The 72,089-nt window shown below is 35.9% G+C and overlaps 1 protein-coding gene across 1 annotated transcript; it reads right to left on the bottom strand.

Annotated features, from left to right (window-relative positions):
• Positions 1 to 14,627: 14,627 nt before the first annotated feature.
• LOC148949034 (uncharacterized) lies at positions 14,628 to 70,076 on the bottom strand. Its single transcript, XM_089094188.1, has 4 exons — positions 69,944 to 70,076; positions 27,006 to 27,200; positions 21,097 to 21,238; positions 14,628 to 15,013 (listed from the first exon to the last, which is right to left on the bottom strand). The coding sequence occupies exons 2-4, from the start codon at positions 27,189 to 27,191 to the stop codon at positions 14,814 to 14,816; spliced, it is 528 nt and encodes a 175-aa protein (XP_088950314.1). The 5' UTR covers positions 27,192 to 27,200; positions 69,944 to 70,076; the 3' UTR covers positions 14,628 to 14,813.
• Positions 70,077 to 72,089: the final 2,013 nt, after the last annotated feature.

The following is a 72,089-nucleotide window of genomic DNA, read 5'->3' as shown; positions in this document are numbered from 1 at the left end:
GCCCTTCGGGCATTTACTGTTTTTATAGAAGGCGTTGTCGTAGAAACTTCAAAAAAGTCTCAATCTATTGGAAATTAAAAGGGCTAGTGCCCCTTTTAATAGTCGAAAGTGTTTGGAGGGCAACTAGCCCCCCCCCACCCCCATCATTCCCCCAAACACAACCAATCAAAATTTTGAGATAGCCATTTTGTTCAGCGTAGTTGATTTACAGATAGAAAATATGTTTTTTAGGAGGACACTCTCCCCCAACCCTCAAGGCAAGGGTTTCAGGTTATACCCTGGGGGCATGGAAGGTTTTTATAGAAGGTGGTGTCGTAGAAACTTCAAAAAAAGCTGATTCGATTGGACATTCAAAGGGCTAGTGCCCTTTTTAATAGTCGAAAGTGATTTGAGGGCAACTAACCCCCCTCTCACGCCCACCTTTTCCCCAAACACATCCAATAAAAATTTTGATACAGCCATTTTGTTCAACGTAGTTGAAAGTCCTGGAAATTAAATGTTTGAGCAGGACACTCCCCCCACAGTCTTCAGGGGCAAGGGTTATAAGCTATGCCCTGGGGACATATATGGTTCTTATGGAAGGAATGCTCGTATAAACTTCAGAGAGGGCTCATTTGATTGGAAATTGAAAGTTCTAGATCACTTTTTAAGCGTCAAAAGATATTGGAGGGTAACCAGCTTCCCCCCAAACCCTCTTTTCCCAAATGCATTCAATAAAAATTTTAAAATAGATATTTTGTTAAAAATAGTTCAAAGATCATATAACAAAAATTCCTTTGTTGACACAACCCCCCCAGAGCCCGGAAGCACGCGTTGTAAGTTTTGCCCTGGGGGCATCTATGGTTCTCATAGAAGGGATGCTTGTATTAGCTTCAAAGAGGAAACTTTGATTGGAAATTAAAAGTTCTAGTTCACTTTTTAAGAGTCAAAAGAGATTTGAGGGCACCTAGCCCCCCCCTCCCCTCCCCGCTCTTTTTTCCTCAAACCCATCCGATAAGAACTTTGAGATAGTTTTTTTTAAACAGTTCAAAGACCATATAACGGAAACTCCGAGGTTAACAAAGCCCCCAGGGCCCGAATGCAGGCGTTATAAGTTCTGCCCTGGGGGATTTTATGGTTCTGATTGAAGGGAAGCTCGTAAAAAATTCAGAGATGGCTCATTCGATTGGAAATTGAAAGTTCTTGTTAAGTTTTTTAGAGTCAAAAGAGATTGGAGGGCAACTAGCCCCCCATTACCTTTTTCCCCAAATGAATCCAATAAAATTTTGAGGTAGCAATGAAGTTAAAAATTGTTCAAAAGTCAGGTAACAAAAATTCAGGTGTCGTCACAACCCCCCAAGGCCCGAGGGCAGGCGTTGCAAGCTATACCCTGGGGCATATATGGTTCTTATAAAAGGAATGCTCGTACAAACTTCAGAGAGAGCTCATTTGATTGGATATTGAAAGTTCGAGCTCACTTTTAATAGTAAAAAGAGATCCGAGGGCAGCTAGCCTCCCCCCCACGCCAAAATTTTTAGGGAACTATTTTGTTAAAAAAAAAAGTTCAAAGGTCAGGTAGTGAAAACTCCGTGGTTGACATATATTGTACAAACATTATATTTGTAATATTATTCGTTTTAAACGTAATTAATCATTGGTTATTTTAATAATATATACTAACCAATCATAGATTACACCCTGGGGGCATATATAGAGGCCTCCCGCTAGATTTTTTTTTTTGAAAAATATGAACTTTATGAACTTTTGATCACAAGAATATGAACTTTATGAACCTTTGAATGTGCTTTCTATGAATCTATTATGAACCTAAATTTACAACAATTGTACCACAGAAACTGTCCATGGACACAAAAGTGGTAGTTGGTGTTTTCATCATTGGTGCGCAAATTCTTATTGTTTTTTGTTTTTTTTTTATTCGTTCAGTTAAATGCACTTAATTTGTATAAAGGTACAAAATACAACAGTACAAAATAATCCACTCTACATGTTCCTTCTGGCAAAATATGATGAAATTAAGAACGACTTTCGTTTGTTTACCCTGCTCTGTATCAGCTCAACCGCTCTGACTGCCTCATCTTCTTCGCGCATCTTCCGGCTCAAAGCCTCGATCATACTTTGTGCGAGGCTTATTTCTACAAAGTGTTTGGCATCTATGACTTTTTTCAGCTTCTCATTAGCTTCTTGAAGAAGCCTTACTGCTACTTGTCTCTTCTCCTTTTCAACTGACTTCTTCTCAATCAAATCTTTTTCCAGGTGTTCAATGGTCTTCTTGTCAGATAACATCCTCTTTTTTCCTCTTCTTCTTCTTTCCTTTTGGCCTACTCTTCTTCTCTTCTTCTTCTTTCCTTTTGGACTCCTCTTCCTGTCTAGATCGCTCAGCTTCCAGGTACAGTTTATAGCTCTGGCACGCATTTCGCCCCAAATTCAACAGCTCTCTGGTAATAGGGACTATGTCGGGCCTAACCTCAAACTTCTTTACAGCGTCAGATAATATCAGTCTAGACTATCAGTCATTGAGCATTTTGGCTCTCATCGATGATTTTTCCTCGGTCATGATCCGTCCTGACCGGGAAAAGTCACGTTCAACGTCAGCGTTCCCATGCGACATGCAGAGAGCTGCTTTTACTATCTTTGAAACGAGGGGATATTTTGTCTTTCCTTGATGGTTTTTCAGACTAAAAACAGAGTTCCATAAAACATCAATCCTCGCTGAAGTCATGTTCTTAGGCAAACTCGGTTCCAGCTGGAGCAAGTTCCATTCGTCAATGGCAGCTTCAGTATACACACGGAAAGGCATAAATCCAACGATTTTCACAAAGTCGCTTGTTCTTGTCTCAGGATTCGAATCATCCAGCCGCAGGCACCGGAAATGCTGAAGGGCACTTTGACCTAGTGATTTCTCTTCAATATGGCGGCAAGCAGCTCTGGCAGTACTTCTGAAGTTCCGAGCATCAACTTTTTGTACCTTCGACAGGCATTCTTCCACGCCGTCACCGCATGCTATTTTATCGGATGGAAGAAAATCCCCACTTGAATTGGAGAGCTCAGAAAGTTTTTTTCCCTTCTGAATATCAGTCAAAGCACTTTGCTTTGACTGACAGTCAAAGCACAAAACGGCTGGCGGTCATCATTACTAGTCGACGCATTTCATCATACGGAATGCGGATAAGTGGTTCATCACGTTGAAAGAACTGTGTGAACTGAGCAAATAGCTTTCCGAAAGATATGACAAAGAGGACTAACGCTTTGGTCGTGGTACACTGGAGACTGCTAGATATCTCTCGGTATCCGCTAGATTTTCATCAATTCTGGTCTTTTCTTAGGGATGAATTTCAGGAAATACTCATCGAAAGCATCCCATTGCTCATCTAGTCTCTCAGCTGAAGAAACGAGGGTTAGCCACCGAATTGGCACATGTTCCAGGAAACGATGTGGAGGAAGCTTGAGATTCTTCTGGATGGTACCAAAGTCTTCTCAACCTAGCTGTTTTGGAAGGAATTCTCGTATAAACTTCAGAGAGGGCTCATTTGATTGGAAATTGGAAGTTCTAGTTCAGTTTTTAAGAGTCAAAAGTGATCAAAGGACAACTGGTCCCTCCCTCACGCCCTTTTTCCCCCAAATACACCAGATAAAAATTTTGAGGTAGTCATTTTGTTAAAAAAAAAAAACAAGGGTCAGATAACAAAAATTCCGGGGTCGAAACATGTTGTACAAACATAAAATGTGTAATATATTTAGTTTAATAACTAATTCATCATTTGAAAGAAATAATTTATTTAAAATCAATGAATCAATACAAATGTAGAGCATTGACTTATGTCAACCTGTTCAGAAAATATTTTAAAAGTAGTCAATGAAAAACGTTCACGCCAAATCTTATTTCGTTTCAGACGGATAGATAAACCCATCCGTTAAAAATTTGAATTGACCATTTTTTTAAAAATAGTTCAACCATCAGAAATTAAAACTCCGGAGACGACACAGCCCCCCAGGACCCGGGGACAGGCGTTGTAAGCTATACCCAGGGGTATATATGGTTTTTATAGAAGGGAGACTCGTATAAATTTCAAAGGGAGCTCATGTGATAGAAAATTGAAAGTTCTAGTTCACTTTTAAAGAGTCAAAAGAGACCGAAGCTTAATTAGTCCTAACACGCCCCTTTTCCCCAAACCCATCCGATAAAAATTTTGAGATAGCCATTTTGTTAAAAATATTTCAGACATCAGATAATAAAAACTCCAAGGTTGGCACAAACCCATTTTTTTACTTTGATATTGTTACTTTGATACCAATTTTGATATCCTGATGAACATTTGATTTTTTTTAAAGTTTCATTTTGAAATAAATAATTTTTAAAAACTTAAAATTTTTGCAATCAAAAACGAAGAAAAATTAATTAAAAAAAAACTTTCAAAAAAATAAGTTTTTCAAAGAAAAGCAAAGGCAATTTTAAACTTAAGCTCAATAGATAGAAATACCTTTTAAAATTCAAGCTCAAAACGATCAGAAATTAAATAAACAATCATAGCAAAAACATACACCAAGTAATAATATAAATGAATAAATAGATCTTAAAGCGAGTAATGCTTAGATTGAATATGAAAATTAAGCTAAATACGAAAAAAAAAATCCTATTGAAGTACAAATGAAACTTAAAACGAACAGAAATTAAATAAACAATCAATGCAAACAAACATAAAATAGATATTAATTTAAATTAATAAATAAATCTTAAAACGAGTGAAACTTAAATTGACTAAACAAATCAAGCTCGATACGAACGAAAATCCCTGCAAAAAAGAGTTTGGGGATCACCTCCTTCTCTTACTGTAAAAGTCTCAAACCTACTGCGTCACTGGCGCTTTGCTGATAACTATATGGGTCTTGAACAGTTTTGGAAAGTATAAACAACATCAAATTCAATATTTGATGTGTAATGATATTAATTGTTGAAAGATCCATCAGTTCAAGAATTTATCTCACTGTAATTGTATTTTTATTTTCAATGCTGTAAGAACTGGAAAAGAAAATATTTGTAATATAATTCGTTTTCAGTTAAGCGCCAATGACGCAGTAGGTTTTTGGTTTTTATTTACAGTTAGTATCCAAACAGTTATAGTTACAGCAGTATCCAAACACTTGTTTTTAGTGGACCTATTTTCGTATTTAACAACTTTAAAAAGAGTTAATAAGTTAAACTGAATATTGGATGTCTAATGATATTAATTGCTGAAAGCTCATCAGTTCATAATGTTACTTTAATTTTAATGTTTATTTTCAATATTAAGTACAAAAGAAAATATTTATCGTAAGATTGGTTTTCAGCAATCAAATTCAGAATTAAATATCAATTTCTCCCTTCTTCTCAAAACCCGTTTTATATTTATTAAATAAAAAAACCAGTTTTTTTAACTGAAAGTAAGAAACGACATTACAACTTAAAACAAACAGAAATTATTCGGTATATGAAAGAGGCTGTCCCCTCCACAACGCCTCGCACTTTACGCTAAAGTTTGACTTTCTCACAACTCTATTTTTTTTTTAACAATAAAAACCTTTACCGTAAAGAGCGAGGCGTTGTGGAGAGGGCAGCCCCTTTCATATACGGAATAATTTCTGTTCGTTTTAAATTTTAACGTCGTTCCTTACTTTCAGTTAAAACAAACTTGTTTTTTTTATTTAATTTTTGAACATTTTTGAATTAATGCAGGTTTTTATTTTGGCTCAGCGTACATGAATAATTAAAACAAAATTTGCATATTAATTTTACTTTTATTTGGTTAAATGGCTTTCTCGAAATTTGTTTAATTATATTTACGTACGTTTTTATTAGTAATAAATGTACGTAACTTACGAATTAACTTACGTAACGAGCTTCCATATTCATAGCTTTTTAATACGTATATTTGGGGGTTCGCCCACTAGTTAGTACCTCGCTCTTTACGTTACAGTTCGAATTTTGTTCCAGTTCTTTAAAAATGACCCCTTAATCACAAAGGCCGTCAATTAGAATAAATAGCTCTTATGAAAGTACTAAAACATCTTTCGCTTAAAGAGTGAGGTATTGACTAGGGGTGAACCCAATCATGTAAATAATATTTTCTGTTCGTTTTAAGTTTTAATGCTGCTCCATACTTTCAGTTGAAAAACTTGTTTTTTTATATTTAATTTCTGTTCTTTTTTTTATAAAATGCTGGGAAATCCGGCGCCCCCTTCATAGCAATGTCCCTACCCCATGAAAACTTCCTTCTTGGAAAGATCCTCCCACATAACCCCCAACCCACCCCCCCCCACCTACCAGAAAAAATCCCCCCCTGAAAACGTCTGTATACTTCCCAATAACCAATACTATATGTTAAGATTGGGTAAAGTCCATAACTTTTAGCCCTGCCCCCGGGGATTTCAGGTGGTTAAGTCATTCTAAAAGACATAGTTATCATACTTTTGACCATGTTGAACAAAATAGCAATCTCAAAATGTTGATCAGGTGACTTTTGGAAAAAATAAGCGTGGGAGGGAGCCTAGTTGCTCTTCATTTTTTTTGGTAACTTAAAAAGGGCACTAGAACTTTTAATTTCCGTTCCAATGAGCCCTACCACGATATTCTAGGACCACTGGGTCGATACGATCAACCATTGAAAAAAAAAAAAAAAAAAAAAAACAAAAAAAAAAACAAAAAATAAATACGCATCCGTGATCTTTCTTCTGGCAAAAAATGCAAAATTCCACATTTTTGTGGATAGGTGCTTGAAACATCTACAGTAGGGTTCACTGATACGCTGAATATGATGGTGTGATTTTCATTATGGTTCTATAACTTTAAGGGGGTCTTTCCCCCTTTTTTCTAAAATCAGCCAAATTTTCTTAGGTGCGTAACTTTCGATGGGTAAAACTAAACTTGATGAAACTTATACATTTGAAATCAGCATTAAAATCTGATTCTTTTGATGTATCTATTGGTATAAAAATTCCGTTTTTTAGAGTTTCGGTTACCATTTAGCCGGGTCGCTCCTTACTTACAGTTCGTTACCACGAACTGTTTGATTTGAAGCTTCAATGAGAGTTGCGATATCTGGGAAATAAAATGTACTCTTTTAGGCGTCTAGCTCCCCCCCCCCTCCAGCAAACTGACCACTGCCCCACCTCTGTAATAGCTGACTTGCACTTACACATCATTATGCATAATTTTATGAAATATGAAACAAATCAGTTTAGTTAAATAAAACTTTAAAATAATTGTCAGAAACGTTTTTCTGCAACAAGAGGGCAGATATTACCCCACAACATCCTTATTCAGGCTTAGTCTAAATGAAGGGCGATGAGAGGTTAGTTCCTACTCCCCCCCAGCGTATATATTTCTATATTTATCTGAAGTATCATTGAGAGTTAGACAATTTTGGCATTGAAATGCGCTTTTTAGGCATCTGCCCCCCTCCCGCATACACAATGGCCCGTCGCCTTCTTCATAATAGATAATGCGCAATTATACATTACTAAACATAAATTTCATAAGAAATCAACTGAATCAGCTTAGTTGAATTAAGCATTAAGATAAATGTCCGTATTAAACGTTTATCTTGTATGGACTACGTGACTTTTAAGGAACGAGGAACTTTTAAGAACGAAAATCAATTATTTCATTTTGATAGATTCCGATATCCAAGGATAGTAAAGAAGGATAGTAAGCTTTGTGATTAAACAGTTGAAATACCATATTGGACTTTATTTAGATGTACATTTTCTTTCGTTTTTATATTTATTTTTTTGGCGTAGCGTTTTTGTTGTTTTTTTTCTCACACTTTTCTTATCAATTATTTATCAATATTTGCTAAACATTACAGAAAGGTTATCCTGTCAATACTCGCAATGTTCATTTCACTATTTATTTATTTCCATATTTACAATATAATTTTTGCAAAAAGGCTACTGTGCGAATTCTGGAATTTAGGCAACCGCCCATTGACATTTAAAGTCCTCAAAGGAACATGTGGGAAAAAAGACAATGATCGGCGTTGAAAAAAAAAAAAAATTAATGATGCTTCATTATATGACGCAAGACAATGTCACACAGCAGAACTAAGATAAAGCCAAAAAATTGATGCGAAATACTCGGACTAGATAAACTGTTTTAGCCAGCTCTTTTATGAGCGGGAAATAATCGAAAAAGACTTACTTGGAATTAGGTCCTCCCCTGCCTTGAGGCACATAAGGCAGCAACTGTTGACTACCACGTCACTCGGTCCTAGGCCAACGACCAGACCTCCTCCATTGACCTACTTGATTGTGTAGCCTCCTTCTCCAGTGATCGATCAGAGGTTATACGCTGTCTACTCCTTTTGCGCAGACCAGGTTTCCAGCACCACACGTCCTATGGGAGTCTGCCCTCTTTCATTCTTGTCATATGTCCCCAGTACCTCGAAAGTCTCTTACGAATTTAATTAGTGATTAGAGGCTGCTTGGTCAGGACTTAAATCCGCACATTCGGCATTCTTTCAGTGCAGTGTACTGCAAGTATGTTTCGGAGGCAATTGTTCTCAAATCCAAGCAGTCTTTTTTCAGCAGTTTTTGGCATGCTCTATGATTAACAGCCATATAGAAGCACTGTAAAACATTGCTATTCAACAATCTGAGCTTGAACTCTTGGGAGCATTTGGAGCAACTCCACACATCATTTAGCTGGTAGAACGCTGCCCCTGCATAGGCAATCTGAAGCATTATTTCCCTATCACAGTTGCCATCTTCCGTTAAAACACTACCTTGATACCGAAAATCAATTATCTCTTCAATTTCTAAATCCCCAACATGAAGGCCTGCTGCCAAGTTATTAACCACTGAATTAGATATCGCTTCGATCTTGCTAACATTGATCTGAAGACCAATGGGGGAGATTTTCTCTAATAGCTCACCTATGTTTTTCTGCATATCTTCTTGAAAATGCGATATCGAGGCTACACCATCTGTAAAGTCACCATCATGGAGCGACCACTCAGGACGCAGTTTAATTCCTCTTAAGGCAAATGGCACTATCTTAAGACAGTGTCAATGACACGCTCTTAAGTCCAAAGAGTAAGTCACAGCACGACCTGTTAGAACGGAAACCATGCTGCTCGTCCCTGAACACCTCATTAACTCGCCACTGTAATTAATGAGAATATAGTCGATCTGGTTACGCGTTATTCCATCAGGAGATTTCCAAGTATACTTATGTATATCTTTGGAGAAAACAAGTTCCTCCACCAGTCATACTGTACGTGACACAAAAATCCACCTGTCGAACATCATTTTCCTTTAGTTCACCGAGTCCATGTGCAAACGCTACTGAAGGAGCATAGATCCGACAGACTTTAGCGATCCGACCCGACTTTAGATCCGACTTTAGCACCATCAGATCCGACTTTAGCGTTAAATTCACCAAAGATTTTGAGGATATCATGCTGTTACGTTTTATTCACCAAGTTCGTCAGCAACTGATAATACGCATCATTTTCAGAATCACTGGACTGATTCATTGGTGCATAAACTACAATAGCTATCATTTTGCCTGGATAGTTGCGAATCATACTCATAAGGTCCGTTCGTTCACAGGCTCCTACTCGATTAGACATTTTTTTTTACTTTGGTGTTCATTACAAGGGCAACACCACCGGCCCTATCTCTTTCTTTTCCATTCTGCATATCCCTTTGTCAGGCATTTGGGTTTCTGACAGAGCAGCCAAGTTGATCTTATATTTCTCCAAAGTTCTGATGATGTCATTCAATCTGCCAGGCTGTATTTTCTATTTTGCAGTCCTCAAGTTTCAGAATCCAATTCCAGATGTATTTTTCGCAGTCAAACATCATGTCTGGGGACGCGCATCAGTCGTCATCGAATGGTCAATTGAATGTCCGAGGCCATTAGTTGCACACTTTAATAGTAACTTCTAACGGTGACAGGTCATTAGCCTATCGACCAGCCAATAAATTGGATGTTAGCCGCCACCTCGTTCGGCGCGAAGCTTGGTAGTAGTAAATCCCTTTACCACTGTGAGGTGCAGGAACGGATCTCCCATGCCGTCTAGGGACGGAGGGTGGAGCCTCATTGCCTGGAACACTACCACCGTCGCAGCCATTTTCAGGCTTAGCTTGTCCCTTGCTCTCATATAGAGTCAGCAATAGGCTTCTGGAAAACCATCATTGGCTAAAAATTTACATACAAGGTTTTTTAAACATATAGAATACTATAATTCAACATATGACCCGTGAACTCCTTTTATTTCGAAAAAAAATAGTTTCTATTACAACGGCGCTGCCACAGTCCAACATTTTGTCACGAAGGTTTGTAGAATTCAAGATTCGTTCTCGAATGATAATATTTTTTTACGAAACTTCGATCGCAACCCGTTCAATGTGATGTGAGAAAAAAAAAACTGAAAAAAAGAAAGAAGACGAAGTTCTGATGATACCCTTGGAACAATACGATTTTCGACATTGCTTGCCTTTAGGATATAAAGACTCTTACATACGAGTTTTTACATAAGATGAATTTAATGGTAATTTTTTTTCATTTTCTACTTCTGAGGGGGGGAGGGTACCCCCTTCTCAAAATTATGTAAAATTGGTTTCTTTTATAACGGTTTAAGAATACAGCTTCAAGTACTATTACCTTTCTCAGTCAGAATTCCACAGTCAATTTTTTCAAACCCGAATTTATAAATTCTACTTTTTATGAGCCTTATGAGTCACCATTATAATATATTCAAATCAGGATTCCAAAATACACAGGATCCAAAAATACACGAATCGTCCCCTGGAAGCGGAATTGGCGTTAGTGAAGAACACAATATTTCGAGAAAACGCGTTTGAATGTTTGCAAACTTGCAAAACAGAAATGGTTGGAGTAAAATACGCAAAAAAAATACATGCTGAAAAGCATGGCATTTTGTATTGCAACGGCATACAAAGGAGATCCGGGTTGCAGCAGTAGCTAGCAACCTGGTAAGAGACGAACACATCCCTTAATAAAAATTACAATAACCCATAGCTCCTAAAAATAGAGTCAGATCAAAACAAGAAGTACACTATTAGAACCGCCTTGTCCAAAACCCTTATATAGGAAACATTCTTGGCTTAAACAACAGGGAAAATTTAAAAAAATCGTGGCTGAAACCACGATATTCTGATATACAGCATCTTTCTTCTTTCTCCTTGGCTTGAATAGCTAAGTTACATAAAGGATCGATATAGTTCATCATAAATGGCGTCAGTCAACAGAATCTCATGTAGTAGTTATTAATTGAAGGTTTGTTTAGAATTTAAATTGACAATCATAAATGGCGTCAGTCAACAGAATCCCATGTAATAGTTATTAATTGAAGTTTTGTTTAGACTTTAAATTGAGAAATTTATAAAAATTGCCCGTAGCAGGAATTGAACGTGTGACTTTTGAAGTATAATTCCAACACACTATCCACTGCACCATGAAGGCTTTCAAGGCATTTTTTTTCTTTCACTTTACTTTCTCCTTGGCTTGAATAACTAAGTTACATAAAGGATCGATATAGTTCATCATAAATGGTGTCAGTCAAGAGAATCTCATTTAGTAGCTATTAATTGAAGTTTTGTTTAGACTTTAAATTGACAAATTTATAAAAATTGCCCGTGGCAGGAATTGAACCTGCGACCTTCAAAGTATAGTTTCAATACACTATCCACTGCACCACGTAGGCTTTCAAGGACACAATTTTAAAATACTTTTTTCCAAAAAAGATCAATGAAAAGGTATTTTACATTGAAGAAGAAAACAGAAATAAGATTATTAATTAAAAATGTTGGGCTCCCTGAGTAATTGTAGCCTCAAAATACTGATGGTACTTATCTATTATATAAAACACACTCGAAAAGTGAAATTTGGTTAATGCTATTAAAAAAAAATGATGAAAATACAATAGTTTAGAAACAAACTTGGGCTATATATTTGCAAATTAGGGGTGGGGTGGGGGTGGTTGGTAGAGCATAGCATATATTAAATACGTAACCTAAACAGACATATTCTAACTTAACCAAAATACCAACTAAATACTTAAATAAAATATAGCTACAATTTATTTTCCAACCCAGCCAAAGCTAATTCTCTGGTATAAAGAAGTTTCTTGACAAGTTTCTTGTCTCATGGTCGCATCATTCGCGATCAAAATTCTGGAGCTTGTTGTGTGTTTTAGATAAGCACCTCCTAATTACAACAACTGATAGTTTTCTTTTAAGTTTTTCAGGAGAGATAATGAAGCTTAAGGTATATGTTCCTCGTGCAAGGTTTTAGTATTTTGTTTCTCTGTCTTCTTACGGTTTTCATGTTTCAACCTAAGACGACAATTTTACTTTCATTTGATAGCTGAAAATCAGATAATTTTCTCCATCTTTTCTACGAGGGTAGGGGGGTTATCCCCCCCCTGAGTGCATTTTTGCTTTGATTGATAATCTAAATGCATTAATTACGCTTCAAACAGTAGCTTAGTTTCCAAAATCTAACCAGAGACAAGAAGAAGGACGGGGAAGAATTAGAAAAGTTTTTGTTGGCCAATTTGACCAGGTCAAATGAAGTGATCCAATGTGCCTCCAAAAATATTTCAGAAGTAGTAAATAAAAATATCACTGACCTTCAAAAGCAAAAAATGATTAAATTATTCGAAAACTAGTCAATACATTATTAAATTAGGAGAAATATGCCAAAGATCAATATTTAAGCTTAAGGGAAAACCTTAAAAATATAAATTCATACTACGAATGAAATGCAATGAAAAACAAGAAATAATCCACGTAATTTTGTAAAGTTTCACTTGATGTTTTGACTGCATTTTGGCGTTATTACCTTCATAACGAGATGGCTAAAATTAAAGGTTGCAGAGACACTTTTGGTATACTTTGAACTTCAGCAAAACCAGGGATAGCAAAACAAATGTTAAGTTTGCTAAAAGCGGCAACTCAAAACGCGTCTTTCTCTCAAACAAATATTTTCTTGACACCTATAAGTTAAACATGCAATCTTTGATAGATGGTGACCTTGGTCGCGGTGAAAAAGATAAATAATGTAAACTTCAAGTCTGGACTGACACCAAGGCCGTACCCAGGATTTTTTTTTTTTGGGGGGGGGATTACTCAAAGATTTTTTGAGGGGGGGGGGGTAAACAAAAAACCCTAGAAAACGCATAAAAAATTGTTTATATCCATTTTTGTTACGTTTTTTCGAGTCAGACAAACGTTTCGGGGCGTCCGTTACGGCCAAAACATTTGGAGCGTCCGTACGGCCTTGACTGAAACACAAGAGCCGTAACCCCGTACGCGAAATATAGTCCCACACAAATAGAGAATACCAACTGTGTGCTGGTTGGCAACCCAGCCTCTAGAGCTTGAGCGTGGTAATTTCCGCAAAGTGAAGACTTTAGACACTTTTAAGGTTTACAACTTCCTTCCCTGGTGAGAATAAATATAAGGTAATTGAGCGTCCTTGTTCTATGAAACCGCATTTTCTTCTATAGCACAGGTGAACCACTACAGTTGATAATTATCTATTTGAAATGGCTAGTGTCACATAAACTAGGTTGTTAGTGGTGTCAAAAATCTGTTTGGAATTTTGGTTTTACAAGAAAAACTTATTTTAACTTATTTACATATTCACGCTTTTAGCGTGAGTTGCCACTTCAAAAATATAGATAATGACTAATGTGACCCATTAATAGGATTCCAAATCCCACCTAACTGTTGAATTCCCACTTAAACTGCAATTACAAGTCGTCCTAAGGTGGAATACAGTAGGTTCATATTTAGGAAACTGCGTCCTATATCACTTCAAAATTTCATCCCAGTAGGTTTACTCAACATTGTTCTTCTGATGTCTTTGTACAGATCTTTCAAATTTGTTTCTTTTTCCCTTATGTGTTGTATTATCTATCATTTGTTTTGGACGAATTGTCACTATCTCCACCTCTTTTTCTCCAGTTCTTTTTAGTTCTTTCGTCTCTATCTTCTTTTACGCAAATTTTTTCACCACTCGCCCATTTGCTTCTTTTTCTTTATATTTTTTTTTTGATTTGCTGGAATTGACGGTTTCTGTATTTCTACTTCCAGCTGATTCGAAATAAGGGCGGATAGTGTATTTCAGTGCTATTAAGCATATAAACGCTAAAACAAATCAAAAAGAGAATTTCAAACTGTGAGTAAATGTAAAAAGGAAATACAAAATGTGGACAAATATTCTTTTTTTTTTGCCTCATAAGGTAAGGAACAGTCTTTACAGATGTGTAAATCCTAAAGAACACATCATTAAATAGAAAAATACCCAGGCTTTGAAAACAACAACAAAGGGCGACTAAAGTTAAATAACCAACAGTAGGTCCATCCCTTAAAGGAGGGATTCAGATGGGTTTTCTATAAAGGAGGAGGGTAGAGGGGCAAAAACGATGTAAATTTCGAACGCACACTTTATATACTATAATGAGGGAAGCGTGAGAGACTCCCTTTCTGGTGTATGGGGGCATACTGTAAAATAACAATAAAATTAGAATTCTGAAAAGTAACTGTAACGAGTCAAGTGGAGATAATGAAGCATTTCTTATTGAGGAGTAGCCTATAATAGAGTTTAAGATAAACTAGCATTAAGACAAGAAACTTTATTCTAGAATACAACTACGACTAACCCCAAATCTCCATTATTCCCAAACATTGCTTAAAACAAGTTATTTATCTGACCACAGCCTGCAAAGCTACTGCCCTAATTACATTGTCAAAAAGGTAGATATTGCATTACATCAACAGTATTTTATCAGTATCATCAATATTAATTAGTCATAGTCATTTTCACCATATTGTTTTTCCATGTCTTCATCGTATTCTTCATCATCATCAACCGTTTGGCCATGCATATAGTCGTTTCCTTCTTCAAATTCATCAGCAAAATCTTCTTTTTCCACATCTTCTTCGTCCTCCTCTTCGTCCAATTTCTTTTTCTTTGTTTCTTCGTCTTCTGAATCGTCTCCCTCAGCTGAGAAAATATAAATAATACTAAAAAATAGTAACAACAAAAAACAGACAATTATTGATACCTGAGACTGGTGGGTCGTTCAATCCTATCGACCATAGGGTTTCAACCAAGATGAAGGATTCAAATCCCTCCCCCCTCCAGAATAAAATCCTGCGCACGTTTCCTGTTGATGGAATGAAAGATATAAAGACTGAATGGACCAAATATGAAACAACTCAGAGAATAAGAAAAAAAGGAAACGGATCCTTAGGCTACTGAAATCCAAACAAGAATAATATATATGAATTCTGAGTGACTATAGTGAATTTGGCCCTCTTCCTAAGTAAAATTCTTGGAGTCCCTCATAAATAGATCAATGCACATTAAAATATACACCCATAACAAATCAAGAAGAATACATACTTTTAGCCATAAATATTTTTCTTATAAATATGAATTTTTGCCAGTTCTTTTTAAATTCCCAGAATTTGAAGGTTACGCTTTGAAAGGCACATACCCCCAATCCTACTTTGTAAAACTTTAATTTTGAAGCACTGTATTTGAGGAAAGTCGAGATCATCGATCTATCTCGTCTTCCCTCTGAGTAACCCTCTGAATAGATTAATTCCCCTTAGAAGGGGAACAATTTCCCCTTCTACCCTGAAAAGAATACTAGATCGGCAGTTAAGAAACCACACAATCCCATAGAGCACTTTTTGAACTACAATGCTAAAGAAAAAATGGTTAATTTTTTAGTTCCATTTTTCACTCTTTTGCCAGATTTCCTTAAAGGAAAGTGTACTGGTCTCCACATTTAGCTTTTTTTTCATTTTATGAAGACGACAGACATTGAGGCCAATATTTTTGTACTAAGTTTACTACTTTACTTTTATTTAAAATGTCTTCTCCTCTTTAGCCCCAATTCACTATATTAGAAAGAAAAAGAAGAATAACAGCTACACTCTCATTTAAAACTTTAAACTGTCATATACTAGGACAAATAATACCCCTTTGCAGCTCATGAGACCCTTGAGAAGGTTGATTAGCTTTTTTCTGATCCATTCAGGTGTGCTTCGTTCGTTCAAGAGCTAAGATTACCAAAAAGAGTTTGATTTTAGATTTACCTTTCCTCTAAAATAGGTTTGATTCTACCCTTGTGGAGTAATTCACAATAAGCAAATTTTTAAGCCTTTCATCCCTTGTAAGTAGAAGTTTCACCAAAACTGAGGATGACATTGAACAAAAAAAAACGTTGTCTTTCTGTTGTGCATTGCCTGCAACCGTACATAAACAGAGGGATTTTTAAAGTGAGATTTTGCATCGAATTAAAGTGTAATTAGGTGATTTCTGTTTATATACATTTTTGACCGAAATATAGCCCCCCCCCCCAAAGCCCTCTAAAGTTAAAAAACCATCCCTTCCATAAAAACTTTAAATATCCCCTGGGCATAACTTACAACCCTTGTCCCTAATCTCTTGGATTTGTTTGAACCCCCAAAAGCCTTGTTATATGATATTTAGACTATTTTGAATAGAATGGCCATCTCAAAATTTATAATAGATGCATTTGGGACAATACGTCGTGTGTTTGTGTGTGTGTGGGGAGGGGCCCATTTACCCAAGAGCATAAATTGGGTTTGATTTATTGAACTCGAATGGATACTATTGCTTGATTATTACAATCATTTATATCTGTTGAATCAATAAAATGTTACTTAGTTAAATTCTAAGATAGTTGGAGTGCTAAGTATGGGAACAAAAGGGACATGAGAGGGCTCCACTTGAAGCGTGGTCAAGTCCGCCATGATGGTCTGAAGGAGAAATATATTTCCCAGGGAAGACCAGCCTTACCGAGCCATTTGCGTATTTCCCCTGCGTCACCACGTCTAAGGAGTGAGAAACCAGCTGAAAATGCTGCATCTACTGAGAGTGATGGTTTCTTTGGACTGAAAATTATAACATCAGGGTGAAATCTGGATTGCGAGGAGCTGAGGCGGTCCCGATGACTTGTGGATATTCCATATCTCTTCAAGAATTACGAGAAAAAGGTCATTCGACACATATAAGTTTATAGTCGTTCGGGGTTCCCCACGGGCCAAAAAAGTGTATTGAATAAGGAGCTCTGTCGGATTAGGTAAAACTCAAACTCATATCAAACTCAAACTTCTTTTAAGTTATTTCTCTTTTGATTTAGTTTCTTTTAAATTTTATGCGTTACTCTATAACTGGTTTTCTTTAATTTCTATATTGATTTGCGTTGTATTTTTATGTTGTTTTTCTTCGTGTTACTCCACGTATTATACCTTTGCATAGTGTGGGTTAGAAATAAATAACAATAATAATATTTCTATATGCTCATTATATTGTACATTCGCAATCGAATTTGACTTTCCAAGAAAATCTCTAAGTTGTTTATGTATTTATAGTGTTCAAATAATTCCCCGCCCCCCTACCCAAAGAAAATACTTTGAATTCGACTTCCAATGATTTTTCGTAGTTGTTTGTGCATTAACACTTTTCTGGCTAATGCCCCCCTCCCAACGATTACCTCCCTAGACGGTTACCCCTCTGAAAATTATTCCTGCGTATAAAATATCACTCATTAGATAAGATTACCAGTTTGACAAATTCACCGACAAGAAAGAGCCTGAAAATCGAACAATAAGCTACCACATTACCTTAACGAAATATTTTCTTTTGTACTTATTATAACATTGAAAATAAAAATGGAAATTACAGTGAATTAAAGTCTTGAACTAATGAGCTTTCAGTTATTAATGTCATTATATATCAAATATTCAGTTTAAATTTGATAGTTCTTTCCAAGACTGTTCAAGACACACATAGTTTTCAGTAAAACGCAAATGATACAGTAGGCTTTAGACTTTTACAGTTAGGGAAGGGGACAGTAGCCAAACTCTTGTTTGTAGTGATTTTGTTCGTTTTAAGCTTAATTTGTATATTCAATATAAGTTTTACTTCTTTTAAGATTTATTTATTCATTAGTACACATTTTATGTTTGTTTGCTATGATTATTTATTTAATTTCTGTTAGTTTTGGGTTTCATTTATCCTTGAGTAAAACTCAAAAGTAATATCTGGTCGTTTTGAGCTTGAATTATTATAAGTTTGTATTTCTGCTGATCACAGTTTTAATTAATTAAAAAAAACTTTTTCCACAAAATAAGTTTTTCAAAAAAAAAGTAAAGAGCTCCATTAAACCAAAAATGAACAAAAATAGAATCAAATAATCTACCAAGCATACAGCTACCACAAATCAGTATCAATAAATAAATGAAACCCAAAACAAACAGAAATTAGGCCCAAATTGGAAGAAATTAAATGTTTTTCTAAGATACCTGGGAATTTCGGTGTGGACTTTTAGTTTTCTCTCATTTATTCAAATGTATTATCCAAGTTTTGCAAGTTATATTAAAGCCACCAACTTAATTCTAAATAATTTGGCAACAAAAACTAAAAACGTTTATAATGAATAAGATAGGGCAAGTCTTTAATGTACCACATCCCTTTAATATGATTTGTTTTCAGTAAAGAGCTTGTTTGTAGCCACACTCTTGTTTGTAGTGAAAGCTATATGTTTCTTGAACAGTCTTGGAAAGAACTAATAAAATTAAACTGAATATTTGATATAATAATATTAATTGCTGAGAGCTCATCAGTGCAAGATTTTATATCACTGTATTTTTTTTTCAATGTCGTAATAAGCACAAAAGAAAATATTTGTAACATAATTCGTTTTCAGTGATCCTAAAGCGCCAATGACGCAGTTAGGAAAGGCAACAAACTTTTGTTTGTAGTGATTTTTGTTCATTTTCCGCTTGATTTTCATATTCAATTTAATTTTTACTCGTTTTAAAATTTATTTATTAACTTACATTAGTACCTGTTGTATGTTTTGTTTTGCTATGATTGTTTACTTAATTTTAGTTCGTTTTGGGTTTCATTTATTCTTTAATAGTAAAAGATTTGTATTCATTTTGATCTTGATTTGCATATTCAATTTAAGTTTTACCCATTTTATGATATTCATCTTTAAATTTTTGTCTGTTGTTTGTTTGCTGTGATTGTTTATTTAATTTCTGTTCGTTTTGGGTCCCATTTGTTCTTTAACAGTAAATTTAAAAAACTTTTTGCACAAAACAAGTTTTCAAAGAAAAGTAAAGAGCTCCACTAAGCCACGAATGAGCAGAAATAAAGTCAAATAACCTTCCAAGCATAAAGCTATCATAAATCACCGTCAATAAATAAATGAAACTCAAAACGAACAAAAATTACAATAAATAACCGATTCAAAATCAAAACGAGCAAAATTAACATGAGTAGGGCTGACAACCCCCATGCCTTCTCAAAGCCAGAACATAATTTACATTTTACTGCCTTCACTCTTTACTGCACATCGCTCTTTACAATAGCGCTGCCTATGATCTTTTGACTATTTTTGGACAAATGATTATCTCAAAATTTCTATCAGATGCATTTCGGGAAAATACGACGTGTGGGGGGGGGGGGAAGGTGTTAGCTGCCCCCGATCCCTTTGACTCTTAAAAAGGGCACTAGAACTTCTGCTTAGCAATCCGATGAGCCCTCTCCGAGGTTTATACAACCACCCTTTCTATAAAAACCCTATATGCCCCCAGGGAATAACTTACAACTCTTTCCCTGAGAGTTGTGGGGGGGGGGGTGTCATCCTCAAAGAACTAATTTCTGGACCTTTCAACTACGCTGAAGAAAATGGCTATCTCAAAATTTTGATTGGATGTCTTTGGGGAAATGATGGGCGTGGGTGTATGCACTTCAATCATTTTCGACTATTAAAAAGGGCATTAGCCCTTTCAAATTGCAATGAGCCCCTTTCGAAGTTTCTACGACGAATCCTTCTATACAAAGCACCCTGGTATAAAAAAAATATAAATAAATAATACAATGTGCTCTCATCGCTCTTTCCTTAGACGGCGCTATTGCGCTGCCTATGATTTCTGGTCGTTTTGAGTCTGAATTATTATAGATTTTCATGTGTGCTGATCCTAAGCTTAATATGGCCTTTACTTTTCTTTGAAAAACTTCTTTTTCGGAAAGTTTTTTTAATTAACACTTACAAAGAGTATTGGTTGTGGATTAAATGATATATTCCATTTATTGGTATCTGATTACAGTGCTACAACAGAATGTGGTTTAATTAGTGGCACATTTTCACGAGAATAGCAGTTGAACAGCTGTTCTCCTTCCGTTTTCGTTGAAACAACCACTCGTTCAAAAAGTTAGATTCCTTAATACAGATGAACATATAAGGAAACACAAATCCGTCTCAACAAACCTATCAAGTCAGATAGAGCACCTTACAATCCTTTATTACACGTTCCGTTTTATGAAAGAAAAATTTCCATTTTCATGTCTCGAAAGTTCACCAAATGGTCCTACACTTTTTTCGAATTTTTGTAGGCCAATTTCTGTAAAAGATAAACTCTGCTCAATCTCAAAGCAGAGTTGAACGAGAGCGCTTCGCCCAATTCAACGAGAGAAAGTCGAAAGCCAAAACAAAGTTTCGCTGAATAAATCAAGTGCAAGCAAAGGTTCACGCGGACGGACAACTTTCGTCCAGCTCCCGTCCTCGTGGAACAGGGCACCAAGGGATTTGCTTAACAGATTTCAACCCATTAGGATTTGCTGGTGGGACAGGCTATTCTTAGGAAGGTTTATCAATTCACTTTTTATAGAGCCATTTCATTCATCCTAGAAATAAAATAGATCTGACTCTTCAATCACAGGTTTAATTTTATGTCACCTGGATGTTCTTATGTAGCGTTTCACAATAAGCTATTTTTATTCTACCCTCATAGGTAGAAGTTTCACTAAAATATATCACGACTGATATATTGCGTAATTTCATTAATCTCTAGGCCTCGAACTGTTTATAGTAAATAAGGCCGTAAATAAGGCCGTAATATATAATGCACTAAAAGCACAAAGCAAGGTGCAGAAGCAGACCCGATGATTAAAAGAAAAGACAAAAAGAACACAAAGATACTAAATAAAAGACGAAGTAAAACCATACCACAAGCAAGAAGAAAAATAATTTTACATACCTCCCTCGTCCTTCTTTTCCAGTTTGCTGAGAATCGACCCTATTTCCTTCTCTTTACTCTTTTTGGGAGTTTTCATTTCAATCGTCCTTTTTGTAGTAGGTCGTAAACACGATGGAAACAGATCCCAGTCAATGTCCTGTTCCTGAAAAAATGAGTTGTTTTGAAATCAACAAAGTGTTCTTACACATAAATCATTACAAATTTTAAAAACCAGACTTTTCGAGTTGACAGAAGAATAACAACACCAGAACTCACTCTAAATCTGAGTTCTGAGAAAGGTCAGCAAATTTTGTCGAGCAAAAAGATGAACCATTGTCGTCACGAGGAATATGGCTAGTATGTCTGACTAAATAGAAATTTTTAAAGTCTTCCTAGAAAATTATCTTATTTAAAAATGGTATATAATATTTACCTATTAATATTTATATTAGATAGTGTTTATTTATTCTGGAAGCTTTTGTTTATTATAAATACATTTTTTCAAGCAGGAGGAAGGATTTTTTTTTAGCTCTTATTCGAGTCGACGCAAACCAAATATTCTCCCACCAAAATCCATTTTTTTAATTGCTTAACGTGAAATCCAAAGTAAAATTGAGCTACCAAAGTAAAATTCTACTCCTCAAATATGCCCCTCCCTGTGCGGATGAAGGATTATAGATGGCCGAAGATTGTTCTTTTCGGCCAACCGTCTAGGGCTAAACGGAAAGCAGGTCGTCCTCGTCTGGGGTGGGAGGACGTCATAAAGAAGGATTTAAAGGAAATGTGAACTTCGCGGGTGGGTGTAAAAAGGGAGGCTTTGAATAGATTGGGGTGGAGGAGGAGCGTGCGTAGCTGTGTTGGCCTCAGGCGGCTTGGTGCTGCGGTGAGTTGTTAGTAGTAGTAGTAGTAGTTTCCCTTGAATTGTCTGACCTCTAAAATAAATCTCTAAATATGTGTCTGGGAAAAAGTTCTGTAGCTGTCCTTCTTGGGGAAAATGTTTTTTATTTTCATCTGATGAAGCTTGCTACATTTATTTTTCTTAATTCACGGTTTGCATTTCAAAATTTTGGGACTTTTTTTTTATTGTTTTTATAGAAAACAAAGAGAATTGCTCATTTGTACATAAGGCCCTTAATTCCAATTCAACCCAAAATAAATCTTCAAATTGTTTAAACACTGAGTAGATTTGAATTTTTTTTTAGCAATTACAGTAGAAATTTTTTTTCACCAGGATATGACATGACATACTACTACTAACAACTCACAGTAGCACAATACTACCTAAGGCAAAACTGCGGCGCACTCCTCTCTACCCTAATATATTCAAAGCTTCACTCTTTACCCTTTCCCAAGAAGTTCCTATTTCCTTTAAATCCTACCTTATGACCAATTTCTACCCCGTTCGGGCAAGACCTGCAATTCGTTTGGCCCCAGGAGGATAACAATTTTTTTGCAATCTTTCACCCTTCATCCGTAAAACGTCATAGCCATCTTAGCGTTTCTTTCATTTTAGCCCAAGCAAGAGGGAAGGAAACATATTCTTCGTACGGCTTGTTGTTTGATATACGGTCGGACAAACGGGTACCTATCCGTAGACAATTTCTCTGGAAAATATTTAACAAATCTTCCTCTGTCTTCTGAAATGCAGATCTTCGTTTTCTTCAAAAACATAGTGAGAGAAAAATCTCAAGATGAAAAAAAAACGGGACTACGGTCAGTAGAAGCGAAAGACAAACTAAAACGAAATAAAACAAGACAAGTGTAAGTTAAAAGAAAATAAAGAAAGATAAAAATCTCAAGAAGAATAAAGCAAACGGGACTACGGCCAGTAGAAGGGAAAGACAAACTAAAACGAAATAAAACAAGACAAGTGTAAGTTAAAAGAAAATAAAGAAAGAGAAAAATCTCAAGATGAAGAAAACAAGTGGGACTACGGCCAGTAGAAGGGAAAGACAAACTAAAACCCGCGGATATTTCGCCTGTATAAAACAAGGCCTCTTCAACGCTAAGAACAAAAATTAAATCTAAAATAGCCTAAAATTAAATAAAATATAAAATCAAAAAAAGCAAAAAAAAAAAAAAATATATATACATACAATTGTTGCTAATGTGGTTGACCACCGCGAACCTAAAAAGAGTTACTTCAATGAGAACACTGAAGCAACTGGATAAAATAAAGGAAAATGAATATGAAATTAATCATTTTGTTGTGAAATAATCCTCTTGCTTTAATCCTTTTGACCACTGCTGCATTTCTCCTAGGTCTTCTATTTAATCTAGTCCCCTGGTGATTTTGTTAAATATGTTCAATATTTAAATTAGCTGCATCACTAGTTATTAAAAGATGAGTAAGAATATGTTTAATTTTTTTTATTTCAATGGCTTCCCTAGGCCACAGTGTCAAACCTCTATCGTTATAAATAGTTGTGACGTCGTCAAATTGTACGTAATGATCAAGGTGGTGGAAAATGTGTTCTGGCAAAACCGAAACGAAGGTTTCAGGAGGCTTACTAAATTTTAGAGCTTCATCTTTTGAGTTACGATGCTCAATAAATCTAAATCTCTTTGTTGTTGTCATGGCTGGCTAATTCGCCTTTAGATCTTTCATTCCTTTTCTTCCAAATTCTTTCATCGGTGAAAAACGCCCTGGGCCTTTACTACCCAGGTAAGTGAAGTTACACACTTGGTCAATCTTCTCGTCATCAAGCATCATCTCTTCACCTTGATTTATTCCTCGTCTAAGTGATTTGGTCTTGTTAACATTAAATCTCAAACCTATTCTTGCACTCTGAGCTCTAAGTACCTCCAAAAAGTCATCCATTTTGCTAAAATCTTTATCTAGGATGCTCAAATCATCTGTATAATCTAAGCCTATCTTTTATCTTCCCATTTGATTCCATGCTCTTTCATAGCCTTTGACATGTCCCTTGGGACAAAGTCCATCAAAATAATCCATACAAACGGGGATAGAACACGACCCTGCTTAATTTCTGATTCAAAACCACACCAGCTAGTAACCCCACTTCATACCACAGCTGTAACAATATTGTTCTTGCAAACGACACTCATCAATTTCATGTGCTTATCTGGTATACAATACAAGAATAGTACCTTCATTAAAGCTCTTCTATCGGCTGAATCAAATGTATGTTCATAACCTATAAAACTGAGCACAGGAGTCTGATTCAGACACTTCTTAGTTAATAAGTTAACAATAAAAATTTAGTCAACGTATCTTCTCCTCTTCGTGAAACCAAAGTGTTCTTCTCCCAAAACTTCATTTACAGCATCTCTTAGTCAAAAAGCATCATCATGCTAAGTAATTTGTTTTCTAGAGAAACCAAGCTTATACCTCTATAATTACCATACTCACTCTTATCACTTATCTTATAAGGGATTTTAATAAAAGTTTTTCTAGAACCACTTGGTACTCCTCCTTTTTCAAAAATCACATTCATGATCTTCACTATCTTATCTTTGGTTTCGCAACCACCATATTTCAAAAAATTCATTTACCACACTATCAGCACCTAGACATAATTTTTTTTTCTTTTTTACTTTTCAATAACTTTTTTTTCTTTCTTTTCAATACCCTCTTTTTTTCTTTTCAATACCTTCTCCTAATCAATACGGTCATTTATAATACTGAATCTTGATTTTGAATAACCATGAAAACATTTTATTTTTAAAATAATTTGTGTGAATTTTATGCTTCTTTAATTGTCATAAGTAATATCTGACCTTGGGGTATTCAGCCTTATGTGATTTAGACCCTAGAGTCTAAAGACTTTAGAGTCTAAAGAGTCTAGAGACCCTAGACCCTAGAGTTAAATTTAAAGGTTTTAAGCCCAGTAAGTTATAATCTAAGCTTGATTTTGTATTTCACTCTATTTAGGCTTGATCTTTCGGGCCGTCAGTGCAAAGGAATAGTCAAATTCGCCCCTTAATTTAGGAATTATAAGCTAGTGTTAGGTAGGAATTATGTGAGCCAACTCATTTTCAGAAACTGAGTGGTATTTTTATAGACTCGATTTTATAGCACAATTTGACTAGATAGGCTAGAATAGACTAGACAGAGAACTGTAGTTTGAGGCAATTACAGTTTTATTCTGCAATTTGTTTTTTGTAGTTTTGTTTCGTATTACAATTAAATCTTGTGCGCGAAATTGACGAGTTGCTGAGCGCCAATGACAGGCAGAGATGTAGCCAGGATTTTCCTTGGGGAAGGTTTAATCTCATCTTCACAAGGATAACACAGTCCCTATAAAAATGGATATTCTATACTTATTATATGCTCAAAAAGTATTCGTATCCTCGGTTGTTCAAATGTCTTATCCTTGGAACACAACCACATGCCACTGCCTATAAAAAAAAAAAAAAAAAAAAAAAAAAAAAAAAAAAAAAAAAAAAAAAAAGCCCGTTCATCTCTGATCATCTTTTTTTTTAATTTGCCCTTCAAAAGTTCGAAAAACTTTTTGGTTTGACAAATCTAACGGTATAATTTGTATGGATTTGGGTAATACTCCCTTATATTCTGAAACCTTTCCGCTGAGGATACACCATTAAATATAAACTAGCGCCTACAAATGAGAGCAATACAATTTTTCAGTTGAGATATCAGATTCATTATTCACCAATTTCCACAATAAAGGTACAAACATATTTATTTTAAGCATGGCTAACATATAAGATGTTTCATTGAATTATAAGATAAGTAATGATAGGGTGATAGACAACCTTAATCATTGATTTCCTAATTCCAGTCTAGCATTGTGACTGAAGAGTGATTGACACGTAATACGTAACGCGCATGGTCATTCACTTGAAAATAAAGAGGGAGTCCGTTACCCGTCAACGAGCTATGGATTATTAATCTGTCCTGCAAGGAGGACAACTCGAAGATTTTCTGACAAAAAGATTTTGGTCTACTGTTGCTGCCTTATACCCCTCCAGACGAAGAACTATAAGCAACTAAGTATTACATTTATTGACTAATTAATATATAATTCAGCTTTAAGAGTATTTTAGGCCGATTTGAGTGATTCTACATATTTCGGCATTTTGGCTGAACTGACAACCCTGAGTAGTTTCCCTTTGTTTTCAATATTCTGTGTATTATATTTCATTCAAGAAGCGAATGTTTTAAGTCCTGAAAGTTTAAGCAACTCAAACGACGTGTTCAGACATATCAGAGCTTGTAGTGTCTGTTTAAAGATAACATAATAAAATAAATAAGAAATCAGAAATCACAACTAAATATCACAAACTAAATGTCGCTATCATTTACAAACCTAGTCCTAAGGCATTTTGTTATAGGCACTCGTAAAAAACAGCACAAATGAATTGTTAAATGGATGAGTTCTACAAGGCACTGGCACTAATTTGTTCTTCTTTCTGGTATTAACTACTGAGTTGCCAGCAGGGGATAAAAAATGTCGGTGCTTGGGGCTAGCAAGGAGAAATTGCCCAAAACGCATTTTCAACTGAAACCTACTATCTCTAAGAGTCTCAATCTTTAAAGACTCAAGAGCAGACTTATAAGCTACAAATTTTTCTCCATGGATGATTTTAACTGCTCTTTTTTGGTCTCCTTCCACATCATCACATAGATATTTAATGTTATGAACCTGAGGCCCCCAAACAGGACGTGCATATTCTAAAATGGGATGTGTGTACGTTAAATATGCCGTTTTCAGCTGATTTACGGGGAAACCCAAGTGGCGAAATGAAATCAAACAACGTAGTGCACCGTTGCCTTTCTGGACTAGCCCTGGAACATGAGTACTAAATGAGCAGTCGGCACTGAAATTAACTCCCAGGACTGTAGCTGACGATCCAAGGGGAAACCAGGGAGTTGGGCAAACAAGATCTCAGCGATTCATATAAATATAATTATAACATTATAATAAGTACATCAAATAAAAACTAACTTTCGGTCTCTGGTTGACATCAAACCTCAATTCTATTTCTTTTTTTGCGTCAACAAGTTGTATCCAGTTGTGGTCGATTTTTGGAAAACCTGCTGAAAATTCTAACGGAGGATAGAGACTTGGAGGTTCAAATGGTGTTGAAGTTTGAGTTTGACGAAAGCGACCTCTTCCTATTCCTCGATTCATATTCTATTCCTAAAAAAAGAGTAGAGTAACGTCAGAAACCAAGAAAAGAAACAAAAATCTACTCTGCCTATAAATATCTGCTATATATCCAAATTTCAATGCAATTCACAAAGAGAGAAAATACTTTCGTCTGACATAGATGTGAGAAATGTATAAGCCAATTTTAAATATTGTCTGAAAACATTTTTCAAAAAAGAAGTTTTTCTAAGAAATATAAAGGGCCGTACTAAAATCTAAGACGAAGAGAAACAAAGTACTATAATAATATGAACTTAAAACGAATATAAATTAATATCAATAAATCAATAAAATCCAAAACAAACAGAAGTTTAAATAGATAATCACATCAAACATAAAAATAACAGATACTGGTACAGATGAACAAAATAATTCGAAAACAAACAGACATCAAAGGGTAGAATCAAGTTAATCTTAAAACATACAGAAATACCACAAACAGGAATGGGCTACTGCCCCCTAAAGGCTTTAATGTCATTTCCACGGCGTTGCCCTATAGTAAAGGCAAAAAGGTTTCAATTTTTTAAGGTTTTTTTTTCCAGAGGCACTTCATATGGAAAGGGTGGTAGTACTAACTTCGGAGGGGGCTCGTTTGATTGGAAATTCACAGTTCTAGTGTCCTTTTTAAGAGTCAAAATTGATCAGAGGGAAACTAGCCCGTCCCCAGGCCCTCTTTTCTCCAAATGCATCCGATCAAAATTTTGAGGAAGCCATTTTGTTCAAAATATTCCAAAGGTCAGGCAACAAAAACTCCGGGGTCGACACAACCCCCAAGAGCCCGGGGACAAGTGTTGTAAGTTATGCCCCGGGGCACAGGTTCTTTGTACAAGGGTGGTCTTATAAAATTTGGAGGAGGCTCATTTGATTCGAAATTTAAAGTTCTAGTTCCCTTTTTAAGAGTCAAAAGTGATCAGAGGGCAACTAGCCTCCCCACTAGCCTTCTTTTTCCTCAAATGCATCCGATCAAATTTTTGAGATAGCCATTATGTTAAAAATAGTTCCAAAGATCATATAACAATACCTCTGGGGTTAATACAACCCCCCAAACATAAGGGGCAAGGATTGTAGGTTATACGCCGGGGGTATATAAGGTTTTTATGAAAGGGGTGGTTAAATAAACTTTGGAGGAGGCTCATTTGATTGGGAAGTGAAAGTTTTAGTTCTCTTTTTAGGAGTAAAAAGTGATCAGAAGGCAACAGCCCCCCCCCAACCCTCTTTTCCCCAAATAAATCTGATCAAAATATTGAGATAGCTATTTTGTTCAAAATGGTCCAAAGATCATATAACAATGCTTCTGGGGTTGACATAGCACCCCAGAACCCGGAGGCAAGGGTTGTAAGTTATGCCCCGAGGGTACCTTAAGTTTTTTATGGAAAGGGAGGTCGCATAAACTTCGGAGGAACCTCATTAGATTGGAAATTGAACGTTGCAGTTCCCTTCTTAAGAGTCAAAAGTGATCGAACGGCAAGTTACCCCCAACACCTTCTTTTCCCAAAATGCATAGGATCGGAATTTTGAGATTGTCATTTTGTTCAAAATTGTTCAAAGATCATATGACAATGCCTCCGGGGTTGACACAACCCAACAGAGCCGGGGACAAGGACTGTAAGCTATAACCCGGGGGCATATAGGGTTTCTATTGAAAGAATGGTCGAATAAACTTTGGAGAAGTCTCATTTGATTGGAAATTGAAACTTCTAGTTCCCTTTTTAAGAGTCGAAAGTGAATAGAGGGCAACTAGCCCCCCTCTCTTCCAAGCCCTCTTTTCACCAAATGTATCCGATCAAAAGTTTGAGATGGCACTAAAATTCAAAATATTCCAAAGATAAGGTAACAAAAACTCCGGGGTCAACGCAACCACTCACAGCCCGGGAGCAAGGGCTGTAAGTTAAGCTCCGGGGGCATATAAGGTTCTTATGGGAGGGAGGGCAACTGTGACTGTGAATGCTGGCAACTGGTACTATATTTACTTGTGACTACTTTCAAAGAATGTTAGGGGATATTGAACAAAATCAAAACACAACATGTGCATGCTGATTGTCAAAAGGGCGTGCATCAGCAATATCTCAGGAACGGCTGAGGGCATTAAGTGAAAACTTTCAGGGTATATTGAATAGTGCTTGAACCTTCAGGGAATGCTTAAGGTAATTTAAAAAATTATATTAACCAAAACCCAAAACTTTGGCAATAAAAAAGGGAAAAAATTTAATAAAAAAAAAGAATCCGAAAAATAAGTTTTTCAAAGAAAAATAAAGGCCATATCAAACAGTTCGTGGTAACGAACTGTAAGTAAGGAGCAACCCGGCTCAATTGTAACCAAAACTATAAAAACGGAATTTTGATACCAATAGATACATCAAAAGAATCGGAATTTTATGCTCATTTCAAATATATAAGCTTCACGAAATTTAGTCTTACCCATCAAAAGTTACGAGCCTGAAAAAATGTGCCTTATTTTCATAAAAAGGGGGAAACACCCTCTAAGTGTCACAATGGAAATCAAACCATCATATTGATCGCAACAGAAGATTTTACTGTTGGAATTTTAAGTTTCTATCTGCAAATTTGGAGACTTTTGAGTTTTTTGCCTGAAGGACGATTACGAATGCGTGTTTATTTATTTTATTTTTTTTCCAGGGGTCATCGTATCAATCAATCCAATAGTCCTAGAATATCGAGAGAGGGCTCATTCGAACGGAAATTAAAAGTTCTAGTGCCCTTCTTAAGTGACCAAAAAAATTGGATGGCAACTTGGCCCCCTCCCACGCTCATTTTTCCCAGATTCACCCAATCAAAATTTTATTCAGCATAGTCAAAAATTTAATTAATATGTCTTTGAAGATGACTTAGTCCCCCACATTTCCCGGGGGAAGGGTTATGAACTTTGCTTTGCTGCAAGTTATGAACTTTACCCATTATTTGCATATAGTATTGGTTATTGGGAAGTATACAGACGTTTTCAGGAGGCTTTTTTCAGGGGGAGGGGGGTCGTAGGAGGGGATTCAGTGGGAGGATCTTTTCATGGAGAGTGTTTCCTTGGAGGAAGGGACATTTCTATGAAGGGGGTGCCGGATTTCCCAGTGTTATTTAGAAAACGATAAGAAAAAAAACATATTTTTTCAACTGAAAGTAAGGAGCAACATTAAAAATAAAAACGAACAGAAATTATTATGTATATGAGAGGGTTCACCCCCTAGTCAATACCTCGCTCTTTACGCTAAATTTTTTTGGTACTTTCAAAAGAGCTATCTATTCTAATTAAACACCCTTGTGATTCAGGGATTTGTGATTCGAACCAAATTCGAACTTTAGCGTAAAGAGCGAAGTATTGACTAGAGGGCGAACCCCCTCATATACGTAATAATTTCTATTCGTTTTAATGTTGCTCCTTACTTTCAGTTGAAAAAACTTGTTTTTTTTTTTTTTATTTAATGAAACTTAAGATCAGCAGGAATAAATTCCAATAATAATTCAAACTCAAAACGACCAGAAAATACTATTAAAGAATAAATGAGACCTAAAACAAACAGAAATTAAATAAACAATAATAGCAAATAAGCAAACAACTACTAATATATGTGAAAACAAACAGTTACTAATATAAATGAATAAATAAATCTTAAAACGAGCAAAACTTAAATTGAATATGCAAAGCAAGCTTAAAACGAACAAAAATTACTAAAAACAAGAGTTTAGGTACTACCCCCTCACTAACTGTAAAAGTCTAAAAACTATTGCGTCATTGGCGCTTTACTGAAAACTATGTGCCTTGAACAGTCTTGAAAGAACTAATAAAATTAAACTGAGTATTTAATATATAATGATATTAATTGCTGTAAGCTCATCAGTTCAACATTTTATTTTACTGTAACTTTAATTTTTATTTTCAGTGTTGCAATAAGAACAAAATAAAATATTTGTAATATGATTAGTCTGAAAACTGTATGTATCTCAACAAGTCATTGGAAAGAACAAATAAAATGAAACTGAACATTGGATATATAATGAAATCAATTGCTGAAATCTCAGCAGTTTAAAATTTTATTTTGTTATAATTTTATTTTTGTTTTCAATGTTGTAAGTACAAAAAAAAATATTTGTAACATAATTCGTTTTCAGTAAAGTGCAAAACTGAAAACGAATCATATTACAAATATTTCCTTTTGCAGTTACATAATTGAAAATAAAAATTACAGTGAAGTAAAATCTTGAACTGCTGAGCTTTCATTAATTAATATCATTACTCGTCAAATATTCACTTTAATTTTATTAGTTTTTCCAAGGACTGTTCAAGACATATAATTTTCAATAAAACGCAGATGACGCAGAAGGCTTTAGACTTATACAGTTAGGGAAGGGGACAGTAGCCAAACTCTTGTTTTTAGTGATTTTCCATCGTTTTAAGTTTGATTTGAATATTCAATTTAAGTTATAATCGTTTTCAGATTCATTTACTGATGTATATTAGTACCTGTTGTATGTTTGTTTGCTAAGATCATTTTATCTAATTACTATTCGTTTTGGGTTTCATTTATTCTTTAGAGGCAATTTCCGGTCGTTTTGAGTTTGAATTATCATAGGAATTTATTTTTACTGGTCTTAATTTTAATATGGCTCTTTACTATTCTTTAAAAAACTTCTTTTTCGAGAAGTTTTTTAATGAATACATAAAAATGTAAAAACTTTACAAGACCGAGTAAATAAATAAACTAATGAAAAAGTAGGAAAAACTAATGAAAGTAACTAAGTAACTGAATGTTTAATGTATACTGATATTAATTTCTGGAAATGTCGGCAATTTTTTATTTTTAGATATTAAATTGTAAACGATATAATATCTGAAATACATTTTGTTTTCAGTAAAGCGCAAATGGCACTATAGTTTTATAGCCAATCCAGATACAACATCCAACAGATACCACAATTCTGAAGAATATTTTAGTTTCATCCAGGTCTATCTGGCCCTGTCTACATGCCCTGTAAGTTACAAACCTATCAAAGACGATAAAAAAAAAAAAAAAAAAAAAAAAAAAAAAAAAAAAAAATGCAGTCTGTTTCATGGCATTACAAACCAATGCCGAAAAACCTGCTTCCTGTATAAGGGCCTTCCAGGCCAAGAAAACTTATAAACGTCATTTTAAAGCTGATTGGAGAGACGAAACACAAGACCCAGTTTTTGTAAATCTCAAATTTTTTATTCGTTTGTTCTGGAATGATCAAAACACTCAAAATTAAGCAACTGGCCTGAACGAAAGTGTTACGAGTCATAGGTAGTCAGAAAAAAATGGGCCAAATTCCGGGCGAAACAGCTTCTTTCAATTTTTTTTTCTATGCACAAGGGTTCCATTGACCACTAGCTTACGTATATTTGTTTCAAGCTTTCGATAACAATTCTTCATCCTTTTTCGAACAAAAACAGCATATAAAATGTTTTTGCATCCTTACCGCTATCCCAAAATACGATATTTGAGTCCCCTTGCCCTCCAAAAATGCTCCATAAAAAGCCTTAACTCTACCCCTTAGTCGTCCCTGAGATGTTGCATTCACGCTATTTTGATAGCTTGAGTTAATATTCTGCCTTTTAATTTACTTCACAGCTTCACCGTAAAGGTCTACTTGGGCTAATAGGTCGAAAACTTCAAGGCACGTCGGAACCCTCCCCCTCCTCCGAATATGTCCTTACTCTAAACACAAAGCATGAGGGCCTCTCGCCTCAAAGCTCTCACCAACACTGTAAAACTTTCTAGGCAATCCTCACAGGTTGTTCTCAAGATGTTACAGATATGTCATTTTGATAACCAGAATACATAGTTTCTTTCGGTTCCCCGTCGCCCCTCCTCCAAACTCAAAATCCAAGGTCCGCTTGGCTTCTCAAAAATCCCTGAAGATTTCAACTCAATCCCCTGAGATGATAATTTCTTGAACAACACTGGCCTGCCATAATAATAGGCAGCGCAATAGCGCTGCCTTAGTAAAGAGCGATAATAGGCAGCGATGAACATTTTGATATAGCCATTTTGTTGAACGAAATTGGAGGGTCCGGAAATTACGTCTTTGAGTATGACAACCCCCACCTCCAAAGCCCTCAGGGCTAAAGTGGTAAGTTATGCTTTGGGGACATTATAAGGTTCTGTATAGAAAGCTTTTCCGTAAAACTTCAAAAAGGACTCACTCGATTGAAAATTGAGATGGCTATCGAAAGTAATCGGAGGGAGAATCACTCCCCCCCCCACGCCCATTATTTCCCAAAACATTTCCGATCAACATTTTGATATGGCCGTTTTGTTCAACGTAGTTGAAAGGTCTGGAAATTATGTCTTTGAGGATGACACCCCCCCTCCCCCTATAGCCCTAATGACAAGGGTAGTAAGTTATACCCTTGGGACATATAAGGCTTTTATAGAAAGTTTTGTCGAAGAAGCTTCAAAAAGGGCACATTCGATTGGAAATCGAGAGGACGATTGCCTTTTTTATTAGTCGAAAGCGGTCAAAGGGCAAATGACCCCCCCCCAAGCCCATCATTTCCCAAAAAACTTCCAACTAAAATTTTGAGAAAGCCATTTTGTTCAACGTATTTGAAAGGTCTGGAAATTATGTCTTTGAGGATAACAAACCCCACCAGCCCTCTGGGCGAATTTTGTAAGTTATGCCCTGGGGCATGCTAAGTTTTTTTTTTATAGAAAGCGTGGCTATATAAACTTCAGAGGGGGCTCATTGGACTTGTAATCAGACGCTCTAGTGCTATTTTTAAGAGTCAAAGTGATCAAAGTGCAGCTACCCCCCCCCACACACACACAAACACGTCGTGTTTGTCTGAGATGTATCCAATAGGTATTTTGAGATAGTCCTTTTATTCAAAATAGTCCAAATATCATATAACAAGGCTTTTGAGGTTGATACAAACCACCAGAGCCTGAGGACGAGGGTTGTAAGTTATGCCCCTGGGGAATTCAAGGTCATTATGAAAGGGATGGCTGTATAAGGTTTAGAGGTGGCTCATTTGGCTGAAATTGGAAGTACTGGTTCCCTTTTAAGAGTCACTAGTGATGGAGGTCAAGTAGCACCCCCCCCCCCACCCAACTACCCATCTTTTCATCAAATGCATCTGATTGATATTGTGCGATGGAAATTTTGTTTAGAATAGTCAAAAGAACATACAACAATGCTTCCAGGGTTGGTAAAAACCCCCGGAGCCGTGGGGCAAGGGCTTTAAGTTACGTTCTGGGGAGATATAAGACTTTATGGAATGGGTGGTCGTGTTAAATTCAGATGGGTTATATTTGATTTTAAATTGGAAGTTATAGCGCCTTTTTAAGAGTCAAAGTGATTAGAGAGAACCCCCCCCCTCCACTAACAAATATCCAAGCGAAGTTTTGAGACATCAATTGTTTCAACATTGTTGAAAGGTTCCGTAATTATGCATAGCAATAGTAGCAGCAACAGTAGTAGCAGTATGCAAATAGCACCTTTTTTCAACATCCGCTTGAACACACGGTGAAATTTTTAACTTAATACCATCAATCGGTCCTGAAGCATTACTGATACGTCCTCTTGACAACCTATATGGGCATGTGTGTTCCGATTTATTTCAATATAGTTACAATATTGCCCAAAATTTTAGCCTTAATACCCTTAGGTTTAGTAGTTGTAGTAGTAGCACCAGCAAATATAATAGTAGCAGTACAGTTAATAGTAGTAACAGTAATAGCAGAAGCAGTTGTAGGTGTAGAAGCATTAGTATTATGATGCAAATATTGTCTTTTGGTTAGTTCAACGTGTGAAACTGTTCCTAAGATATTGCTAATGTGCACTTTTGACAACCTGCATACGGATGGCAGGTTATCATCCGTAAAACAGAAATATTCTCTAAAAACTTCACATCCATACCCTCACTGATGGTGGGTACCGGTCAAGGCAGAAGACACTGCGCGCGTACGCAATATAGCGCTTACTTAATTGGCTTAGCCGACGACACTAATGGCAATAGAGAGAAACTTTTAGGGAACGCGTAGGAAGAGTTCAAGCCAAACGGAGCAATTGTAAGTTTGCGAGTATTAAAGGTACATATAAGCACCGTAGGACTCATAAGGATATAAAGAGTGATGCTCTGTCATAACCAGCAATATCATTGATATTTAAAAGGAGCTAATTTGATTGAAAATTAAAAGTTCTAGTGCCCACTTAAGAGTCAAAAGTGATTGGAGGGCAATCAGCCCCCCCTCTTTACATCATACTAATTAAAAAATTCAAATGAATGTGCATTGTCAGTTTAATATACATAGGCTGATATTTATTCTTTAAAATCTTAATTAATTTTTGATTTCTTAGTTATAAAAGTGAAAACATTTCAAAGAATTGAATTTTCAGTAAAGAATTTTCAGTAAAGTACAAATTATATTCTGGCTTTTAGAAAGCATATGGGTTTTCAACCCTGCTCATATTAATTTCTGCTCGGTTGTCAGATTCTTAGAGGGAAGAAATGTCGGATTCTTAGATGTAACATTTATGTAGGCTTTGGATTAGGCATGTACGTATGCAGGGGCTAAAACCTTCCCCTTCCTCCAATGCAAAGATTAACTCTACTGCTTTGCATACATGTTACCTTGTTCTAGACCAAAAAAGAAAGAAGACATGGGGGTAAAAGGTGGACTGTGTCATGGGAATAAGATGATTGAGGACAATGGCAAACATTATCAACGACCTTATTTAAAGGCAACTCCTTATTCTGAAGCCAACCAATTGGATGACTAGAACTTATTCTATGTTGACAAATTCAGCTTTGTCTTGAGAATCATAGTAGTAAATACCCTGCATGATGCTATCTACAACAGCTCTTCTTTTCTGGAGCCAGCATACCACAGTCAATGGGGCCAACTTATTGGATGGTAGGAGATTGCCCTGTGTTAATTAACACTACGGTGTCCTCAAAATCATAGTAGTGGATAGGATGAATGATGCAAACCACAACAAGTCTTCCGTTCTGGAGCTAGTGTGGCAAGATCTCCAAGGAAAAATGGATTATTGCTATAAAAACCTTTCCAGAGGAACAGAGCTATTTCCAGGAAAACCCCTAGATCCTGCAGAACTAATAATCTTAGAAAAGTAGTTAAAATAGATCAATAAAACTTTGAAGGAAGGCCAAATCGACTAGGTGTGGGGCCCGATTGAAATTTTTTGTGGGGCCCCATCTATATATTAAATTTTTAAGCAAAATCAAATCCAGCATCCCGGCAAGCAGCAGGCTTCTATATATGGATGCTCATTGTCGCTTGTCTTCTCAAAACAGACAATTTGAGCCTTTTCTTGATGACATGACGTCCAAATGGACCCTTGTCTTTTATAGCCAGACCTTTGTTTCTTTTAATTGTTCATAGTTTTCATTTTGTATGGTTCCTTTGACCTCCGCTTGTCTTTCGTCATTATGAGATACTTATCACCGCACCTATGTTTTTTTTTAAACAAAGGTGTGGTAGGCATTGATGTCCTTATCCATGTCAAAATCCCAAACCCAATCATCATCGCTATCATTTTCAATTTTGTCACGTTTTGATTTTTGTTGTCCAGGTTGGTCTTCATTTTCATTTTTGAATTGCTCACATTCTCAGTTTCCCAAGTCTTCTAACCGCGTGTGTTTTTGCTTTTCATATTCAATTTTGACTTGCTCACATGATTGGTGTGGCATATCTTCTAACCGCGTGTGTGTTTGCTCTTCATTTTCATTTTTGGCAAGCCGCCGCCACGTGTGTCTTTGCTCTTCATTTTCATTTCTGACACGCTATAATTGTCATTTTCGCATATCATCTAACTGCCAGGGTCTTTGCTCTTCATTTTCATTGTTGACACGTTTTTGGATTTTGATTACTTCAGATGATTTAGCAATGGCCTTCGCTTTAGCTGCCCGTAAAGGTGTTGTCACAATTAATGTCACAATTTTCAGCTTCTTACTTTTATTCAATATTAATTTATATGGTTTTAAATTTTTGTTGAAGTTCGATACAAAATAAACATGCTGAGATGATAGGACTTCTGTTTTTAAGACCTAGAGTCAAAGAAAAAGAGATTATGTGCCTATAAATAAAAATTTTTGACAAACAGTAGATAGGCTACAGAGCTGTCTTCTATGCAACCTTGTAAGTCCTGGAAATAAGGGAAGAGTAGATAGTAGATTGACAACAAATTTCTAGAGTATATTCTAGGCCTTGGATTTATTTCTGGAAGTTTTATCTGACTTAGCTCATCTACAACTTTGCTCAGGAAATATCCTAGATTAGAGGTCCCTTGGAATAAAACATCTTAATTAAATAAAGTGAAAGCCAGTTTCACCTTTGTGCCTACAATAGAATTGAGCGTAAAATATTATTTGAAATATTTTTAAAATGTGGGTAAAAATGGAAGTAAACATGATAATCTGATTAACAGAAACATTCTATCCGCCATGCAAAAAGTGAGGTAGCAAAGTAGCAATGCCACTTGCCAGTTTTCACATTCATTGGCATATATTGTCTGAAAATAAGATTTTTACATATAAAAATACTTTTTGATCAAAGATAAGCTGTCAAAACACAAGTTGTGCTCTGCTGTGCAAAAAGTAGGGTAGCATAGTAGCAATGCTATTTAGCAGATTTCATGGCCTAGCAAGATTTGTTCACAAATTTTGTCTGCAAATACTAATGCTTCCACTATCCCCAAATTTTTGGAGACTTCCCCTAAAATCTGTCTTCTCGAAAAAAAAACTGGTTCCCCAAAAATCCCATTTCGTTCAGCGTTACCACCCCTAGTGATTTATCACTAGTGACAATCCACCCTAGCAAATATCACTTTCACTTAACTTGACATAATTTTTTCACTACTTTCCAAAGTTTTTATCTCAATTATTTACTACACATCAAAACCAGACATAGATTATTGAATTACTGACCTTTCTTCCTATGCTAGTTAAAGCATGATGTTTATAAGACTATACCATTTCATCAGATATTATTGTGTGACTTGTAGTAAAGAATTTCAATTGAACATGTTTACGTTCAGTGTAATTCTGTGCATTGATGCAGAGGCTTATTTTAGACAGCTGGACCGTGAGTTTAAATTTCGTTTTTTTTGCTATTTTAAATTTTATTTAAATTGCTATTTTTAGCAATTTTCTTATTTTCTGTCTTATTTTCTTTTACTCTGGGTTTTGGACATAATATATTAATCTTAAATACATAATAATTGAACGCGTGATAGATTGAAGAGCACTTATGTATTATATTGCCAACACTCAAGTTTACGCTGTGTAAAAATAGAGAACAAACCAGTTTTATCTGTTTGTATTAAGAAACAATTAGCTTATGCTCAGTAGAAAACAAGTGGCAGGTGACAGAATACATTTTAATTATATAATTTGGGCTACATATTTGCACATTACAGGGGGTGGGAGTTAGCCTAGTTTAGGTCAGGTTACCCCCCCCCCCCCCCCTAATGTACAAATATATAGCCGAAATGTGTTTCTAAAGTATTATATTTTCATCATGTTTTGGTGTTTTTATTAGGATTAACCCAACTTCACTTCTTGAGTATTGGCGGTATAATACATAAGTACCAATTAAAGGAATTGATCTTTTTGCCAGAACCTTTACCATGTAAAAATTTGTTAAATATTGCTTCATTTGGTATGTAACAATTAAGTACTTTTCTTTTTTCTTCGGTAATTATATTTTGCATATAACTTTTTATCTTAAATATATTCCTCTCCTTCTCCTCTCCTCACCATTGCTACTTTTGTGCCATCCCCCTGCAGTATTTTTGCCGGGCGTCCATGTTTGATTGAGTGACTCAAATGCAGTCTAGGATCTTTTTTGGTCTAAGAAAGTTGTTAAGAAAGTGAAAAAAATTTCACAGAATAGATGATCTGCTAATATTAGGTCGTTAGAGTTTTTTTCAAATACCTAGGCCTACCTCCACAACTTCTAATGCTTGAGCAACTATTAACCCTGCATGAAGGCTAATCCTGAGATAAAAACAATATAATTGAAAATTTTTTTGGTAGAATTGGATTTGCCATTTAAAACTTTTCCTAAATATAACTGTCTTACTGTAAAAATTGCAGCCCCTCCCCTCTGCCCCTCTGAATGATACAAAATTAAGCTATAGATTATTTTCAAATTTGGGGAATAGATTATTAAAATGGAAGCGACCCCAAAAACATGACTCATAAAAGATTATATATTATAGCCAAAAGTAAAAATTCGATTATTATTTCCAGATTGTTTTATTTTATAAAATTTATATTATTTTCAGACTTGTTTTTTTTTTACAAACGGTTAGTCTTTATTTCTCACTTTGCTGCCTGATATCTGTGTTTGAAGATTGATCAAACAGTTTGTGGTAATGAATTGTAAGTAACTTAACCAATCAGGAACCAAAACTCTAAAAAAGAACAACTACAAAATAAAAAAGAGCTGTTTCCATTTTTATATTCTTTTTTTTACCAGGTGATGTATCTCTTCTGAAATATCTCTTCTCACAAGATGTATGTATCTCTTCTCTCCTGCAAGAAGAGATGTATCTCATTTCATGCTGCTGCTTTTTAAAATGTTCAAACTGAAATCTCATTGAGTTTCAATGTTGCTATGTAAAAATTTACATTGTTATCTATTGTAAGTCATTGTTATCCTTCGTCCTTGTGGACAAGTTTTTACTTACTCCACTTCTCTTCAACTGAAAGTGAATATATGTTCTCGCACAAACAGCCAAATTCACTGAAAACTGTTTATTGGTCAGTTGAGAGGATCTTAAAAGGGCTGGTAGCTATCAAGGTGTACATACAGTTAAAGCAGATATTGGGAAAGCTGGAACGTGGAAGATTAGTAGCCTGAAACAGCCATACTCCAATGTAGCACAGGGCTGCCACAGGTTCAAGTGATAAAAAATAAGGACTTAGGGACCTCTTTTTAGTCGAAAAAGGGATCTCTCAAGGCACCATTCTGGACGCAAAATGGACCCTAAAACTCATTTTTCAGAAAGCTTTTGAAAGAAAAAGCAATGACACAACAGCAAATGACACTTGACTAAGAAAAAAATGGGAACAATCATTTAGACATCTTCAATGACCAGAGGCCAAGTGATAATTAAGAAACAAACAACCTGAGAATCATCATGTCATGGGAGGAGCTTCTTTCTTCTTCTTTTTCTTAACGCTTTACTTTCTAATACAAAAAAATTGATGAGAGAGATAAGGGTACAGTAACTAGAACACACAACCTATTTGTTTCCATTTTTTGCACTTCCTTCTGCTGGAACAGAGATGTGATCAGCAACTGTTTCTGTGAATCTAACTGCTGCTGAGCAGTTTCAAGAGTAGCAGTTACTTTTTTTTTGTTCAGTACGCATCGACAGAGTTCCATCTATCATGGCCTGTGCTAGCTGTAGCTCGACCATGTACTTTTTTTCAATGCCTTTTTCCAGCCAAGTATGAGGTTCCTTCAGCAACTCGTCTGCGGCCTGTTCCTTGGAACCAAGCACTTCTTTTTTTTCTTTGAGAGACTTTTCGAGAGTCTCTATTGTCTATCTTTTCAAAAAGGGTTCTGTGAGCTACTGCTCGTTAAACTGTCCTCTTGCCTCCAAATCCTGCCACTCTTTCACAGTTTTTTCTTTCAAGGCTTTTTCCTGCTGTAGGTACAGATCATGGTTCTTTCTAGCGGATTTGGCCACTTTTATCAAGTCTTCAGTGATAGCAACATTTTCTGCACGTCCTCCAAATCTGCACAACCCATCTATCACAAACAATTGTGCATTCAAAGTTTGCTCATTCATTGAAGCTTTTTCTTTGCTGAGAATTTCAATAACTACCAAAACGCTTTCAATAACTACCAAAATTCTATACCGGGTATTTCCTTAGACATATCTTGCAGATGCAGAATAGTACTTTGAAACACGCTGCATGAACGAGCGTTTTGGAAGCTCATCTACTGACTCGAGACAGTCGACAATCTCGTCACTCACAGCTGTCTGTAGCAGTGGCACGAAGTCCTTTTCATCTTCAAATGGTTAGAAGTGTTAGTTACCCGAAGTTCTTTGGGCGCTTCAGGTTTTAAAACTCGTCCAGCCAATATCAAGACCAGGAGATTCAGCTCTTTATAAAGTTCATGCACTAGGGTCTCTTTTTGTTGAAACTTTTCGGTGAAACGTGTGAAAAGGTTCGAACGATCAACCACAAACTGACACTCTGCTTTCATGGTCGGTTGTTTGATCAGCCAGATGTTCTCTTTGTACACATTTGACTTCATAAGAATACGTTATTTTTGCAATATAGACAACAAACTACTCGAACAGAGCTGGCACCTGTTCCCTTAGATTCAAAGCGGCAGGTCCTATTGTTACCATCTGGTGGGTAAGTGTTTCAGCAAGCCTTAAGAACGCCAGTTTTCTCTTGAATCTTCCTGTAGTCTTTTTGTCTAGTTGCTCAGCCACTAAAAAAGTAGTACACTTTGTTGATCAGATTGGAACAATTCTTGCCAATTTCCTGCAAACCCTTCCAAAAAGCATTGTGTACCATCTTGCAGGTACCAAACCAGGAAACCTTTGCTACCTGTTAATTCACATTTTTCACTGTCGATCAGTTGGAGAAGTTTTTGTTCGCGATTGGACCATCACAACTTAACGCTAGTAGTTTAGAGATTCATAAACCACTGTCATCAATTGATCTGATTATTTCTGACTTCAATCTTTAGCTCTGGCGTGTCCAATAAACGGTTTTAACACCATCTCCTTCATATTTTGTATTTGGAGCCGTTCTCTCATTTTTATTCTCTGTGTGTAACATAGTGACACCCAGAAAAGTTTTCTAAGTAATCAACAAAGTTAGCCAAACCCTGCTGCCTGCTAGCCTACTGACTCCAGAGCCAAAGGGGCTCGCTCCTTCCGTTACTAGTCTGTCTGCTCTGTCCAGACAGTAACACTATAGCCTATGTAACAACAACTTTTGTCTTTCTTAGACAAGCAAAAACTGGTTCCAAGAATCTCAATTGAAACGAAAATACTGAAAACCATACTCACAGGTATTGGCAGCCTTCAGGATACGGAGATTTAAACCAAGGCAAGAAAAGGGACTTAAGGGACCTTTATCAATTTAAGGGACCAATAGAAACCTTTACTTGATTTTAGGAACTTTCAGGGACTTTGCGGCAGTCCTGTGTAGCAGCAATTCTCTGTTTAATTTAGGGATTAAATTAGGGCAGAATTAACATAACAGCTTCATTATAGCATGTGAGTGCCAGGCTGCCGATTAATATTTTCTCCCAGAAAATCAAATGATGCTTTTTATAATTATAGTATAGTAATCAATGAGTATCAAACATGCAGTGGGATATGCATTATTTTTATAGCCTAATACCAATAGCATTCGAGTGTACAACTCCATCCGTAGAGTAACAGCAGTAAAATATATACAGTATACTTCAGATTTTGAATACTATACTCCACTAGCAGTATTAGAGTAAATATGATACAGTACTTTTGGTAAAATGGTACATATACAATTATGGAGTATGATATTTATGGCTAGTATATGGCTTGCTACTGAATTAGATAACATTGTTAATTGTGATTCAGAGAACTATTGATATTTCTAACTGCAAGCTATAGTAAGTTATATTTGTTACCTTTCTGCAACTTTTATGTATAAAATGCTTTTTGCTCAAAGCAAAGCTATCAAAACAGAATTTGTACTGCTAAGTGTCAGCCGCTTTTGGAATTCTTTTACTAGCAGCTTTGGAACTGTTTGCACACCAGCATGCGGTATATAATAAAGTTGCAATTCCACTGTTTTATTTTAGTTCTGTATATTTCATTAGGGCTATATATCCTTAGGACCATCAGAGGCAGTGGGGCTGCAAGTGAAAACTTGAAATTCAAAAAGAGCATAAAATCAGAATCTAATGGCAATACTTTTATTGTATTATGATCAGATAATTTGCATTTTAACAAAATAATTTAGTTAGGATGAAAATAGATATGTCACTTGATGCCTTTTTTATGTTCTTTCATAATTCAATAATCTCTTATGGGGTAAATTCCATTTTGAGCCCTTAAAGAGCTCAAACCCCCCCATAGTCACCAAAAGTTTAAAAGCATTGTGGTAAAGCTTTCTAATTTAGTTAATTATTAATTGAGTAAAAATATATTAAGACGATAAAACAAAGTTTCATAATACCACTTTTTAAGATAAAGATACAAATCGTGGAATGTGTGGGCTTGGAGGGAACTTGCTTAATAACCAATTCCCTGGCTAAATGTGTCAATGCACCGGAAGGACGTGGTTAGTTTTTCATATATATACCCCGATTTTTGAGACTGAAGGCAGACCTTTTGACTTGCCGGGTGAACCTCTGCCCGTTTATTTTCTCATTAGAAATACCTTGGGATTTTGTCGGATCATTGTAAGTGTCTGTAACTTATTATATATTATTGTAGTTTTTGAGACTTGTGGTCTACTCAGGGCAGGCAGTCCCAATAGGATATCTATATTTGTAATCATTATGTATAGATTGAATAGAAGTATTTTGTTTTAGACTACATATCAACAATCTATCTTTAGCCCCTTAAACACACCCAGTCGGTACGCCTTATTAGTTCAGTTATAGCCTATGGCGCGCTACCAAAGTTTAATTATCATAGGGCCAGAGTATATCTCCCCTATAAAAGAAGAATAAGGGTTTGTACCACTACAACACCACCCAAATACCATAAATATACAACTTCAAAACAACTGGTAGCCATTAGAAAAACTTGGTCGAGAGGGCTAGATAAAAATAGTAAATTGAAATAAGATGGTTTTACCAGAGGAAAAAATGACTTCCTTATCAACAGTACTTTAATTTGCAAAAATTATAACAAAATACACAGGAAATTCAGATGTAGATGAGTTAATCGAAAAATTAAAAATTTTCGACGAATTAACTGAATAGTTTTAGGAAAAGGTCGCTGAGCAATGCGTTGCAGCCAGATTAAAGGGAAGCGCCCTTGAACTTTTTGAGGCAATTAAGGAAAAAGAGCCCAAGAACATCAGTACTCTAATTTAATCTTTTAAAACAAGATTCATAAAGACAAGCATCTCCGAGAGGTTAAGAACAGAGGTAGTCACATTCAATACCTTAAATAGTATCAGGGAATATGCGGAAAAAATTTGTAGATCCGTGTGTTTACAATTAGAGAACGGCGGAAATGACGAGACAGTACAGAAAGTACAACTACCTACTTTTACCCAAGGGTTACCAAAAAAGTTATTAAGACTAATATTGTCGCGGAAACCTGAAAATTTAGAGCAGGCTATAATAATAGTCGAAACAGAGGTAAAAATTGACGAGGCTATGAAAAAGTTTGACCAGATGTCAATAAATAACACAGGAGCCCAAGAAAGTATAAAATATGAAAGGGGACAGAAAAGGGTGATCTTTGAGGAGCCAAATCGTGAACCAAAAAGGCGCGACGGAGGCCGAGGGTCGCCGTCTAGGGAAATAGCTGACAGACTCCACGACCTTGAGAGATTAACAGCTAATAACTATAGAAAATATGGGCACCCTCCCCCACCAAAGACAGATAGTTGGGGAACCAACAAGGACAGATCAAAAATATTTAGAAATAACAAGGAAACAAACAAACAATTTATGAGAAAACTTTATTGCTATTATTGTAGCAAACCAAACCACTATGCAGCAGATTGCTAGCATAGAATACGCAAAGAAGCCCAGACGTACAAGACAAGACACCAATTCAGAACGCAGGAGGACAGAAATTTAGGAAGGCAGGGAACAAATAATACTTGGCAAACACCTAATAATATTCCTGAATTTAGGCCTAGGAGGCGAACGGTTAATAATACCCAGGGTCAAAGTAGCAGCGCTGAAGAAAACTGGGATAATCCCAGAAACTTTTGGCCAAACAGTGGGCATTTAAACGGAGAAACCAGCCTGTAAGGGTCGACAGAGCTGTTTCCTTACAAAGACCCCTATATAGTTTAGAATGTTGTGATACAAATGCAAATAATAATAATCTACCGATTCTGCGTTGTTTTAAAATTGAGTGTTTTCAAAATTTACCATGTTTACTAGATACAGGCGCATCTAAATCATTAATTCGAGAGGAAGTTTTAAGAGGTTTCCTCCTAGTGTCAAAAATTACGTAAGCAGATGCCAGAATACCCTGACATCAGTGACAGGGCACAAGCTGACAATTTTGTGAGAATATCCACTGATATTTAGTACAAGAGATATAGAAATAACGGTAAAAGTGATTCTATGTAAGCAGCTACCATTTCCTTAGATTTTAGGCGTAGATGCATCAGAAAATATGAGATCGCTTTGGAGAACATAACCGATACAGTAAACATAAACGAGGCAAATCGACCTAATATGTAAAATTGCGTTACAACAGATAACGAAAACGACGATTCGAATTATAACCTAAAAATAAGCGGGAAAATCACAATAGAAGGGGGACCGACAGCTCAAGTTCTAGCGACATTAAATACAAAAGTAGGAAAGGTTAAAACAATGGATGCCATGATAGGAGGGTACACCATAAAAGAATATCCAATGATTTTCGTGGAAAATCAAGTTATAAAAATTAAAATAGTATAACATGGTTAAAAATGTCAATTACAAGTAATGACAAAGTAAAACTGAAAAAGGTAAAACTTGGACCACCAAAAAATATTTAATGCTCGGACAATAAATCTATAAGTAGCCAGGGATTAATAATGGACTTCAAAAGCAATAATCCTTTATCCCCATTAAAACCGCAACCACAAGAAGAGTATGGAATGTCTAAAACGTATTTTTTGCAACAATTTGATTTAAAACATTTACCGGAAAATGTAAAAACTAGGTTGGAAAATATTCTTTGGGATTTTAAATGGACTTTTGCAAGACACAAAGCGGATTACGGATTAACTCACTTAATCACGCACAAGATAACAACAGAGGGCCCTCCAATCAAAAAATCACCGTATAAAACACCTTATCATTTAAAGCCATGGCTAGAAAGCCAAATAAAAGAAATGGAACATCAGGGAATAATTAAAGAAAGTATTAGTGATTGGTGTTTTCCACTAGTAATAGTCAGGAAAAGAGATAACACCTGGAGATTATGTATAGACTTTAGATCACTAAATGCCGTCACGGTTAAGGACGTTATGAAGTTACCAAGAATTGATACGATTTTAGATTCGTTAGGGGGTAAAAAATATGACACTAGTTTTGATTTAATAGCAGGATATTGGCAAATCGCTTTAGATACAGAAAAAAAGCATAAGGCAACAGTAATCTTAGATGATGGAAAAACGTTCACATTTGGACTTATGCCTTTGGACTTATTTTTTGTTCCAAAGTGTGCTCTTTGATAAGTGAATTTGGTATTGAAGAATAACTAACCAGGAAGGAAAAAAAGATACCTTGGCTTATTTAGGTGATATAATTTTGTGAAATGAAAACCTGGAAGACCACTTGGTCGGACTTAGAAAAATACTGGAAAAGTTTGAAAAAGCAGGCTTATAATTAAAACCAGAAAAGTTAAAAATAGTAGTACCAAAATTAGTTTTTCTTGGACACCTGATAAACCAAAGTACTATTTCACCAAATCCAGAAAAATTTACAGTCATAGAAAATTTACAGCCTCCTAAAGATAAAAAAAGATGCAGATCAGTTTGTGGTTTGTTAAGCTATTTCAGACGATATATTAAAAATTATGACACAATAGCACAACCTTTGACAAACCTTTGGAAGAAATCAGATAAATTAGAATGTCCAGCGGAAGCAAAACAAGCGCTAAATGAAATAAAAAGGCAATTATTACTGGCACCAATACTAAAACTACCAGATTTGTCACAAGACTTCTGTTTGCAAACAGATGCTTCGGGGTACGGCATAGGAGCCATATTATTAAACATAAATTCTGAAGGAGTAGAATCAATAGTTCAATATGCCAGTAGGTCACTGTCGGAAGCAGAAAAAAATACTCGACAGTTGAAAGGGAGTGTTTAGCAGTTGCAGTTTTCACAGAATATTTTCGCCGATTTTTACTTGGAAAAAAATTCATTTTACTCATAGACCAAAAATCACTAATTTGGCTACATACGATGCAAAATACTTCAGCCCGGCTGACTCGGTGGATACTACGTCTGCAAGCATATTCATACACCCCAATATATATAAAGGGCCGTACAAACATTTTACCAGACTATTTGTCACGAAATCCAGATACGGAATGAAATTTGGTAATAACCATCCAGAACGAACTGGAAGGGCCAGAAATACTGTCTAATGAAAATATTGCGGATTATCATATAAAGATGATTTTTGTTTAGCAACGAAATCCTTTTTATCAAAAGGAACGGAACTGCCAGAGCACTTTAAACATTTTTTAAATGACTTAGATAATTTCGATCTTGACGAAAGTAGAAATCTTCTAGTAAGATATCATAGACCATCGCAAGAATATAGAAAAAATGACTTTAAAATTATTCCAATAATTCCAAAATCTCTAGAGAGAGAAGTTTTACAGATTGCACATGCGACGATTGGCTGTCACAGGGGAGAAGCAGAAAATATGAGGAGATTGAAACTAAATTTTGATCTTACAAAAATGTACTCAAAAGTCAAAGCTTTTCATACAAAGCTGCCAAGAGTGCGCCAAACAAAAGTCACCACCAAGGACCCCTAGGGCTGAATTAGGTCAATACTCCACCCCTTCAGGGGTAGGAGAATTAATGTCAATAGACATTTGGGGAACAGGAGGAAATTTACCAGTTTCTAGGAAAGGAACCAGGTGCGTACTAACCATAGTCGACCATTTTAACTCTTATTTATACGCTTTTCCAATTAAAGATGAAAAGACAAAAACCATTGCGAAAGTTTTGGTCAATCGCCTATTTCTGGAACACGGTATTTTCCCTAGAGTTTTACTTAGCGACAATGGACCTTGTTTTAGAGCCAAATTATTAGACGAAATTACAGAATATCTGGACGTTAGACGATGGTTCACCTCGTCTTACATGGCAGCAGCTAATGGGAAGGTTGAACGTAAGCATAGGGAATTAGCTTACATGCTGGGAATACATGCAAGAGAGGAAACTGAAAATTGGGATGAACATTTACCACTTGTAGTCTTTGCAATAAATACGGCTCTTTCACGTTCCTTAAAAGAAACGCTTTTTTTTGCAACATATAAGAGATCCCAGAATTTTATTAGATGAAATACAAAACGAAAGAATATATTACAACTTAGACCAATATAAGCAAGAAATGATCATGCAAATGAAAAAAGCTATGGAACAAGTTAAAGACAATCTGGAAGATGCGAAAACAGAACAAAAAGAAAAATATGACCAAACAAGCAAAAATAAGACAAATTACTGTTTAGGAGATTTAGTTTATGTTTACAAAATGAATCTGGAAGGAACAAAAAAGTTAAAACCGAAATGGGATGGACCCTACAGGATTATAAAAATTCTACCAAATAACTTAACATATGTTCTAAAGCATCAGTATAAGGAAAAGGAAGAAGTAGTACACCATAATAGAAAGAAAAAGGGATATTTTTCAAAACAGTGGAAAACAGAGCCTATACTTTCACAGAAGAAGAAATAGAGGACATGATTTCACCAGTATATATCAGAAGACCATATGAATTTTACGACCTTTTTAATGACCACAAAAGTTGGGAGGAGTGGAAGGAGTATTTAGCCCAGTCTTGGCTACAAACTCTACACCACGAACAAGAGAAAAAAAGTAATATTCGATGCTCATCAGATACTAGCAATGAAGGAAATCAAACACAACATAAAAGTTTAAAATGTGATAAACCAATGATAAAACTCACAAAGGAAGAAAAATTGAAAGAAGCCAATGAATTATTTGATTTTCATACATTAGACTCACCAACAGTCTTAACGCAAAAATGGCTTTTGGAACAAAAGCCATCTACCAGACGCGAGCTAACAGAATGTGACACTGAAAATTCTTCTACAGAAACCAATATAACTAAACATGGGCCATCGTCAAGAAAACCCTCTATAAAAGAAAAATTATGGAGAACAGTAAAGAAACCAAAGGGGCAGCAAGAAGTTCCTTTGTCAGCAGCACAAGTAGCTAAAACACTTATGAAAAAGGCCAAACATCAAGAGAAACAAAGATTAAAGATATTTGACGAGGCAACAAAACAGCACTCGGACTCAGAGCCTTGTAAACCACATCATAGAGACCACGAAAAAACTTGCAAATATTATAAAGAAGAAAAGCAAAAATTTGGGGTCCAAAACTCGGACCAGGAAACGGAGAAAGGCAGAATAAGCACAGCCCCCAGCAGATTAATATTTGAATAAAACTATCATAACAAAAAAGAAATATTAAATAAAAATAAAACGAGTAAAAAGCCTCTCCAGAAATATATATATTTTCTTTTTATAATCAGCATATAAAAAACATCAAGCTTTTCTTCAAGTATAGATCGCCAGTAAAAATTATTATTGTCACGTTCTAAAGCTAAAGTATTATCTCCGATCTGAAGTGACATCATAGCTTCCTGCAAAAATTTTGTTTCCGATACGAGATAAAACTTCACGAACGGTGTAATGACAAGACTTGTAAAAACGAATTAGGCTTCATTTCATAAAATTAATAAGGCCACGTAACTTTTAAATGGGTGTAGGAAGCAAATTGAATTATGCATATTCGAAATCAGCATTAAAAGGCAATTCTTTTGATGTGTATATTGGAAAAATATATATATATTGAGGGGATAATAAAAAAACGAAGAAAAATAGTTTGCCGATATAGGGTCAGTGGAATCTAGCAGATTTCGAGTTGAGCTCAATCACTGCTAGTGTCTCCTTTTTAAGGACATGCAAAGCATCTACTGACCTTTGACTCTCTGAGGTGACACTTTCAGTTGAATTTGAAAAAACTGTTTTTAAGAAATTTAAAACTAATATTAATAAGAAAAACAGCAAAAGTTTACATTAAGTGCACTACATGTATAAGCTAGCTGTCATCTTTTTATAATTAGTTATAGTCTAAAATAATACTTTTTTATTAGTTACAAATGGTAAAAAGAAAAAAAACAAATTTTAAAGAAGCGCTATAAAGGTTTAAGCAAAACTTAGAATAAGCTTAGAAAGCAAAAAGAGCGCTAGGTAAAGGAAACAAAAAGCGATATAAAAATAAATTATAACCTAAAAACTTACCAGGAGGTAAAAGCCAAGGACAAAATCCATTAAAAATAAACCAAAAATTAAACCTCATCGTCACAAGCAAACGACAGTAGTTCAAAATAATAATTTTGACTCTAGCGATGTTTTGGATCTGAGAAAACGAACTGGCATAGAAGAATCCTAGTTTAAACAATTGGTTTTCACCTGTGCCAACCCAAACACCCAAATCCCAATCCGTTGAACCCTAACACAAACTAAACAGTATCTACTTTTTCTTTTAAAATAAAATATAGCTTTACACAACAAAAGAAAACTCGCAGTAATGAACACTGAACAGAAATTCATTCTTGTAATTCTCCCAGATTCAAGCTTATCAATAAACCACAAATAAGGAACACCGAATTCAAAGTTATTTAGCCTTGCAACGGAAGTATTGTCTCTCTTTCTTTGGCAAATAAAATAGTAATTAAATCTGGGATAAAATTGGCAACCAGTATATCGTAAATACTGCATTCTAAGGAAGAAATGAAAACTAGCGAATGCGGGGCAAAACTTAATTAAAAGTGTTCTAAAAAAAATTTGCTTAAAAACTACAGAACTTTTTTAACACAAAAACATTCGAAGAACAAATTTAAAACGATTTCAATAATTACAGGTTGCAAAAATTAGACAACCCGCCCCCCTCACCTCTTAAAAATATGGAGATAATGAATTTGACCATAGAAGGGCAATTAGCATAAAAACTTGTTAACGGTTTTTGAAAAATACGCGAAACATAAATATAGGCTTATAAAAGACCTATCTTACTGAAAAAGCGGGAAAAGACTTGGAAAAACCCTTAAGCTCCATTGAAAAATAGAATCAAAAAAAAGAGAAAGGTTAAAGTTGAAAATATATACAAACGAAACGAAAAGGAAAATAAAATCAATGAAGTCAGTTAAAGTAGGTTATATACGCCTATTGAACTTGCGGAACGAACTAGTATGAAAATTGTACTAAATAAGTACAAATAAGTAGCATTAATACTACGGAGCCACCGTTACATTGGTAAATGTGGGCTAAGATTAATAGAAACTTTGCAAAAATGCTCAAAATAGTCAAGAAAAGAAATTTGGCTCCCTTACGAGGAAGTTGTTTTCAGAAACATAACTAACATGGCATAAAAAATTTAAAAATAAATCTCATAATATTCATAAGGACTTAATTTAAAGTTGAAACCTAAAACAAGACCACTAAAAGTGGGAACGTTAAAATGAAAATAGTCATTGTCACTTGTATGTCAAAAACTGAATTACTGTGTGCCATGAAGGCCCGGCATTGTATGAACAAGGGCCACATTTCTGATAAAAGAATAGACCAAGCAAAAATTGTGGCAACAAATCAAAAAGTGTGACAATAATATAAATAATTAATTATTGTGTGTGCAGGTTCATAATAGTCCTTTTAGCTGTAGCCATGACAAGAGGACCTGAAAACGTTATAAGGAGCTACCAGAGGCCAGTCATGGTAAGCGAACCTTCAGAGTACAGGCAAAGTCATTTGATAATGGCATTACAGGCATCAGATGAACAGCAAAATTTTTTTAGTTCATAAGATATAAGCTGTCAATAAAGCCTTAAACCAGAAAGACAATTGAATCTGAAAAAAAGCGAGATTACAGACAAAACATTATAAAACTGTCTAAAGCTCCTAGAAATTCAAAAAGAATTGAAAAGCTTAAAAGTCTGAATAAATAAACAGGCTTATAAGCTAATGACAGTTAATGACACAAGTGGGTTCGAAATAGAACCAAAAATTTAAAAAAAAATGTGTATAGACGTATATGTGAAAAGTTATATAGTTGTAACAAATGTAATTGATAAAATATCTACTTGTATAAATATATTGTAAAAGCCTTTTATAAGCATAGAATTATATTTAAAAAAAAATTATTATAGAAATATAAATAGAAAAGTTGTTCTATATGAAATATTGCCAAGCCCTTATTTAGAGGCTAATCGCAATTATCAGTTATAGTGCATAAATTTATTTGTCGGAGTTGCTTTTGTTTTGTAAATATTTTAATTGCAGTTAGGACTTATCATATAAAAGTCTTGACGGACTTATTTAAAAGTTGTACAAAGAATAAATATTGCAGTGATTAAATAAATTATTAGAGTACATAATTATTATTTGTTTTTAACAATTAAGTTATGTATCAACATAACTTTTGTTAATATATATTTATACATATATATATCCTAAACTATCCATGTAAATATAGTGAATTGAATGTTGAGTATTTGGGTTTTTTTTTTATGTTTATATCATTCAAGAAGTATCCTACATTAATACTTCATAAGCAATTAACAAAATAATAATTGGAATTATATCCAATGCTAATCTATACCGTTTATTATTTTTTAATGCTTTAAGTTTTAAACAGTAGTTAAATATACTATCTAGTTTTGCGAATTAAAAAAAAATACTTATATAAGCTATTACACAATGCTTATATATATATATATATACTATGTTTTTATCAACTTTAAGTTTTAACTAGTGATTTAATGTTATATGTAAATGTTTGACCTCGAGTCAACGTATTCATAGTTTTTATTGTGAAATAATCCGTTAAGTATTAAGTTTGAAAGAATAATCCAGCAAGAAACATAATGTTTCGATTTAAGCGGGATATTATTTTTTGGAGTAATTAAAAGAGAGAAAAGTAATGAAAAGAATTAAACTTTACAAAATTGAGTGTTTCTTTCTACTATATATGTAAAATTTTATGCTTTTATTTGTATTCTAATGTGAATATTTATTTTAGATACAGTTTTAGCTATTTTTCTTGGAAATCAAATTTTTCGTAGCATCTTTTCGGATCCATTTTTCTTTCAATCATATTTTGACACATTTTTGGAAAGTAACAAATTTTGAAGCCACCTCAAATATATCCTGATACTATCATCTCATACCATCAGAAACCAAACCATACTTGATCAACTGATATTTGGAAACTATAACAGAAATACAGACTTTACTACAAGTTCATCAAAAGTGAGATAAAATCAGAACTTAATTTAGGCCTAGATATTGTGCTACATAGCCCAAATGGCTTATGTTATTGAAATATGTGAAAATACTTTGTGCTGGAAAAATATGTGAAAATTTAAAAATCAATAATGTTATTTATCCAAGGTAACTCTAAAACGAAAAATAAACGGTAGATCAACCACATCACACAGATAAATTAAATTATTAATGGGAATTAAATTTAAACTCAAATAATTCATAAATTTTTATAATATAACTTGAAATCAAATTTAAGCGAAACAAATAATATTAATTTTAAGACACTTGGGGTCAAATTAAAACAGAAGATGAATATAAGAAGGGTAAAAAGAGTATTTTTCAGTCCTAGAGACAAAGAAAAAGAGAAACAAGGATGAATTTCGAATTGAAATCCTTCGACAGAAAAGAGCAGGGCCTATATTTGGACCAAAAATATGACCCTAAGGAAACCCATTTAGGGTATATGCACATAATGACCCAAAGATGGCAGCATAATAGCTGTAAACAAAATTAAGTTGTTTTAAAAGTAAAATATTGAGAATTGGGACAATTCTTCTTTAAATGGGGAGCATTGTGGTAAAGTTTTCTAATTTAGTTAATTATTGATTGAGTAAAAATATATTAAGACGCAAAAACAAAGTTTCAAAATACCACTGTTTAAGATAAAGATACAAATCGTGGAATGTGTGGGCTTGGAGGGAACTTGCTCAATAACCAATTTCCTGGCTAAATGTGTCAATGTACCGGAAGGAGGTGGTTAGTTTTCCATATATATACCCCGATTTTTGAGACTGAAGGCAGACCTTTTGACTTGCTGGGTGAACCTCTGCCCGTATATTTTCTCATTAGAAATACCTTGGGATTTTGTTAGATCAGTGTAACCGTCTCTATCTTTTCATATATTATTGTAGTTCCTCAAACTTTTGGTCTACTCAGGGAAGGCAGTCCCAATAGGATATCTATATTTGTAATTAAGATGCATAGATTAAATAGAAGTGTTGTATTTTAGACTTTATATCAACAATTTATCTTTAGCCCCTTGAATACACCCATTAGGTACGCCTTATTAGTTCAGTTAAAGCCGAAGGCGCGCTACCAAAGTTAAATTACCTTAGGGCCAGAGTTTATCTCCCCTATAAAGGGAGAATAAAGGCATCTACGACTAAAACACCCAAATACCATAAATATACACTTCACAACAGCATGTTTCTAAAAAAAACTGGCTAGTGAGAAAAAATTGTAATTTTTAGCTGATTCAGGAATAATAGTTATTATTTTCCTTAGTCTTAACAGTAAAATGTTATTTAGAAAACAAATTTGCAGAAATTTCTGCAAAGAGCTAGAAAACCCTCACAAATGACGTCAATTTTGCTGTGATGTCATTTTTGAGGTGTTATAGGCTATTTTTTTTTAATTTTGCAAGTTCAGTTTCTTAAAAGTATTTTACAATTAAGACAATTCAATTCAGACCGGTTTTGTTAATACTTCACACTTAAATTAAAAATACTCACAAATACATTTAACAAACAAATTCTGGGCCATAATCCATAATTATTGGCCCTCTAGGTCAATTCTGTTGAGGAAACATTATATAACACTGTTAAATATATCACATAGTCGCGGTCCTCCCTATGCCTACCAGCATTAACTCAAATTACCTCCATACTTTACAAATATCAATAATAAAACTTAACTTAAATTTCAAATTCAACGGGATAATACAAGACCTGTATAGCTTATAATTTTATTTAAAAAAAAATAAAACTCTCAATTTAACATTATGAATTTTTTATTTATTTTCATTTATTTTTAAGCATAAAAAATCCTATTAAATTATTTACTATTATTAAGGCTTCTTACTCAAATGTTTTTTTCAAATTTAATTTGAATGAAGCAAGGCTAGGTTTTCGTTTCGTTTTAATTCCTGTGGTAGACCATTCCATATTCGTGAACATAAAATATCCAAACAAAGATCAGACCAAACGCATGTCCTAAACGGAACAACCAACAGGCTTCTATCTCCTGATCTTCCCTGACGTGTTTCAACTTCTGAAAAAATTCCTGAAAAGCGTTTTGTTAATAGAGAATGAAAAGATTTGTAAACAAAAACTGATCAATTAAACACTTCCAAACTATCTAAAGAATATAAAGAATCCGTTTCTTTAATTAGGTTTAATGCTTTTTTATTTATTTATTAATAATATTCGTATGAACTTTAAATATCGCCAGCCATACAAGAGAGCAATATTAGATGTCATTGAATCAGTGCGGAGTACAGAAGACGAAGGATCTTAAAAAGAAAAAAATACTATAGTTTTTTCAAAATACCCAGATTTCTTGAAATGTTTAGGCCCAACGCTGCAGAATGTTGTTTAAAAGATAGATTTTCATCGATACACACCCCCAGATCCACTATCCGGTCTCTGAATCACCCCTCTAGATGTTTTGAGACCTTTAAAAGAAGGCTGGAGCTTTCTTACTCGTGAAAATAGCAAAACATGAGATTTATTTACATTTATCTTTATCTTGTTAGCATCAATCCACAAACAAAGACGCTCCATTGTTTCTTGTCGTCGGTGAACCAGTCCCTCGCCCTCTTCATTAGCACTTCCAATGACGGCGTTGTCTGCAAAGCCCTGCAACACTTCGCCCGAATTCGGATCCAGACTTAGGTTAGACAAAGAAGTGATATGGCACAAAATGCAGCAACGAACTAAGCGGCGGACAAAAATAAATTGTAAATCATTTATGTGAATAATGAATAAGAAAGTGCCAAGTATTGAGCCTTGGGGCACGCCGCAACTCATTGTTTTTGATAAATAATGATTATTCCCCACAATAACTACTCGATCTTCAAGATAACATTGAAATCACGAAAAAATATAACCTCTCACTCCGATATAGTGTAACCTACCGAGTGGTATATCATGGGATATGCAATCAATCACCTTCTTTATCAAGAGTATTGTCATAAGGATTTCACCCTGATCCTTCATTTTATTTATAAAAATAGAAAGAGAAGCAATAGCGTCCTCTGTAGTGTCCAGGACGGAATCCAAATTATCGCAAATTCAAAAACCCTTAACTTCCAAAAAAATCGCAAGTTGTTTATGCATTGGTTTTTCAAAAATTTTTGAAAATGTCGAGAAAGTGAGATCGGCCTGTAACTTAACACATCCAATGGATCTCCCCCTTTAAAAACTGGGATCACTCTTGCTTTCTTTAGATCAGCTGGAAAAATGCCTGTTTCATATGATAGGTTCATCACAAAAGTTAGTGGTTTAACCAAAACTTTAGCACTTTCCTTTACAAAAGAAAATAAAAATTACAATTCCTGAATCAGCTGCAAATGGCAATTTTTTTCTTACTAGACAGTTTTCTTTTTAAATATGTTTTTAAACTATAGGTAACATCAATACCTTTGGTTTAGATTAATGGTTTAATGGAAACCCAAGCAAGCACCTACAACATAAAAGCACATATAAGCAAGCAAGCAATTATAAGCATACGGAGTGCACGTTTAATAAGCAGAGCGTCTAGCACAGCATGTCAATGCATCCTCATTCATCCTCCTTCTTTTGATAACTTCAAAGGTTGAGCCTGGTGGGTGGCTTAGTGATTCGGCCAGAACGCGTGGTGCCGCGTAGCGGCAGTCTTGGTCGTTGGGTTAGGTGCGAATGGATCGTGGAAGAGACTCTGCAGTGGCAGAATTTGCTATTGGGGTATCAATCTTTCGGCTGGTGTGTTTGCAGCACGATGTGGTGTTGGAAAATTTTTGGGACTCGACGGAACGTAATATGGATGTTCGATTCCTATTTGGGCTCGAGGAGATGTGTGGGGTTGCTCTCCAGGCATACTGGGTTCTGGGGACGTTGCTTCAAAATGCGGCTCGGTGGGCATACTTTGGTTTCTCTCTATATCTGTTGCCTGTTTCGTCTGTAGATCTTTCAATTCTCTGTTTAAAGAATGTAGGATCGTGGCGCATATTCGTATTTTTCCAGTATCAGTGCTTTCTGCCACCTAGCATTGTGGTCAAGCTTCACCCAGACAGTCTGATCCTTGAGCAGTGGTTTTAGGTCCTTTGAGTGTCTATTATGCAATTTAATTTGTAGTTTCTGTTGTCTTCTCTGGTTTGTTGGAAAGATGAGGGTGGAATGACCTTGGAATCTAAGTGTTTGGGAAGAACTGGTAAGACAGATCTGAGTTGTCGGCTCATCAGCAACTATGCTAGTGAGGCTAGCCCATCGACAGGGGTGTTATGGTACTCCAGCATGGCCAAGTACGGATCAGACTGGTGTTCTACAGCTTTGGACATGATCCGTTTTGCCGTCTGTACTGCTTTTTCGCTAAATCCATTTGACTGTGGATAGTTTGGGCTTGCCGTTTTGTGGTCAATGCTCCATTTGTCTACGAAGTCTCTGAATTCCTTCAACGAAAACTGAGTCCCGTTGTCTGACGTCAGTGTTTTCGGGATTCCGTGTCTGGCGAAGTGGGCCTTCACTTTGGTGATCACTTGCTGTGATGTGCTAGTTGTTAGCTTATCGACTTCGATGAACCTGCTGTAGTAGTCAGCAGTGACTAAATACTGAAATCCCATGAATTCAAATACATCAGTTCCGACGTGTTCATATGGATGGGTGGGGATTTGAGATGTTATTATACTCTCTTTGGCTTGGTTATGTGCCGTAGTACCACAAGTACTGCAGCTGCCAATCATGTTCTCAATATCTTTTGTAATGTTTGGCCAGAACACTACCATCCTGGTTTGTTTTTTGGTTTTGACCATTCCTAGATGGGAAGCATGCAGTTGGTTTAAAATGTGATTCTGAAATGTTTCTGGGATTATGATTCTGTCGCCCTTCAGAATCACGCCATCCATGTATGTTAGTTCATCTCTGTGATTCCAAAACTTGAGTATTGCAGTGTGGCATTTATGACGATGATCGGACCACCCTCAGTGATGGTCTTGACCAACACTTGTAGGTTTGGGTCTATCCTTGTTTGCTCTATGATTTGTTTGATCTTGTTGCCGCGAATTGCGACGGATTTGAGAAAGCTCAGTACTGCAAATTTGGAGTCATGCTGTGAGTCTGGATCTGTTTCGGAAAAGTGTGATCTTGAAAGGGCATCTGCAACTGGAATCTCGGAGCCAGGGCAATATATGACTTGTATGTCATAGTTCTGAACCGCAATCATCATTCTTTGAAGTCTTGGTGGAGTTTTGGATATGGGCCTCTTAAGTATTGACTCGAGAGGCGGTGATTAAAGTGGCTGTCCTACCATATATATATTTATATATATATATATATATATATATATATATATATATATATATATATATATATATATATATATATATTGGCAAAAGTGTTTGCAAGTGTATGTTACGGCTAGCATTTCTTTCTCAATTTGCGAATACCGTTTTTCTGCTCTGCTGAGGGACCGGGATCCAAAGGCAACTGTTTTGCTGTCGACGACTAGTTGGGCTCCTAGCCCATGTTGAGAGGCATCTACTATGACTTCCACATTTCTGCTCTTATAGTCAAAGTATGAGAGGTTCTTGCAGATTGAGGCTTGGATTTGCTTCCTTGCATTCTCATGCTGGGTTGTCCAGTTGGAAGTCTTGGTTTTACACAGTTCAGGCAGAGGGTGGTTTACAGTCAAGAGGTGTGGGATGTATGCTAAATAGTTGTACATGCCTAGGAGCACCTGTAGCTGTTCGTGTGATTCTGGTACTGGCATGTTCACAATTGCATTTGTCTTCTCTCGATCTGCTTTGATCCCTTCAGTGGTCAGCAAGTGCCCAAAGTATGGAATGTTTATGGCATTAAAAATACATTTATTTTGGTTGAACCTTGCTCCCTTTTCCGTGGCTCGTTGTAGTAAAAGCCTCAACTTGGTGTCATGATCTTCTGTATTTGCTGCAGTTCCAACAATATCATCTATTATGAGTACAGTGTTGAATCCTTCAAAGATTTCCTCCATCTTCTGTTGGAACTCGTCCTGTGCTGACTTGACTCCAAATGGATATTGCTTCCAGTGATATCTGACAAACGTAGTGCTAAAGGTGGTTAGGAGAAATGACTCCTCATCTAGCTCCATGGGCCAGTATCCATGTCTTGCATCCAATTTGAAAAATTTACTGGATCCTGAACATTTTGCTGCAACATTATCAAATGATGGTGTTGGGCGGTAATGACACTGCACCCATTTGTTTAGATCAAGAGGATCAAACAAATCCTGAGAGATCCATGTGGTTTTTGGACGACTACGATTGAGTTTACCCATTCAGTTGGTGTTGTCATCTTCTCAATAATGCCCTTGACTTCTAGGCGATCAAGTTCTTCTTTGAGTTTTTCTTGCAGGGCAAATAAGATTCTTTTTGGTGGTTGTACTGTCAGTACAATTCCTTCTTTCAAGTGGATTTTACACTTTCCTGGGAGTTTTCCTACACCTTCAAAACATCTCCATATTCCTCAAGTATTCTGGCCGTTTTGGGTTTCATTGTGGGTGCAGGTTCATTATGTACATTCAGAAGAATTTGATCAAATTCATATTCTGACTTGTCTTTCTGCTAAGGATTTGCTTTGCGATCAGTGTTGACAACATGAAACTGGTGAATCTGTTTCTTGCATTCCTTGTAGCTGATACATAGCTCTACAAACCCCAAAACCTGTAATCTTTCTCCGGAGTAGCTTGTTAGAATGTCTTTTTAGGTTGCAAATAAGGTTTAAGTACCATGCTATTATAGTCACTGAATGAAAGAACGTTTGCTTCAGCTCCTGTGTCTATCTTGAAGACTAAGTCTAGTTTCTGATCAGCAATTCTTATTACAGCATCTAGCCCATCTGCGTGTTTCACTAGCATGCTGTTGACAGTTTCAATCATGAACTCACTTGCACTTATTCCTGCCTCTTGATGACTTATTTCACTCATAACTTTGCTTTTACATACTTTGGCAAAGAGATTCAGTTTGTTGCCTTTTGAACATGTTTTGCCCCTGGCTTGGCAGTTGTGGTTCTAGGTATAAGGTGCACCACACCACAGAAATAGCATTCCTTGTTGCTGTACTGTTTCTTCAGGGCATCTATTTCTTGTTCCATCACAGGCACTGAAGTCTTATTAGCAGCTGTCATTTGAGCTAGGGTTTCCTGTACGGATTCGATGGCACGGCAAGTCTCTATTGCTCTGGCAAGGGTTAATGTATCTCCTTCACTTATCAATTTCTCTCTAATCCTGTCATTCTTAACTCCAAAGACAAGACGATCTCTTATTAGGTCATCTCTACTAGTACTGAAGTCACAGTTTTTAGCAATTAACTTGAGATTGGTCACATATTTTTTTATACTTTCATTACCCTGGCCCTGCTTGTGGAAAGTAAATCTTGTCACTATGGGGTTTGATATGGATTCAACATGGGCTCCAAATTTGTTAAGGTAAGTTTAAACCCTGGTTGTCTCAGCATTTGTTAGAGTCCATGTGCTGAAAATGTCTCTTCCTTTATCACCAACCCATATCAATAAATACAAGCACTGGACAGCCTGGGATTTGCCTTCCAGTGGTCCAGAAAACATTAATTCACAGTGTTGTCTGAACATTTTCCAGGCAGATTTAAGGTTTGCTGATGACCAGTCCAAAGACGGATGTGATGTACTATCCATGTTTACTTTTTAACTTCTGACACCATGCAATATCTTTGGTCTAGATTAATGGTTTAATAGAAACCCAAGCAAGCACCTACTACAAAAAGCATATATAAGCAAGCAAGCAATTATAAGCACAGGCAATACATATTTAATAAGCAGGGCGTCTAGCACAGCATGTCAATATTCTTCAGTAAATATGGAATGTTTTACCTTTTGCGGTTCTATTAAGGGCTCAAATGAAATTTTTCTCAGTAACAATTACTAAACTATGGAACTGCTACTACAGCAACTACTAACAACTCACTGCAGCACCAAGCAGCCTGAGACAAACACAGTAATTTACATTCCTCCTCCATCCCAATCCACTCAAAGTTTCCCTTTCCTTATGACATCCTCCAGCCCCAACTTATGCCAACCTACTTTCTATTTAGACCTAGACAGTTGGCCAAAAAGAACAATCTTTGGCAATCTGTCATCCTTCATCTGCAGAACATGCCCTAGCCATCTCAGCTTTTCTCTCATTATAGCCATAGAAAGCAGGCCTGAAGCACACTTTGTGTACAGTCTACTGTTTGAAATATGGTCGGTCAGTCAGGTACCCAGAACAATCCATAGGCAATTTCTCTGGAAAATATCTAGCAAATCTTCCTCCATCTTTTGGAACACCCATGCTTCAGAACCATATTTGACCAGTGTCATCACTGTAGCTTCTAATATCTTAACCTTGGTTTACAAACTTATCTTTCTATCCTTCCAAACTTTTTTTTTACTGTAAAAAAACACCCTGAGTCTTTAATATTTAACTTTTAACATCTTCATTGTATCCACTCTCTTTACTAATAGTACTACCTAGGTAAGTGAAACTGTCCATTTGATCAATCTTTTTGTTACCTAATGTCACCTTTTCATCTTCACTAGTTCCTAGCGTTAGCAACTTCCAGTTCCAAAAATTAGTCTTCTTAACATTGCATTTCAAACCTATTCTAGCACCCTGAACTTGCAAACCCTCTAAAATTTTATTCATTTTGTACTCACTTTCATCTAGGATCCTCAAATCTTCAGCATAGGCTAATCTAGGACCAGGAAAGCTTTTCTGGTAGATTTGCAGTGGGCTGCATAATTTATCTAAGATGAAAGTAAAAACGTCATTTAATGCCTTTTTTATACTTTTTCCTAATTCAAGAATTGTTTCTGGGGCTAGTTGCATCTTTAGTGCTTAAAGGGGCCCCAAAGGTATTTTATATGAATAATGAAAGAGCATAAAAAAGCATCAAATTGTCACATTCTCTAGTATTAAGTGTTTCTCTTTTCTTATATGTGTTTTTATTTACAGGTTGTGACCTGGGTTTTATATTAAATTGGCCAATTTAATACCTGGCTTCAAGAAGATACATGGTGTCATGATGGATACTGAAACTCCTTGTCCTGAGCTGAATTGGGATTCTCCCAACCTCAAGGAAGCATGGTCCAGGTTCAAAAACCACGCCCCTGATGTTCAATGGTCCTTTGAGCAGAAAAAGTGCAATGTGCCTACCTCCTCATCTGGTTGGGGGAGAAGGGAAGAGACATTTTCAGTACTTGGACGCTTGCAGAAAAAGACAAAATCGAAACCTACCTGACAGAGTTTGACAAACATTTTAATCCGAAGGCAAATGCTATCTTTTCTTGCTATGTCTTTCACAAGCGTGAAGAGTTGGATTGAGTAGTATGTCACTCAGCTAAAGATCCTGGTGTGTGATTGTGCATACACAGCAACAATCAGTAAATGAAATGGTGCAAGATATACTTATCTGTGGAGCTAAATCTAAAAAAAAATACAAGAAAAGCTTCTGCACTCAGAACCAGACCTTACGTTATCTGAATCAGTACAAATAGCACACATATATACAGACTCAGGCATAACTTAGAACAATGTTGGCAGAACCCACTAACCACAGCATACCAATAAAGCAAGAAAAAGATGCCATCAGGAGAAACTCAAGACACCCTAACAGGCAGATGCAGTCAAGCCCAGCCAAAGACATTCCCCTAGCTGATGCTCTCCCCCACTTACACATCAAGAGAGAAGACCAAGAAATGCACACTAACCTCAAATGCTACATCTCTGCTACACTCAGTGATAAGATTACTTCCAATCAGCAGTAAAAACCTTTCACAGTTAAAACGAGAAACCTACCCAGATCCAGAGCTTACCACCATGCGGGAATGCATTGAAAACAGCTGGCCAGCAACCAGGAGCCAGGTTCCAACTGCAGCAGCCAAATTCTGATTTGTCAGAGACCAACTAACTGTGGATGGATGGAAAAATGGATCTGACCACTTCTTGCTGAAGACAAGGCTAAAGTACAGACTTAGCTCAAGGAAGACTACTATGCCAAACCAGAAAATAGACATGTCAAAGCTGAAAGTAGATGAGTACCAAGAAGCATTTGTCCTTAAACTCTCAAACCACTTCGCTGTCCTTCAAGATGACACCAAGGAGGCAATCCCGACTGATCAGTGCCCCAAGATAAAGATTGAGAAGAAATGGAGCAAATTCAAGGACCACATCAATGAAGCTGCCTCAAACATACTTGGGTTTGTCAAGCATAAAACCAAGAAATGGATCTCAGAAAAGACACTCAACTCTCTGTCAAGAAAAAAGAAATGACCAACAAGAAGTCCCCCACATACAAAGTGCTACAACAAGAATGTCACAACTCGGTAAGACCTGAAAAAAAATCCTACTGGTCTAATATTGCCAGTGATATGGAAAGAGCCACATCACGGAACAATACACGAAAACTCTATCAGATACTTGGAGAATGCACTGGGAAGAAGAAGCAAACTACCATCCCCTTGCTTAAGGCAAAGGAAGGGAAAATACTCACAAGCAGCTAGGAACGTATCAAAAGATGGCGAGTTCATTTCCAAGAGCTATTGAGACCAGGAGACAAAAGTAATTGAAAGCAACTACTTACAGCACTGCAGGACCCCCTGCACAACCAGGCTTATGAAAATGTATGTACGGACCCACCCTCCAGGGATGAAGTAATTAAGGTGATCCAAGTTTTTAAAAACCATAAAAGCCCAGGAATAGATGGGATTCCTGCCGAGTTACTGAAAGCTCTCCCTGAGGTGGCGGTGGATGAACTTCATAGCATGATAACTGAAGGCTGGGACAAAATACATCCCAGATGACTGGAAGACCTCAATAATTGTCCCTATCTTCAAAAAAGGAGACCAAATGGACTGCAAAACTACCAAAGTATATCCCTTATCCCCATTGCTGCCAAGCTGTTTGCAGTCATACTTTTAAATAGATTCAGAGACAAGAGAAACAGCTGATTGCAACCCAACCAAGCAGGATTCAGGCCAGGTATGGATTGCTGTGACCAGATTTTTAGCCTGCAACAGATCCCTGAACACCAGTTTAAACACCAGCAGGAAACAATCCAAATCTTCATAGACTTCATTACTGCATTTGATTCAGTCCATTGTTATGCAATATGGGAGGCAATGAGAGAGGACAGTGTGCCTGAGAAGATCATCAATCTGCTCAAGGCATACTATGCTGGAACAAAGGCTTGGGTAAGAGTCAATGGCGATCTTTCAGATCTGGCCTTGATTGAGGAAGGTGTATGTCAAGGCTGTGTCCTTTCACCAACTTTGTTCAACTTTGTCATCAATTGGATCCTCAAGGTTCTGGACAATTATAAAGGCGTTGCAGTGAGCCGTCCTTCTCCATCACAGATCTTGACTATGCTGACAATGTGGACATGCTTGCTGAATCCATTGCAGAAGCCCAGGCTATGATAAATGATGTGGCAGTCAAGGCACTTTTGACTGGTCTCCAAATAAGCCTACCAAAAACAAAATCCATGCAAACATATGGGGTGGATGAAACCCCTGTGACCCTAAATGGTAATCAGATAGAGGACATCCAGTTGTTCAAAATACCTCGGATTGATGGTCAACCTTGCTGGCAAATCTTCAGAAGAAATACAGAGCTGCATATTGTCAACCTGGAGTGTCTTCCTTCAATTATGGAAGTATCTCTGGAAGTGGAGCAAAATATTGCTACGCACAAAGCTCTGAGTGTATAAAGCTATGGTTCTCTCTGTCCTCCTCTATGGATGTGAAACGTGGTCACTTAAAGCAGCCCAAGTGTTGAGCTTGAATATATTCAACCACAAATGCCTGCGCTATATCCTGGATATCCGCCTCTCAGATAGAATCTTGAATGAAGAGGTAAGGAGAAGATGTTGAGATCGCCCACTTGTTTCTGAAATTGTCAAGCAGAAGAGATTGAGATGATTTGGCCACAAAATGCACAGACCACATGACCACAAAAGCAAAAGATGCCTAAGATTTCAACCACTACCTGCATGGAAGAAGAGGGCAGGTGGCCAAAAGAAGACATGGCTAGCAACAGTTAAGTCTGATCTGGAGCCAATGGGGGGATTCCGAAAATACGGTCGTTGCTGGGATCGCCAGTGGCTGGAAATGGTGGAGCCTGCCACCCTTGAGCGAAACCTATGGAAGGAGACATGTCTTCATCTGCTGGGCACCACGATGAGTCTGGATGCAGCTTGAACATGCAACAAGTACAAGTAAGTACAACTAACTGTGGTAGAAGACATCATAATGAAAGATGATTGGTTGGTCATACCACAGACAATGCAGAAATCAATCTTGACCAATCTTCATGCCTCACACCTAAGCATGGATAAAACAAAGCAAAGAGCCCACTCCATAGTATACTGGCCTGGCATGAACTGTTCTGTCAAGGAATTCATCAAAAACTGGGATGCTTGCTGTATGTATCAGAGATCCAATCCAAAAGAGCTGCTTCTGCAGCAGGAGATCCCTACCTACCCATGGGAACACATGGGAGTCAGCCTCTTCTACAAGAAAAACAAGTTTCACATGGTATCAGTTTAACTACTACAGTAGATTCATCAAAATTGATGATATGGGCCTAACCACACTATCTGTACATGTAATAGATTGCCTGAATTGCCACTTTGAAAGACATGGCATTCCACACCTTATGACAGCATATAATGGACCCCAATTTAGCACTGAAACATTTAAGAAATTTGGAGAGGACTGGGGCATAAAGAGCTGTTGGAATTGCAAAAGCTCTGATTAAGAAAACTCACAAGTCTAAAAAAGAATTGTTGCTTGGCTTGCTCAAATATAGGAATATGCTGATAGATGGCCTGGCATCTCCAGCTCAGCTTCTCATGAGTAGGAATCTGAGGTCTACCCTACCATGCACCACTGAGCACTTCAGTCCAAGAATCCTCCCCTTCAAGGAATCCAAGTGCTCCAGAGAAAAAGAAAGGGCAAACCAGAAATTCTATTATGACAGTTGCACCAAAACCCAAAAGGACTTGCAAATCAGCCAGTCTGTGAGACTCCAGGTTGAAAATGGTACCTGGGAAAAGGTGACTGTTATCAAGGAGTCAGAGCAAGCAAGGTTTTATAGAATCAAAATGCCAAGCAAGAAAAGATACCACCACAACAGGAGGCATTTATGAGAGACTGTGGAAGACTATACCACTATGTCCAGTCTGACAGATACAAGAGCAAAAAGACAAGAAAGCCATCGCCCTGGTGCAACCCTCTGCAGCAAGCAAACTCACTTGAGCCAATACACTGTCATGTCCCACCAATGGAGCCAGAAGATATACCCACCATCCTCCAGGTCCAAGAGACTAAAGAAGCAACAGAACAACAGTGCATCCCAACCACCAGAAGTGGATGCCAAGTCAAGCCACCCTCAAGACTCAACCTCTGAGTACATTGTTCCTTTTAGTAAAGAAAGGGGATGTCACATTCTCTAGTATTAATTGTTTCTCTTTTCTTATATGTGTTTTTGTTATAGGTTTTGACCTGGGTTTTATAACAAATTGCCCAACTTAATATCTGGCTTCAAAAAGATACAAAATGATGTTTTCACTTTCATTGTAGCTAAATTATGTGGCCAACTGAAAATTTACCATGAAATTTACCCACCCACTCCTCTAATGTGCAAATGTATACCCTGAATTGGAATATACCATGAATTGTTGACAGCAAAGTTTTGAATTGCAAAATTCAGCACTATTTTTGTAAACAGCATTTGAAAAACTTGAAACAGTAGGAGATTGTTTTATTTTTGAGTTGCCTCATAAATGAGGTTTAAATTGTTATAAATAAGTATTTTTGGAATATGTTACTATTAAACAACTTATTTATTAAACTAATTTATATGTTTTTAACCACTTTTCAATAACTAAACTAGTGTTGATAACTTCTTTCTGGGGTTACAAAAATTAAATACCTTTGGGGCCCCTTTAAGAGCTCAAGATGTAACTAGCCCAAGAAGCAATTCTTGAATTATGAAAGAGCATAAGAGCATCTTAGCTAAACTATGTGGCCCAATGCAATTGTAAATTATGTGCCCATACTCTATTTCCTCCCTATTTGATTCTGTGTTCTCCCATTGCCTTTTCTGTGCTCCTTAAGACAAAATCTATCAAAATGAGCAATACAAATGGGTATTGAACACAGCTCTGCTTAACTCCTGATTTAATGCAAAACCAGCTACTAAACACATTTCCTACCTTAACTGCAGCAGTGTTATTCTTGTACATAGCACTAATTACTTTAATGCATTTGTCAGGTCTACTAGCCTGTATAAGGATAAACCTTCACCAAAGCTCTTTTATAAGCTGAATTGAATGCTTGAACTATTATAGAGCATAAGAAAAGGCATGCTTTCACTTTAATCCTAGCTAAATTATGTCATAAGCAGCATATTTATCATTGTGATTTTTCCTCCTGAGGATTTTCTGATCTAGAATTATACCTTTACTCCATGTAGTTCCACAAATGCTTTTTATCACGGGCCAAGCCCAATGTAAGAAGAAATTCTGGTAAATTTCTAGTGGGCCATATAATTTAGCTAAAATGAAAGTGAAAACATCATTTGATGCCTTTTTTATGCTCTTGCATAATTCAATAATTGCTTTTGGGGCTAGTTGCATCTTTAGTCCTTAAAGGGGCCTCACAGGCATTTCAGTCTTGTAACCACACAAAGAAGTTTCAACACTAGGTAAGCTATTTAAAAGTGGTTAAAAACATATCACTAACTTACAAATAGTAAGTTGTTCAAGAGTAATATGGTTTAAAATACTTATTTAAAACAATTAAGACCTCATTTATTAGGCAACTCAAATATAAGCCATTTTCCTACTGTTTCAAATTTTTCAAATGCCATCAACAAAAATAGCATTGAATTTTTTTCAATGAAATTGAATATTAGCAATTCTAAACTTTGCCATTGACAATTCAGGGTATATATTTGCAAAATAGGGGTGCAGGGGTGGTAAAGTTCATGGTAAATTTGCAGTAGGCCATATAATTTAGCTAGGATGGAAGTGAAAACATCATTTGATACCTTTTTTTCTACTCTTCCATAATTCATACTAAATACCTTTGAGGTCCCTTCAAGGGCTCAAGATGTAATTAGCCCAAGAAGTAATTATTCAATTATGAAAGAGCATAAAAAAAGGCATCAAATGACATTTTGGTAAAATTCAACTTTAGCTACTTTTGGCTATCTTGGAAAGGGGTTAGGTTAGGAAAATGAAACTTTCAGGGATGGGTCTATAGGCTAAATTATGTCCTAGAAAAATACTTTGAAGTACCTACCTCCAATCCTTCTCCCTCTAGAGGGTTCTGAAATTTGCCAATATGACAGATCTATACCTATTAAAATCTTAATAAAACAAAATTTTACCATAATTTCAATTATCAGTTTCTTTTTCTCTGGCTTTAATTCAGAAAATGCAAACAATTTTTAAGCCATATCAATGTTTTTCTTTCAAAATTTATGAAATGTGTTTGCATATCTTGAAACCCTTATAAATTGGGATTAAGCAAAGTTGTGAAGCTCAAAACAATTTAGTTATACTTCATTTAACCAGAAGATCTATTTTGCAAGGTTTCACTTTAATAACACAGATTTTAAAAGTCATGAGGTGAATTGTTTGTTGCTCATATTATTGACTTATGAATAAAGTAAACACACTACTCAATGCCTTTTTTTTATGGTCTTTCTAAATATAATAATATTTTTTGTTGGAAATGAATTTTACCCCCACCCCTATATATACCAATTCAGGGTAGGCTATATATTTGCACAATAGGGGTGTGGGGGTAAATTTTATTTCTTATGTAAATGAGAGGTAAGTTTAAACTTCCCCCCACCCTCCCCTAATGTGCAAATATATACCCTGAATTGGAGTATATAGGAGTGGGGGTAAAATTTGTTTCTTAAAAAAATGATTATTTTATTTGGAAAGAGCATAAAAAAAGGCATCAAGTGGTATGTTTACTTTATTCATAAGTCAATAATATGAATAATGAAAAATTTACTGGTCATCAAAGGTCAGGATCTTTTAGAAGGAGAAGGAGTGGGGTAGGTACTTCAAAATACCTTCCCGGGACATACTTTAGCCTGTAGACCCATCCCTGAAACTTTCATTTTCCTATCCTAACCCCTTTCCAAGATAGCCAGAATTAGCTAAAGTAGAATTTTACTGATGTGTTCACTTTCATCTTAGCTAAATAATAGGCTATTGTCCACTAGAAATTTACCAAAATTCCTCTGTAGGATGAAAGGTAAGAACGAAATATACATTAGGGTTGTTCATAAATAATGAAATAAAGCGTCTTCAAAATGGCCAACAAGTTGATTAAATCTATTGCCCAACATATATTTTGACTAGGCTTAGCGTCATCCCTAAGCTAGGCGTAGCCTTTGATAGTGTCATTTATTTAGTTGGAGATTCCGGGGATAGAAACTGGTCTCTTACCTAGAATTTTACCAAAAAACCTAAAATTAAGATGTTTGATGACGATCTTCTCTTAAAATACTACACGGTTAATATAAGCTTAATCACAATCAGAAGTGCAATATTTTTTAAATTTGAACTTATTGCCTTTCAGTCAGGGTTGCCGCCACAAAGAAAAATCACAAATTTTCACTAAATTCACAAGAACTCACCAGTTTCTCACAAAGAAAATCATCGAAAATCACCAGTAATTCACCAAAATCACTAGAAAAATCATCAAAAATCGGTGGTCAATAATGATAGGCTTCTCATCAAAAAGACGCGTTGGGCACCCTGAGCTAAGACATGATTTTTTTCAAAGGCTACTGCTCAAGAAGGAAGAGAATTTATACCAAAAACCAGAATTCCAACCAAAACTGAAATTGTGCCCTAAAATCCTGTTTCTGGACATAAAGAACTTTTTATTTATTTAAATACTATTTTATTTTTTTGTCTTTACTTTGCAAATTCTTTTCTTTTTCTTTTTTCTAAGTTTCCATTGAAAAGAATAACCACAATAATCCTATTTCGTTCTCAAACTGAATTTCATTGGCTTATGAGTGTTTTTAATCCCCCTGACACAGTAGGTATCCTTAATGGTAATCTTTAGCTCTGAAAAAGACGACTCAAATGGTGCTGATTTCTTATATATTTCTTTTACCTCTGGAAAATTGTCATGGGTCAAGTCTCAGCTAAAATATCGGACAAGTGGTGATAAATCTTATTTTCCTGGTTGTTTTGACAAGAACCTTGCTTTGCCCGTTTATCTAAAAACTGTAATTTGAAGGTATCATACAAAAGAAGCATCTTAGCAAAAAACGCAAGGGCCAGAGAGCACGCATTTCTACCTACCAGCAGAAACAGATTACATCGTTAAGTTTTTAACAGCATTCCTTTTACGAACCCACAACTTCACAAAATGCACCAGGCGGGGCGGCCCCCTCACCCTGTAATAAATTCTGCAATAAATTTATTGTCGCTAGCTCCGTTAATTCGTGTCCTCCATTAATGCGTCGGTTTGTGACCTCAAGAATAAATTCCAAAAATCTACTTTGAATCTTCGCGAATTTTAGGTCTAATGCTACAGTTTATCTTTAAACTAACTGAAGGGATCGTGAATACTTACAGTATCTTAATAGCTATCCGTGAGTCCTGTCCTCAAATTAGAAATTAGAAGGATGACTTTAGTCGACGACAAACTATTTGAAGTATAGAGCAACATTTACTATTATTCATTAGTTCCATATTAGGCAGAAATATGTGTTCGTTAATTAACCGTCCTTTCTACTACAATTTAGCGAAAACCCTTTATTGATCATGTACTGGTCTTAAATGACCGTACGAATTATACAGAAGAAAAGAAAATCGGTCAATATTCAAATAATGTCAAATCAAAACCTGTAATTCAAATCATATCAAATATAGTATATTGTAATAAACCATATTAATTACATAGGATCATATCAAGTTGCAGAAGTTTGTGCAGGAGATTTAAATAAAAAAAACAATTTTGTGCTCTTCAATTATGAAACAGTTATAGATAAAAATATTAAAGGTTATCCCAAAAGAGCTTATTTTGTGCTACGGTACTGGTCTTCCCTTCAACAAATCTGAGCACATGCATCAAAGCACTTAAAGTTTCTGACTCTAATTTATTTCTGAGGGGACTTTTGATGATCTTTAACAGCAAAAACTGCCTCTCTGCTGCATCACTTGAGTGTGGCAGTGCCATCAGGATATCCCTGAATTTCGGCAAGGTAGGAACGAGAAAATCGCCTTCTCCATTCTTACATTCAGATAGGAATGACCCAAAATTTTGGTGCATTGTCGCCAGTTTTGGAGCGGATTGCATCGTCTGCGTGCCTCAGTGATCAAAACTCTATGTCCAAATCATCAATGTCAAGGTTAAGGTACTTTTCTTTCTTGATCTACGATAGCATATCAATCATGCTGCCAAGACTTCATGACAAGAAACTACAAGATGATGATCAAAATTTGAGCACTAGCCTTATGACCTAGACCAGAAAATGGCCGAAAAGACCGCTAAATTACCAATGTACTCAAGATCAAGATATAAATGTCAGACGTCAAAGATCAAGACCAATTAACTACTAATAACTTATTATCA

Source organism: Artemia sp. Qi Xiang Cuo, chromosome 9 (genome assembly GCF_049724085.1).
Source record: "Artemia sp. Qi Xiang Cuo chromosome 9, ASM4972408v1, whole genome shotgun sequence".
In the NCBI taxonomy this organism is placed as follows: domain Eukaryota; kingdom Metazoa; phylum Arthropoda; class Branchiopoda; order Anostraca; family Artemiidae; genus Artemia; species Artemia sp. Qi Xiang Cuo.
Note: the sequence above shows the minus strand (reverse complement) of the source record. Positions and strands in the feature narration are given on the sequence as shown.

Excerpts from the sequence above, each read along its gene's own strand:
- LOC148949034 (XM_089094188.1), bottom strand. The coding sequence starts at position 27,191 with ATGAATCGAGGAATAGGAAGAGGTCGCTTTCGTCAAACTCAAACTTCA. Across the intron at positions 21,239-27,005 it reads ATGTCAACCAGAGACCGAAA|GAACAGGACATTGACTGGGA; the intron begins GTTAGTTTTTAT and ends TCATTTTTTCAG. Across the intron at positions 15,014-21,096 it reads GGAAAAGAAGGACGAGGGAG|CTGAGGGAGACGATTCAGAA; the intron begins GTATGTAAAATT and ends ATATTTTCTCAG.